The sequence below is a fragment of the Crocuta crocuta genome, unplaced genomic scaffold, assembly GCF_008692635.1.
Source record: "Crocuta crocuta isolate KB4526 unplaced genomic scaffold, BGI_CrCroc_1.0 scaffold193, whole genome shotgun sequence".
Taxonomy (NCBI): Eukaryota; Metazoa; Chordata; class Mammalia; order Carnivora; family Hyaenidae; genus Crocuta; species Crocuta crocuta.
The window spans coordinates 4,948,046-5,007,596 of record NW_027529624.1 but is presented as its reverse complement, the minus strand read 5'-3'; the positions used below and the strand labels follow the sequence as shown (position 1 = coordinate 5,007,596).

General features: G+C 50.8%; 1 protein-coding gene across 1 annotated transcript; it reads right to left on the bottom strand.

The window, feature by feature from the left end:
* Positions 1-15,576: 15,576 nt before the first annotated feature.
* Positions 15,577-33,623, bottom strand: ISX (intestine specific homeobox). The gene is made up of 5 exons (XM_077761967.1): positions 33,595-33,623; positions 33,139-33,365; positions 18,703-18,854; positions 16,799-16,900; positions 15,577-15,816 (listed from the first exon to the last, which is right to left on the bottom strand). Exons 1-5 carry the CDS (start codon positions 33,621-33,623, stop codon positions 15,577-15,579), a joined length of 750 nt encoding a protein of 249 aa, XP_077618093.1.
* Positions 33,624-59,551: the final 25,928 nt, after the last annotated feature.

The following is a 59,551-nucleotide window of genomic DNA, read 5'->3' as shown; positions in this document are numbered from 1 at the left end:
CTGTAAATCCTCTTCTCTTTTCTGTAAATCTCCCAGAATCTTTTTTTTTTTTTTTTAATTTTTAACGTACTTTCATTTATTATTGAGAGACAGAGAGAGACAGAGCATGAACATGGGAAGGGCAGAGAGAGAGGGAGACACAGAATCTGAAGGAGGCTCCAGGTCTTGAGCTGTCAACACAGAGCCTGATGGGGGGGCTGAAACTTACAAACCACAGGATCATGACCTGAGCCAAAGTCAGATGCTTAACCGACTGAGCCACCCAGGTACCCCGTCTTCCAGAATCTTTGAGATGTAATGGGCTCTCTGATTTTCTTGAGGGACCCAGGTTACAGATTTCCCAGACGGGTTCACCCTCGGATTGCTCTTCACCCCACATCTACAAGCATCTAATGAACCACAGATATATAGGGTTTCTAATTTTGGAGATACTTTACTAGATGTTTCTTTAGCCTTTCTGGCTCTGAGATTTCACGATTCTGGAGAGGAAGCTTCTAGGGCTAGAAAGTTTTTCTCGGACTAAATCCACGAGGAGAGGCTGCTTTGCCCCAGCTGATGACAGGGAGCAGGGACTCCGATGGGGCATTGACATTTTTCTCCTTTCCCATCACCAAGGGAGGCCATTTCCTCATCTTCTCTTGTCTCCTCCCATCCCCCAACCAGGTTCTCCGTTTATGACCCCCTTCCAGTAACCTCTCAGGATTCTTGGAGAGATAAGAATCACCAGGTAATTGTTTGGGAGCTATAAAATGACTTAAATTGGTTAGGATTCCAATTAACACAAAATGACTTTATTGCCTCCTGGCGATAAGAGGCCTGTAACCTTCCTTTCTGGGGAGTACAGGTCCCCACCCGCAGGGTCACACAGCGGTCAGGGCCCTGGCAGCTGGGGAAGAAGACAGAGGCCTTCTTTTCCCAAACCCCCCACACTCCCGACAGCGCCAGGGGGCGGCCCCGGTGGGTGGAGGTGGCCCCGTTGGGACCTCATTGGCCCCTCCTCTCCCTTGGTCACTCTCTTGACTTCCTGGGGACCATGGCACGTGGCCAATGGCAGGAGCCACTCTCTGAGTCTTGACACTTTAAGGACTGCCTGTGTCCATACGGAGTCCTGGAGGCCAGTCCTGATTTATGCGAGCTCTCCGGAAGTCCACCATGGTGGGGGGAAGGGTGGGGAGGAAAGCACGTACGAAAGTAGTCGTAACGCAGGATTTATTCACTCATCTATCCATCTTTTCTCAAGTATCCAGTGAGCCTTTACCATACGCCGACAGCATCTGTGTCTCTGTACACACACACTCACACACACAAGCACGTGCACACGCCGTTGATCCACTCCTGTTGTGACTCCTAGGGTGCACACGTACAGTGGTTCAAAGGCAGATCTGAGTTTCAGTGAACCTCTGCTACATGACGTAGAGTAAGCTGCACCCCCCTCTGACCCTTATGAAGCCCGAGTCATGAGAATGGCTGAGAAGTCAAACATCTGGCACACAGTAGGCCCTCAAATACCCGGGAGCCACTGTTATCATAATAAAGGACAGGGCGCCCGGGTGGCTCTGTCAGTTAAGCAGTCAGCCTCTTGGTTTTGGCTCAGGTCTTGTTCTCGAGGTTCGTGAGTTCGAGCCCCTCGTGGGGCACTGTGTTGCCAGGGCAGAGTCTGCTTGGGGTTCTCTCTCTCTCTTTCTGCCCCTCCCCTGCTTGTGTTCTTTCTCTCTCTCAAAATAAATAAACTTAAAAAATATAAAGGTACACATGTTGTGGCAGTAAAAAGGAAGATCCATTATAAAAGACAATTTATCTTTGTTATCTGTCTATAAAGATAACATAAGCCCTTCCTAAACTTCCAAGTCACATGCCTGTAACAGGCACCAGCAGGCTCCAAGTACTTGTAGGATTTTATGATTTCCTTTTAAACATTTTTTAAATGTTTTTTTAAAATTTGCTTTATTTATTTATTTATTTATTATAGTTTATTNCAGCACAGAGCCCGACACAGGGCGCGAACCCACGAACCGTGAGATCATGACCCAAGCCGATATCAGATGCTTAACTGACTGAGCTACCCGAACGTCCCAGGATTTTATTATTTCGAAGGGGAGATGGAGAGCAGTGGGGGCGGGGGGAGGCAGCGTTGAGTGGGGCCCTGAAGCTTGAGCAGAGTTCTAACAGCTCGGTTGAGGGGAGTAATTCCCGGCCAAGGAATTCTCGGGGCAAAGGGCGTGAGATAGGAATGTACCTGGCGCCTTCGGGGAGCCTCACGTGATTTAGCGTGGCGCCCCGCAGGGCTCATGAAGGGCTGTGCATGAAGACGAGGTGGAGGTGGGGGAGAGAAGGGACCTGTGCAAAACCTTGCCTGTTCTTTGCATTGACCTTAAACTTCTCTTCCTGTGATTTCCGCACAGGTCCCACTGTACACGGAGCAAGCCTTGCTTCTCAGTCCAGACAAGCTCTTCAAACACTTGAGCGCAGGCTTAGATCGCCCCCCGGAACCCCTCATCTTCCCCCCCAGGCTTCCCTGGCTCTTTCACACCATTCTTGGGAGACCCGGTTTTGAGATCCTGTGCCTTCCAGATCTTTTTCTTTTTTTCTTCTCTGTTCTGTTTTCCCTTTTATTTCTTAATAAATGAATGGCTCCTGGATTAAAATATTTTTATTATGGAAATCTTCTAGGGTATACTGAAGTAGAGACGATAGCGTAGGAATCCCCACATGGCTATCAACAAGCCTCAGCAACTATTGACATTTCTCCAGCCACATTTTCTCCATTCCCTCCTCCCCTCTTTCTCTGCGTGTTTGTTTGCTGGAGTATTTTCAAGAAAATCCCAAACATCGTCAAGCAAATCCTGAGATTTTAGCCTACATCTCTAACACAAAGGGATGTTCAGAAAGTGGACCACATGGTTTTGACAATTTACACCATTAGCAGAAAGTTTCAGTATCTTCTGTTACTCAGTCCATATTCAGAGCTCTTGATGGTATCTAAGGTTTTTGTTTTGTTTTGTTTTTACGGTTGCTTGTTTTTAAAAAACCGGGATGAAGAGAAGACTCCTGTATTGCGTCTCCGAGCGTCTTTTTTTCTGTAATAGTTCTGCCCCCGTTTTTTCCTATGTCACGGATTTGTTGGAGAAATAGAATCCCTTGTCGTCTAGCCCATTTTCTAAATATGGGTGATTGCTTAGTCGTGGTACTTAATCTGTTCTTCTATCCTCTACACTTCCTGTAAATAGGTAGTTAAATCTGGAGCATGATTGGAGTCAAGTGCAATGTTTGAGGCAAGAACAATTCACAGATGGTGCTGTAGGCGACCCGCTGCTTTACCTGAGGGTTCGCACAATGGCAGGGTGATGCACTGTCAGGGAGACCAAGGCTGATGGGGGTTCAGATGGTGTCCGCCTCCCCTCTCCGCAGGCCATCTCTCCTGAACAGAGTCCAGTTGGTCAACATTTCTCTCTCTCTCTCTTTTTGTAAATGTTTATATATTTTTGAAAGCGAAAGAGATACAGCATGAGCAGGCAAGGAGCAGAGAGAGAGAGAGAGAGAGAGAATCCAAAGCAGCTCCAGGCCCTGAGCTGTCAGCACAGAGCCCAACACGGGGCTCCAACCCACGAACTGTGAGACCATGACCTGAGCTGAAGTTGGACGCTTAACGGACTGAACCACCCAGGTGCCCTTACTCTTCAGAAGAAGCACCAGGAAGGGAATGCATCACCACACTTGGGATTGGATTATAGAGAAGAGCATCACCTCCTTCAGTCTGCATTTAATGCTTCTACTCATGCAGCCATAGGTTCCATCTAGGGGGCTGCAGCACATCTGCTAACTTCCACTGAAGTGAATAAATCACCTACACCTTTGAATAAATCACCTACACCTTTTTCTCATGGACCACTGTTAAGCCGCCTCTCTTTGTGTTGGTTTTCTGGTCCCTAGAGAACTTTACAATTATTTTAATTTTTTAAATGTTTATTTTTGAGAGAGAGAGAGAGAGACAGAGCATGAATGGGGGAGGGGCAGAGAGAGAAGGAGACACAGAATCTGAAGCTCCAGGCTCTGAGCTGTCAGCACAGAGCCCGACATGCGGCTCTAACCCACAGACTGTGACATCATGACCTGAGCTGAAGTTGGATGCTTAACCGACTGAGGCACCCAGGCACCCCAGGAACCTTCTATTTATCATCTATCTATCTATCTATCTATCATCTATCAACTTGATATCTATATTATATATATGATATTTACATATATTGTATTACTTGAAGTGCAGTTTTGTCTTATTTCAGCCAATCTTCAAGTTCATTTCCTTTGTGATTTTGTCCTTCTAGGAAGGCTGATAGGAGGAGGGACTGCCCAGAGCACTGATTTCCTCCACGTCAGAGCTGGGGAAAGTGAAGCGCAGAGCAGTTATTTCCCAATTTGAATTAAGTCGCTCAGGATCACGTGAGTGGGCCTGATGATTACTTGGGCGACTGCCTGAACTGTACTTCTGGATCTTCATTCAATTGTGTGGTCCTCTCCCACGTGGCTGCTGGGTGTGACTTCCCCGGCCAATGAGACATTAGCAAGCGATGGCTGCACGGGCTCGGTGAGCACTTAGTCTTCCCGGAGCGCTGGCTTTGGGAAGGCTGATGGGAAGGACCTCGTGTGGCTGAGAGCACAGATGTGGGCACAGAGCACTGCCCGGGTAGCTGAGATTCTTAGGTAAGTGTCCACATCCATCAACAAGGACAGCAGAGGGCTGAATCTTGAAGCATCTCCAAGCAGAGCCTTCTGTTGAAATCCTTCCCTGTAGACGTAGGGCTGCAAACTTGACTCCAAACAAATGAGCCGACAAAGACCAAGACGTGTCCTTGGGGGGCTGGAAGTAAGGAATGGTGACCCCATGTGCAATAGCATGGTTTGAACTTGGCATGGGACATGCAGTGTACTTGAGACCAGACTATATGGGTCCCTTGGTCACACTGTTTTGAGGATCCTCACCGGGGTTTAGTCCCAATAGCCTGGCATTACTATCAGGAGCTGCAGGCTGACCTTCACAGTTTGCTGCGTCGAAGTCTGCAGAGAAAGCTCCACTGAGTTCTCTTTCCAGGCTGCGTGTAGTTTTTGCCATTGGCAGCCAGTCCTTTTGGTGTCTGGGATTACTGAACCCACTCAGATATTGTCTAAATAGGTGCCTGGGTTGGCTAGGTGGCCCCCACGTGATTACCCCAAGGGACATATTGAGATAGAAGAAAAACTCANCTTGAAGCATCTCCAAGCAGAGCCTTCTGTTGAAATCCTTCCCTATAGACGTAGGGCTGCAAACTTGACTCCAAACAAATGAGCCGACAAAGACCAAGACGTGTCCTTGGGGGGCTGGAAGTAAGGAATGGTGACCCCATGTGCAATAGCATGGTTTGAACGTGGCATGGGACACGCAGTGTACTTGAGACCAGACTATATGCGTCCCTTGGTCACACTGTTTTGAGGATCCTCACCGGGGTTTAGTCCCAATAGCCTGGCATTACTATCAGGAGCTGCAGGCTGACCTACACAGTTTGCTGCGTCGAAGTCTGCAGAGAAATCTTCACTGAGTTCTTTTTCCAGGCTGCGTGTAGTTTTTGCCATTGGCAGCCAGTCCTTTTGGTGTCTGGGATTACTGAACCCACTCAGATATTGTCTAAATAGGTGCCTGGGTTGGCTAGGTGGCCCCCACGTGATTACCCCAAGGGACATATTGAGATAGAAGAAAAACTCAGCCCCACACATCCTTATTCTTGTGTTCATGTGCCGTACTTTAGATTCTGTGGCAGACACAGCTTTTGTGGGAGCCTGAAATTTAAGCAATTTCGGAGTCCTTTTAAAAGGAAGAAAATGCAAAAATTGGTCTTGGAAAGGGCCCATGCAAGTAAGAGCCCTGAAGCTTAAGATTCATAGCTTTTCAATCCATCTCTTTCCATTTATATAATCATTCCTTCAGCCAGAGTGCTCTTACTCCTTTTTTTTTTTTTTTACCTCTCAAACTCGTACTCATCCTTCAAGGCCCAAGCCAAGTGCCCCCTCCTCTGGGAAATCTTCTCTGGCTTACCTAGGCAGATCGAATCAGCTCAGGGCAGTGCTCCCACGGGGTTGCATTACCACTCCTATTCCCCCAGGCCCTAATGTTCTGCTGAAGTGTCTGACCCTTCCTGCTAGACTGACCTCTCCTGTGGCCAGCAACTATGTCTTATTGTCTCTGTTTCTCTGGGACTCAGAAGACGGGAGAGGGCTCCGTAAGTGTTTCTGGGCTGCATGAGTACTCGTTCGATTCTGGGGATTACCCACTCCTCTGTCAGACTCAAGGTCAGCTAGTGACTTCTTAAAAGCTGGACTGTGGAGGAGAAACAGTAAAGATAAATGGTGGTCACACACACACGCACACACACCATGGCACACACACATGCACACCTGCAGATTCCCAGCTTCACAAGATGATACCAACGGGCAGGACTCTGTTGTAGGGAGTGGAAAAGCCCTATTGTGTGATGGTATGAGGTCCTTCTGTTCTTCTTCAGAAGCATGTCACCTCAGATCGGGGAACCAAACAATTGGCTGGAAGGGGTCATTTTGTTAGCAGTGACCCCAGAGAAACATTAGAAGTAGCCAAAATTTGGAACCTTTCTTGGCCAGAGCCTGAGGCTCATGGCAAACCACAGTTATTAATCTTGACCTCTGCCTTCCCGGAGAGACAGGGTCAGTGCTTATTTGAGCCAATTTCTGGCCAGGACCCTGAGGACCATAAAGGAAGTCAGTCAATGTCTCCTGAGAATGCAGGCAACAGGTCTGGGCTCAGACCCTGGCTTCCCGAGGAACAGAGGCTATCAGAACTGGAAGAGACCTCAGGCACCATCTTGACCAGTGTTATTTTACAGATGTGGACACCGAGTTGGAGAAAGAGGAAGAAAACTGACCCACAGACACATGCAATAGGGATGGGACCCAATGCAGGCTTCCTGAATTCCCAGGCAGAAGTTTAGTTTATACCAGGAAAGTCTGAATAAAGAGCATCTACGGACTTATTGTGGGAAAGGTTAAGTCCTAACAGGTCCCCGGAAGGGCAGAAGGAGGGAGAAGCAGGCGACTCCCACTCATCCTCTCCATCTTCTTGGGGCTTTTTTATCTTCTAATGAAGTGATTCTCCTCTTTCGTGTAAAAGAAAAACAATTTGTTTATTTGGTTGCTCTTGGCTCCCAGCCTGGGTTTCAGAGAAATCACGACAAAGGAGAGAGAGAGCTGTGGTTCTGGATTCAAAAGGCTTAAGACCTAGCTCTGTGCTTTCCTGCCTTGTCATCCTTGCGAGCCCTAACCACAATGCCTGTGTGTCAGATAGAGTCATTGTTGATGGTACCCTTTCCCAGCCTCCTCCCCCACGGCCAGCCTCCACCACAGATGCTTGGAAAGCCGACATACTTGCTTTTGCAGCTTCTCTTACGTCTTCGTGTGGCTTTGTGACAAAGTCTTGAATAAAGAGTCTTTTTTTTTGAGAGAGGAGAGGGCACGCATGGGTGGGGGAAGGGCAGAGGGAGAGAGAAAAATCTCAAGCAGGCTCCATACCCACCTCGAAGCCTAACACGGGGCTTCATCTCATGACTGTGAGATCGTAACCTGAGCCAAAATCAAGAGTCAGACGCTTAACCTACTGAGGCACCCCAATCGGATAAAGACTCTTCAAGAGTAGAAGTCTGCTGGGGGATTTGTGGGAGAGCTTTGTTTTTCCTAACAGAAGGGTCAGGTGCCACTGCCACTTCTTTGTTTGCTTCTTCCTGACTGGAATGCACATGTGATGGCTGGAGCTAAGGTAGCCACTACGTGGCCATGAGAGAAAGGTCAAGAGAATTATAGACATGCTGGTTCTACCTCGAGGTTTCTTATGTGAAAAATTTAAGTTCATGATTTTGTAAGCCACTGTTAGTTTGGGTTTCTACTTTTAGCAGCTGAAAGCATTCCTATGTGGTATAAATAGGTATCATTTTGGGTTTATGGTAAATACCTTTCGTTTGTGAACCCAGAATCCATTTCCCTTTCGTCTGATACCAGCATCCCAATTTCTCCTGGGGGATCCCCTGTTTGTCCACTCTCAATCTATGTAGTTTTGGTGGAACGGACTTTTCTCCTGTCTGCGCCCTAGGGTCAGTCAGAACATTGTGCCCCTGCCTCAGCCTTACAGATAAATAGATCGAGGGATGGTCCGTGCCTCAGACATGTCCTGTGGCGCTCAATCCCAAGACCTTTGTGATGACCCCTGGAAAGAAAATCTCTCCTGGCATGACTTCGGGAAGGTGTGAGCTTGAGAGTCTGACGGATGCAGAGGGAAGCAGGGTGGAAAGATGGGATCGCCACTGGCNTGCCCCTGCCTCAGCCTTACAGATAAATAGATCGAGGGATGGTCCGTGCCTCAGACATGTCCTGTGGCGCTCAATCCCAAGACCTTTGTGATGACCCCTGGAAAGAAAATCTCTCCTGGCATGACTTCAGGAAGGTGTGAACTTGAGAGTTGGCGGATGCAGAGGGAAGTGGGGGGGAAAGATGGGATCGCCACTGGTTTTTAGATCCAACCCCACGTGGACTTTTCAGTTGCTTCAGCTGACTCACGTTCATTGCAGGAGTCCAGACTCGCTGGTTGGGTGGGACCAGACAGCCCTAAATAAAAGTTCCCAGCATAGGGCAGGGGCTCAGAATCTTGTCAAAGGTGAATCCCGTGTTTGGCCGAATCCTACAGGTGCTTCGTTTATGGAGGGACACCAGAAGCCAGTCCTTGGGCACCTCATCTGTGTATCTCTGGTAACGTTCCGACCTTTATTAGAGGATCTAGTTCAAGGTGTTGGCTCTGTTCCGCATGGATCTGCCCTTTTGCTAGATTGGGAGGCAGCGAACGAGCTTCTTCACCTGACTGCCATAGGCATGTTTCCCACCTGACTGCCTTCTGTACTTATCTCCCTGAGATTACTCTAAAATCCATCCTACATCTAAGGGTCTTGGCCAGGTACCTTCTCTTCCCAGATTCTGGGGCTGCCTGCTGTGTGCTGTTTTTCTGTGAAGGGGCTTGATGTCCCAGATCCCTCCGTCCACTTCTCGTCATCCCACATCTGCCCTCCCTGCACCGGAGAAGGCGTTCCAGCCCTCTGTTCTCTCTCCTGCAGTCTTCATCAGCGGCTCATTGAGTGATGCCCCATCCCCATAGGGGACCCCTCCGGCACCAAAAGAGGCAGAAAAACAGAGTGGGAATCATAAAGCACAGGAAAAGTAGGAAAAAGCCTTTATTCTGTTTTTTTGAAATTAGTATTTTGATTTATAAAATTCTATGCTCATGACAAACAGTTCCAACAGTCAAACGCTGCAGGGCAGTGGGGAAAGCAAACGTTTCCCTTGCCATCACGTGATACCACCGGCCAACTTTCTGGAAGTATTGCTATCACATTTTCTGTGTATCTGTCCAGGAACTTTCTAGGCAAATACACGTGTGTGCGTGTGTGTGTGTGTGTATGTGTGTATACGCACGCATATTCATACATGTGTAACAAATACTGAGTGCCTATGGTGTGCCAAGCCTTGTTTTGATTACCGGGAATATGGCAATGTACAAATAAGTGAAGATCCCTGACCCTTTGGGGCTTTCACTCTAGTGTCAGGAGATAGACAATAAAGAAATGAATGTATAATATTTCAGGTGTTGATAAGCGCTATAAAACTAATAAAATGGGGCAAGGGGCCACACAGTGACAAGATGTGTATGCTATTGTAGGATGGTCAGGTGGGGGTGGACCTGTGGGTGCTTTGTCAGGGGAGACTGGGCGGCAAATAGCTGGAGAAGGATGGTTCAGGCAGAGTGACAGTAAGTGCAAAAGCCCTGGGGCAGGCTGTACTTGGTTCCTTGGAGCAGCAGCTGGTGGGTGGCTAGAACAGAGAGCACTGGGAAAAGAGGCAGGAGACAGGACCTTTCATATTGGCCACAGGAAGGACTTTGCCTTTTTTCCAACTGGGACAGAAAAGACTTGGAGGGTGTTGAGAGTTGTGAACTGACTCAGGTTCTCCCAGAATCACTGAGTGCCGACTGAGTGAGGAATGGAGCCCAGGTGTGGGTCAGTGATCACGGGGGGAGGGGGGCATGCCTGTGGCTGGCATCAAGGAGGGGGAGCCAAACACTGGATTTGCTGCTCCATTAGAAAAGATAGTCGTTGAGAGCGCTCCCAGCACCCCAGCCTGAGTGACCAGTGGGGAGCTGGCACCATTGCTGAGAGAAGGAGGGCTAAGAAAAAAGCAGGTTTGGTGTGCGTAGAAATAAAGTTTGGTTTTATTTTTTATTTATTTATTAATTCTTTTAATGTTTACTTATTTTTGAGAGAGACAGAGCATGAGTGGGGGAGGGGCAGAGAGAGAGAGAGGGAGGGCAGAGAGAGGGAGAACAGAATCCAAAGCAGGCTCCAGGCTCTGAGCTGTCAGCACAGAGCCCGACATCGGTCTCGATCTCACAAACCATGAGATCGCAACCTGAGCCGAAGTCAGAAGTTTAACTGACTGAACCACCCAGGCGTCCCTAGAGTTTAGTTTTAGACAAGTTAGGGTCAAGATCTCTATTACATGTTCGGGTGGAGGGGCCCAGAGAATTCAGGACAGAAGTCTGATGAGCTCTCCATCAGAGGGTTATGGGAGAGTGTAGACATGGTAGAGTGTAGACACACTTTGCAGCTCTTCCCTGACAAGAGGAGTCTGCTTTCCACCCCCGAATCTGGGCTGGTCTTGTGATCAGCTCTGACCGTTAGAATGCAGCAGAAGTGACCTGTGCATCCTGAGCCCAAACCTCAAGAGCCCTTGGACCCTGTGACTGCCCTACGCGGTAGCCCAGTGAGGGACACGTGGCCCGGTCACCCAGCTGACAGCCTGTCAGACCCAGACCTGTCTGCGAGTAAGGCCGTCCCACCGGCCAGCTGACCCCAGGCACGCATGCAAGCCCGGCTGAGATGGCCTGGTCAGCCTAGACCAGATGACGAACCTGGCTGAGCCAGAGTCAGGAGCCAAAGAAGTGATTGTTTCAAGCAACCAACTTTTGGAGTGATTCGTTATGGAGCGAAAGCTAACATGTGCAGAAAGATCAGCATCTCAGTGATGTTTTTATATATAAGGCCATCGTTATCCTTTTCTTAATCAAAGGGATCATGACTTCCTTCAGCAGCCTGCCTTTTCTACTTAATGATGTGACTAATGGCAATTTCCTTTGAGGTGCATTTCAATCTCTCTCATTTTTTTAATAGCTAGATGAATACACTGTAATCAGCTCAGCCAGTATCCTATGTAGGTGGCTTCTGTTTTTTGCGGTCTCAAAGCCCTGGCGAACATGCCTATAGACGGTATTTATACACATGTGTATTTATCAGATAAGTTCTTGCAAATACAATTATGGGTCCAAGCGCTTTGCATTTAGAATATTAATATTTGTCAAGCTATCTTCCCAAATGAGTTACTAATTCGTACTTCCTTATGTGTGGGAGCGAGTATACATATCAGCCCCTTACCAACACTAAATGTTTGCCAATCTGAAAGGAAAAGAAAATGTATTTCATTACTGTTTTATTTGCATTTTAAATTATGGATGAGGCTGAGCATATTCTTATATGTTTAGTATCCATTTGTATGTTTTTTTTATGAATCTCTTATTTCTGCCCTTTGCTCATTTTCCACGGCTTGTTTAACCTTCTTAAAAACTGAACTATAAAAGGTCAATGGATATTAAAGAAATGTTACCGTATTTCTAAACAGTTCTAGATATAGACTTTTAAACTTGAATTCCAGATGAGTTTGCAAAGCAATGAAAAATAATTTCCTACATTCATAAAGTGTTTGACGATTACAAAACACTTCACAAACACCCTCTAACATAACCCCTCTGCTATCTTCTGAGGCGGGTCTTATCCCATTGATTTAATGGATGAGGAAGGTGAGATTCAGAGATTCAGTACCGTTAGGTGGGGGGAAAATCTCACAATACTTTGAAACAGTCATGAAAAGATTACGAGGTCTTCTGTCCAGCACATTCACCAGGGGATCTGCAGCTTCCCTTGTGTTTGAGTTCCTTTTCAACTCTTTAAACTGTAGAAATCTGATAATAACGCAAATGCTCCTTGTCCATAGAAAGGCATATGAATTGTGTCTGGCGGAGATGCAATTGATTATGTCCTGATGGCGATGGACGCTTTCTGTCTTGATTTGTCATTCATTTCAGCCTTCCTAATCATCTCTGTAATTTGTCTGTTCTTTTAGTTTTCCCTGGAGATGCTATGGCGTCTTGCTGGCTCCCTCATCAGTGAATTAAATAAACTTTGACCGTTGTTCATTTTATTTTACTTTAATTTTTATTTTTTGGCACTTGTCCATTTTCTATTTGCATGATTTGACCTTAAAAAAGTTATTGTCCCCAGGGTGCCTGGGTGGCTCAGTTGGTTAAGTGGCCGACTTTAGCTCAGGTCATGATCTCACAGTTAGGGGATTCAAACCCCACATCTGTCTCTGTGGGGAGCCTGGAGCCTGTTTAAGATTCTGGGTCTCCCTCTCTCTCTGTCCTTCCCTCCCTCACGCTCAGTCTCTGTCTCCCAAAAATGAATAAACATTAGAGGGAAAAAAAAGTTCTCGTCCAACTTTTCTCAAGTTTCTAGTCCACACAGCTTGACTAGGAGCCTATTGGAGTCTGACTCAAGGATGTTTGACAGGGGGGTTCTTTACTATTACTATTATTGTTTTTAGCTGCAGAGCGCTCTTTGAAAGCTGATGAAAGCAATGGATCCTCTGCCTGGGAAAAATAAACACACAGGCAGACACACACAATTTCACATGCTCTTTTGAGAGCTCCTTGGCCTCTGGGACCCTGGTTTAAGAACTCCTAAGACAGAGTCTGGGGTCAGAATAGCCGCTCCAGATCACAAGTAGAAAGAGGTAGAAGAAGAGTTGGGAAAAAGGCTTTTTTCTCGACCCTTGCTGAGTGCTTGCCGTGTGTCAAACTGTACTAACTCATTTAATTGTCACAGAAACTCCAAGAGTCCAGAAACTGTTGCTATGAAGGGGACATGTTACTTGCCCAGGGACACACAGCTGGTAGGGTTCTAAAATGATTCCTTTGCACCGCAGATATAAGGGAAGGAAATAAAATAGTTCTTGGGGGGAAAACATAAATCCCTAGGAGAAAAAGTCTCACACACACCCCCCTTTAACTTTAAATCAGTGCTGACCTGAGACATTCTGGTAGCTTGAGGCTCTTATGGTTGACCTTCTAGAAGCTTCTGGGGGAAGGAGGTTATGTGATGGGAAAGGGGATGGAGATTGTGGTGGTTAAGTTTATGTTAACTTAACTGGGGCCCCGGGATGGCCAGGTATTTGGCTGAGCCTTATTATGGATGCTTCTGAGAGGTGATTCTGGTTAACATCTGAACGGTAGACTGAGAAAAGCCATTGCTCTACCCAGTGTGGGTGAATGTGAGGCCTGCATGGAACAGAAAGGTGGAGGAACAGAGAACTGGTTCTCTGTCTGGCTCTGAGATGGGACTTTGGTCTCCTCTTGTCTTCGGACTCAGATCGGAGCCCATGCTGTCTGGCTGTCTGTTCTCCTGGGTCTCTGGCTTGCTCCTTGCAGGTCACGGGGCTTCTCAACCTCCCTAATTGTGAGGGCCAATTCCTTACAATAAGGGAAAAAAGTACACAGTTTTGTTTCTTTGGGGAACCCAAGCTTACATGAGGAGCCCAGAGCAGGGTGGACCTGTGCCTTCTCCATTCCACCTGGAAGCTGGGCATCTGCCATCGGGTCTGTGACCCTCATGTTGCCAGGCTGTGAGAAATGGCTGCAAAAGGTCTAGAAGGAGAGCCCCCTGCCTAGCCAAGGCTTCCAGGACCTTGGAGGGGTGGAGGAGAGGAGCAGTCAGCTTTTAGCTCCGGCTCATGAGGAGTGGCTTGCAGGCTAGAGAGAGACAGAGGGGGCATTCGCAACTTGAGGGGGTCTGCAACAGAGGATGTAGAGTGACCCCCAGGAGGATATGGAATAAGGTGGTACCTGGCCAGGGAGGGGAGGGCACCCCTGAGGCTAGGCGAGTGGAGACTGTATCCAGTGGAAGCTGGTGTTTGTATGAACTTGTGCCCAGCCCCGCCCTCTGCTAATGATTCTTTTGCTCCCTCCCCCTTAGCCTTCTCCTTTCATCTAGAGCTTGCTGGAGGCTAGGTGTCAGTGATGACATTCATGGGCTCCAGCCACGTGTAAGTTTACAAAGCGTGCTCACTTTTCGGTGGGCCGTGGTCTGATTCTAGAGTGTTGTATGCCTGCGGGCTGAGCTAGGTCTCTGCCCCCAATTTACAGGTGAGAAAGCTGAGGCCCAGAGGGACTGGATGATGCAAGGTTCTGCAGCAAATCAGAGGCAATGCAGGACTAAGCCCCAGGCCTCCCTGAGAGTCAGAGTGGCGTATTCCAGGTCTGAGACCCAAGCAGCCCTTTTCCTGGTGGGGTCAGGGAGCAGCACCGTCATCCGCAGGGGGCCCAGCCCTCACACTTGGAAAGGCACTTGCTTTATTTCAGAGCCTCCTGATTGCTCTTCGAGGCAGGCCAGGTGGGGCTCACTGTCTCCATTTTAGAGATGTGAAAACTGAGGCTCCGAAGGGCGCGTGATTTGCCCAAGGTCTCCCTGCGGGGAGATAGCAGGGTCCTCAGTCTCGTCACCATGGAGCGAGGCTGGCCTTCCAGCTGGGCCCCTTATGCTGGTTCTGGGACGTACACTCTGCAAGGCGCTTACTGCTGTACTCTTTATTCAGACCGGAAATACAACATCCCTCCTCAGTCCAGCAGAATAAGCAAAGACACTCCATTCTGTTTTAAATTAAAAAACAAAACAAAACAAAACAAAACCCTTTCCCCGTATTTCTTTCCCACTTTGTACATTCACATCAAAGCCGCACAGAATTTGCCGGGCCTGGGCCAACTGCAAGGTCACAGAGCACATATCCTGCTTGCTGGGGGGAAGCCCACTGAGCACAGTCTCTTTGGCCAACCTGGACTGAGCTCCCTGAGGGCGGAGCCTCAGTTGTTCGGGTCTAGATAGATCCAGTTCCATTTGTGGAGAACTCAGTAGGTGCTCAATAAATGTGTCATGAATGAATGAATAAACGCCTCCCCCTTGGCCTCCTGTATGCCTCTGTTCTCACGACGGTTCACCTCACCAGAAGAAGAGCCAGAAGGGCCCTCGAAAGTCATCTTGTCCAACTGCCTCGTGTTATAGGTGAGGTCCAGAGAGGGTGAGTAACCAACTGGAAGTCACACAGTGAGTTAGAGGAAACACAAGCATAAGCAGACACCCTCTTTGGTCCAGAGCTCATCTTGGGGTGTCCCACAGCCCCCGTCTTCTGAGCCAGGAGGGCAACCTTGGAAGCCGAGGCAAGGGCTCCTATACTGCTCACCTCGTCGCTGAGTCTGATGCAGCCTCTCACGGAGCGTGCTCAGGGAGGCTTCCCCCAGAGGCCTGGGCGCCCTCCTGCCAGGGAGACGTCCTCCCCTGGAGAGGAAAGCGGCGCCACTGGCGAGAGGTTCCTCGGTCCCTATGTCAAGGTAGCACAGAGGCTGCCCCATTTGGGGTTCGCAGGCGGGAGGAAGCACAGTGCAGGGAGGCAGGTGTGCTGGATGACAGGGCCCGGGAGAGGCTGTGTCTCCCACAGGTGGCACGGAAGGAGGGCGATCTGGCCAGGGAGCCACGCAGAGGCCGGCTGACCTTGAGCTGGTGGATAACCTCTCACGGGAGGAGCCAGCCCGGGCAGAGCAGAGGGCAACCGCACGGGGCCCTGTCGGAAAGGGGAAGGTCAGGAGAGACAAGTGAGTCCTAAGTTTCACCCAGGGCTTCACCCTCCACTTCCCGACCTTTCCCCCAGGACTTGGGGCGCTCAGGGCGGGTAGGGGACCATCTTGAGGAGAAATGTGCGGAGGAATCACTTGATGTGGAAAAGTCACTTTGCTTCTCAGTGCCCGGTTTCCGCACTAGCAAAAAATGGGTAAATAAAGAAATCCTACCTCGCAGTGACACGGGCACGCACAGACCTCTGACCACAGGACCGTCTACTTCGTGTCCTGCTTGTGCCCTGCTGTCCGGCGTCTGGTACCCACGGATCCCATGGACAGCTCATACTCAGGGCCCACGGCCTAGTGCCAAGCCTCTTCACGGCCCAGTAATTTCACCTCCATTGAACTACTACTTTCTCTGAGGGGCGAAGTGACTCTTCCAGGCCACATTGCTTGCTAGGTGCGGAGGCGGAGATTCGAACCCCGGGCAGTCTGACTCCAGAGCCTACCTGCTCCATCTCGGTGCACCGCCCCCTTACTCCCTGCCTGTTCCTTGAGCCCTGGAGTTCTGCACAACAATACAAGCCAGTCCCCGGAGGAGGAGAGGCACGGGATTGTCACTCCCTGGATGAGGACATGGGGACAGAGGGGGCAGTGACTTGTCCCAGGTCACATAGATATCTGGAGCATTCTTGGCCATGCTGTCTCTGGACGAGTTCCCTTTGCACTCTTTAAAAATTTTTTTAAAAAATATTTATTTTTGAGAGACAGAGCATGAGCGGGGGAAGGGCAGAGAGAGAGGGAGAATCTGAAGGAGGCTCCAGGTTCTGAGCTGTCAGCACAGAGCCCGACGCGGGTCTCGAATTCACCGACTGCGAGATCATGGCCTGAGCCGAAGTCAGATGCTTAACGAATGAGCCACCCAGGCGCCACTCCCGCTTTGCCCTCTATACTGTAGACCCCTCCCCCACCCTCGGGGTTCCTCACTTCTGGGTCTGGGTGGGGTGTTTNCTCACTCGGCTGCTGCCGGGCCCCAGGGCTGCCCGTCTTCTGCTTCCGCCACTTAGCGCGCTGGTTCTGGAACCAGATCTGGGATAGGAGAGGGGGGACGGAGATAAGCAACAAGCTCCTTCCCTAAAAACCGTAACTGGCACCTCACAGTCTAGAAAGCTCCGTGGCATCAGGATTTCCTTGGCTCTGGGGGTCTGCCCTCTGGAGCCGGGGAGCAGCCGGATGCCGGGTGACTGGGAGCGGTGGGGTCTGTGGTGAGCGTTCCGCTTCAGCCAATGGTCACCAGGTAGACGTGCGAGGCTGGCAGTGCAGGCCCAGCCAATATTTAAGGCGGAAATCTCGATTTTTAGGTGAAAGCGCTGAGACGTAAAACACGATGCAGATCAAATAAAACTCATCTGTGGGCTCCTTCCTGCTCGCCGACCATCAGCTTGCAGCCCCCGTGGGCCCCTCGGTGTCAGTAGATGGACTGTTGTCTGCTCTCCATATTCACGAGGACACTGACTGTCCCGGACACCCCGGCATTTGCACTTGGCCCTTCTGCCGAGGCAGCCCCTGAATTCCGGGCTTTAGGGCAGATGCGGGGGTGGGGGGCGCTCTATATCCACTTAGCTGATGACTAATTCTAAATGGGAAGAAAAAGGGAGAAGTCTAAAACGGGGGTGGTCCCTAGCCAGGAGATAAGTAGGCTGGGATAAAATTGAGAGAAAAATGTTGACCGGGGCCCTGACTCAGATTTTGAATTTGGAACAAATCCATTAAAAAAAAAAAAGTGACACAGCGTAGAGCAAGCCTGCAGTGCAACAATTGGATTTGGATTCGCTAGAGTGACACTTGCAAAATTGGGGGTGTCAAAGAGGGGAGACACAGCCCTGGTGAGTGGCAAGGGGCTACTATGCCTCTAACCGCAGAAGAAGCCACAGATACTCCAAGGTGAGCAAAGGACAGATTCTAGATTAGGCAGTTGGAATTTATTTAAAAAATTTTTTTTATAAGTGTATTTGTTTATTTTGAGAGAGAGAAAGTACAAGCAGGGGAGGGCCAGAGAAAGGGAGAGAGAGAGAGAGAGAGAGAGGGAATCCCAAGCAGGATTCGAGGCAGGGCTCGAACTCACAAACCATGAAATCATGAGCTGAGCTGAGACCAATAGCCGGGACACTTAACTTACTGAGCCGCCCGGCTGCCCCTAGGCAGTTCGTACTTAAACCAGGTCTTGGGCCACTTCTCTGTGCTGCCTTCAACGTGATACCCAATTGGTCTAGTCAAGGGTTGACAAACTAAGGCCTGAAGGATCAGTCTGGCCTTCCTACCTGTTTTTGCATGCCTGTGAGCTAAGAATGGCTTTCACGTTCTTAAGTTGTTGGGAAAAAAGATAAAAAGAAGAATCGTGTTTGTGACACCATGCGGATTATACAAAATTCAGATTGTGGCGTTCATCAACGAAGTTTTAGACAGTGACTCTATGGCCCCATGGAGCCCAACATAGTCACCATGTGGCCTTCTGCGGAAAAAGTTTGACGACCACAGGTCTGGATTGCCAAGACCTATTTTGGGAATGTGGCCGCATGGTGAGTGATGTTCTGGAACTACAGCCACGTGGAGAGAGGGAAGGTGCGGAAGCAGATACCAGTGGCCATCGCTGATGCCACCTCGCTCCATTTCCACCCCCTCCCCCCCTCCCCCCCAGAGAGAGAGACCATCTTGTAACTGTGGTGACCTCATTTCCTGGAAATAATATTTGGCAAATGTGACCGTATTCAAGGGATAAGGGCAATGGAGAATTTCAGATGGGCCAGCCCTGGAGGGTCCATGATACATGGGGTCTCACCCATGGCCCCAAAGGCATTGAGGTTGGGGGCTGAGGATGGGGACGACTGTACCTGCACCCGAGCTTCTGGGAGGTTGATCCTGGCTGCCAGCTGGTTGCGGATGTGGACGTCTGGGTAGTGGGTGAAGTGAAAGATCTTCTCCAGCTCATGCAGCTGCTCGGTGGTGAAGGTGGTTCGGACCCTCCGCTTGCTCTTTCTCTCCTCTGGACAGAAAGAAAGTTCAAGTTGGGTTAGTGATCTTATGATTAGCACCCTTCTGATGCTTTTGTGCTACCTGGTTTCACTCTTTCAGCCCCTGCTGTCCACTGCAGAGCCTTGGCCACTGGCCCCTCTGCTTGGAGGTTTACAGTAGTCTCTTTCCTGGAGATCCTGTCCGTGGGCTGACCCCTCCAAATCCATCCTGAACAGTGAGGTCAAGATAACTTTCTAGAAGCTCCTCTGATTGCCCCTTTTGTTGCTCAGATACCTTCAATGGCGTGTCCTTGTCTACAACAGGGAAGGGCGAACTACAGCCTGAGTGTCAAATCTGGCCCACTGTTTGTTTTTGTAAATAAAGTTTTATTGGAACACAGACCTCCCGTTGATTTATGTATTGTCTATGGCTGCTTTTGCCAGCAGCTTTGAGTAGTTGCAACAGAGACCATATGGTCTACAAAGCCTAAAATAGTTACCATCTGGCCCTTTACAGGAAAATCTTGCCAGCCTTGCTCTAGAAAGTAAAGACTGAACTCCACAGCAGTTCGTCCCTTACAGCCTGTTTCCAATCCAATTGTCCAAACGGTCCAGCCTCAGGTCCACTCAGGGCTGGCTGCCTCATTTGTGGGGCCTAATGAAAAATGAAAATGTGGATTCTCTTGTTCAAAGAGCAGGAAAAACGCTATTGCCTTTCTTCTGCAATCTCTCTCTTGACCGGTCATGTGGTTATTGTTGTGGTTGTGGTTTGGTTGTTTTGATTTTTAAAATTTGCTGTTTAAGGCCATTCTCCCTTGGACACAAGGATACTAATAGGGTGGGTGTGGATCCTCATAGGGACCCACGGCCTACCCTTTGACTTGGCACCCAGGTGCATGTACCTGACCTTGACCCTTCTGTCATCCAGACCCTGACAGCCCTCCCATCCCCAGAACCACATTGGATGGAGGAGGCAGCAGTCCCTGGCTTGGGATGGGGGAGCAAGTGGCCTAGAGAAGTGGCCCAGGGAAGCAGGGAGGTGGTAAGAAAGGCATTGAGGGTTGAGTCAAAACTCCAAGGCCCTGGGGCATGCTTCGTGATCCCACTGAACTTCACTCACAAAACACAGATTCACACATAAAATTATTACGAATTTCAAGATGACCATTAGCATTAGGTCCCGTGTGCCAGGCCTCTGTCTGTGTGCAGTAACCTGGGCAGCGACACTGGTCACAGACCTGAGCATGTGTGTGTACGATGGGGAATCAGGCTACTGAGTCTACTGGGACCTGTTACGTTTGAGATGCCTATTGGCTATTTAAAAGATCTCTCCAGGGGTGCCTGGGTGGCTCAGTCGGTTAAGCGTCCAACTTCGGCTCAGGTTCTTGAGTTCGAGCCCCATATCGGGCTCTGTGCTGACAGCTCAGAGCCTGCAGCCTGCTTTGGATTCTGTGTCTCCCTCACTTTCCACCCCTCCCCTGCTCTCTCTCTCTCTCTCTCTCTCAAACATAAATAAATATTAGAAAACAATTTTTAAAAACTGTCAAATAGGTGGATGAATGTATGTTTGGAGCTCACGGTGGGTCTCAGGACTGTGGTTCAAATTTGGGAAGGGTCAGCATATATGTGGCTTTTGCAGTTGTGGTAATGGCTGTTATCACTCAGGCAGGAAGTGCATGTGGAGATGAATGGGGCTCTGGGAGTAAGCTGGGTCCCTCCGCTGTGGAGAGGGGCTCAGCAGCTCATGAGGGACCAGAGAGAAAGCAGCGAGGGAGGCTGTGATGGACAGGTCCCCAAGGTAGAAGGAAAAGAAGGAAAACAGACTGGATGCCCAATGAAGAAATCATCTCAAGAAAGAGGCTCAGCAGGGCACCTGGGTGGCTCTGTCGGTTAAGCGTCTGACTTTGGCTCAGATCATGATCTCATGGTTTGTGAGTCTGAGCCCCACATCAGGCTCTGTGCTGATGGCTCAGAGCCTGGAGCCTGCTTTGGATTCTGTGTCTCCTTGTCTCTCTGCCCCTCCCCTGCTTGTGCTTTGTCTCTCTCTCTCTCAAAAGTAAATAAAGATTTAAAAAATTAAAAACAAAACCAAACAAAACAGCCCCCACCCAAATAAGAACATGATAGCATCACGAAAAGCCCCCAGTATACATTCTCCAGCAAATCTCTATGTCAGCCTGTTTTGGGGGGCACCTGACCTGAGCCAGAGGAAGCTCAGACACAAGCAGTGCCCAAGAAAACTTGGTGGAAGAGAGGTTTGGAAAGAAAGTTGTGGTCATAAAATACAAAAAATAAATAAATAAATAAAAACAAGAGAGAATGAAAAGGAGGGAAAGCCAGAAAAATATCAGGGTGTTTATTGAACACCTATTATGTGCCAGGTGTGGTGCTGGACCCTGACCTTGGCTTGCATGCATGCGTGTATCTTAGCCTGCCTTGTTCCAAGATGGGTTTGTGGCATGTGGTTGAATCTGGTGTTTGGGAAGATGTGGAGGACCACAGGAAGACCACCTGGGTAGAATTACTATGGCAGAAGCCAAGGAAGGAAGAGCCAACACACACCCAGTGTGGTGTCTGATGCTCATTAGAAACTCTGACAATTATATGTTGAATTAAAGTAGGTGGAGGTGTGAGTGGTTGGGAGGAAGCAGAGGCAGTGAGTGGAAGAATTTATGGCTCGAGAAGGTTCTAGAGGGGGAGAGGGAGGCTGGGGAGAAGTTTCAGAGAGCAGCCTGGGTCATGTCTGAAGTCTGAGAAGGAGACATTGAGGCGGAGCGAGAGAGGGCTCTGGAGGGGTGCCGGAAGTGGCACATGCGGAACAGACTGGTCGAGACGCTCACTGCACAGGCGAGGGCGATCGGGGGCTGGAGTGAGTGGTCCCAGGGCTGGATGGCGGGAAGTCAGGTCGCCAGCAGAGAACGAGGGAGGTGAAGGCTTAGGGCTGGAGGGATGACAAAGGGCTTTGGGACAGCTGTTCTGGGGAAGGGCCAGGGCAGCGAGAAGAGTAAGGAAGGTCGCCCACTTGAAGCCTTCCCTGGACCACCGGACCGGGGCAAGGGTCACAGACGGTGGCGGAAGGGCCGAACCAGGTGGTGGGGGGTTTGTTTTCCTGACCACGTACTTCCGAGGAAGGGGCTGCGATTCTGGTTCTGCTTGGGACAAAGCCCACGTGATATAATGTTAGGAATTGTAGGAAAGGTACAAATCGCCTCTCTAAATCCCCTCCACTTTTGGGGACTGAGGGAAAAGTCACAGGTCAGATGGGATGATAAAAAAGGAGAGGGGAGGGCTGCAGAGGTCTCCTTTCCCCCACTCAGCTCGCTGTCTTTTCCCCCCACATAAGAGGTAAAACTGCCGCAGGCTAGGAATTGGGAGTAGAGGGGTGCTCAGATCACTCCCGGTGAGTGGGGCTCCCAGACATCTGTCTCATGAGACCCGACCAGAAGAGCAGGTTGGGGAGAGAAAGACAAACTTGGACCTGGCATCTGGGAAACCAGATTTGGATCAGAGGCGACACTTTGTTAGAAGTTTAGCTCCTTAGATGTGCCCTGTTCAATATGGTGGCTACTATCACCATGTGGCTATTTTAATAAAATAAAATAAAATAAAAAGTCAGTTCCTTATTCATACTAGCCATAGCACAACACCCCCATGTGGCTACGCGGCTACCATATCGGCCAGCATAGATGTAGAACATTCCCCTCCCCAGGGAAAGTTCTATTGGATAGTGCTACTCTAGAGATTTTCCCACTGGATTCGTGAGGAAGTCATACTCTGGGTCTAACTTTAAGTTTCCCCCTGTGTTGCAGGTTCCTGTAGTTTCCGCATATCTCTGGGAAAGAGAGGACCCATCAGCTATAGAGCTGACATTGAAGGTGTTGGGGAAATGGGAAACTTAGGAAATAAGAAAAAAGGTGGATTGGCCCACGTCCACCTCTCTGTTGGTGGCTGGGGAAGAGACGTATGTCCAGAGGAGGGCATGTGTCCAGGAGCTCTGGGTGAAGACTCGCTCCGCCTCAATGTCTCCTTCTCAGACTTCAGACATGACCCAGGCTGCTCTCTGAAACTTCTCCCCAGCCTCCCTCTCCCCTTCTAGAACCTTCTCTAGCCTATGGTAGATGGGGCAGGGTGGGGTAGGAAAAGAAGTGTCTGAGAGTCGGCTAAGGAATGATGAAGGCCCATGCTTCAGTTTTCCCACCATATGGAGGAGGGGGCTGCTCCAGGAAAGGAGTGCGAGGGCCCAGCAAGGCAGGTACAGGTTATAGACCACAGTGGGTGACAAGGGAGACGAAGCAGGTGAGAGAAGCCAGAAATGTGGATGGGGAGCAGAGGAAAAGATGGAACACAGGGCTTGGCCTGTGGAATTATGGAATCAGAAGGAGCTTCATTAGGGGCGCCTGGATGGCTTAGTCGGTTAAGCATCTGACTCTTGGTTTGGTTTTGACTTAGGTCATGATCTCATGGTTTATGAGTTCGATCCCCACATCTGGCTCAGCACTGACAGTGCAGAGCCTGTTTGGGATTCTCTGCCTCCCTCTCTCACTGTCCCTACCCCACTTGTGGCGCCTCTGTCTCTCTCAAAATAAATAAATAAACTTAAAAAAAAAAAAAGAGGAACTTCATTAAACAGGAAGCTGGAAATAGGAGCTCCCCGTGGATGCAGCCTATGTACTGGATAAGCTTCTTGATCACCAGGAAGGGCTGGGATGTCCTGAGCACCCCTCAGCGAGGATGATGGGGACGCGGGGTCCTTTTCCCAGGAGCACCGGATTGGGAGTGAGAAAATCACTGGGCTCAGCATCTTGGCAAAGAAGCCTCGGAGTCTGGTGCTCCCGTGTGGCCCACCCACTGCGGCTGGCCGGCGGCGGGGAAGGGCAGGGGGTGGCTGGGGAGAGGGTGGAAGAAGGTGGACGGGACTGCCTCCTCCTTTTAAGTTGCTCCTCTCCCTGTTATTAATTGTGTGAGCCGTGAATCACACTTCAGTGGGTCTTCAAAGAGAACGAGTCAGCAGAACTTAATTAAACCTGAGCCGTTTAGCACATCGATCATAAGAAATACACAATTTACACAGGTGATTAGGCCACCTAATTATAAACCGATGTTTCTCTGCGCTCGGCTCCCTCCCCTGATTGCTCCTTCTCTGCGGTCTGCTAATTGGCCCTGGCTGCTCAGCTAAAGGCCCTGGGGGGTTTGCCACTGCCAAGTCTCTGGAAATGCGCCTAGTCCTTGTCTTCCCAAGGCAGTGGATGCAGCATAGAGGGGACCCAGGGCAAGAGCCCTCTTGCAGACTGGAGACACGTCCTGGATGTGACAGGTGGGGCGCAGGGCAGACCTGGGCTGGTCTTCTCTCTAGTCTGGTCATGGACTTCCTACAATTCCCTTGTGCCCGTAGCATATAAGGCAAACTCCTTGGTATGGCATTCAAGGCTCTTCACGTTCTCCCTTTCAGAATAATCTGCTTTCTCCTCAATCCCTATTTCCATGATATGAGTCCCACCTGATCGTTTCTAGATTCCACACATTGGCCATGTCCTTTTATTCTCCAGGTGCTCGGTCTCACTGCTCCCTCTGCCTGGAATGCCCGTCTTCTTTTTTTGCCTAGTGAACTCCTACTCATCCGTCAAAGCTCAAATCAATCAAATTGATTTGATTTCTCCAAGGTCTGTTGTGAATCTCTGTAGAAACACAACAGCTCTTTTTCAAAGATAAAATTTAAGAGCACTTTTGGCTTGCACCATCAACCTGTTTGTAAGAACAAAAATCTCTGTTACTTTTTCTTTTTGTCATTACATATCAAAACGTTAATGGCGGTTAATACTAGATGGTGAGAGAGTTATAGTTACATTTTTAAAAATTTTTTTTATGTTTTTTTATTTATTTCTGAGAGAGAGAGAGAGAGAGAGAGAGAGAGAGACAGCATAAACAGAGGAGGATCAGAGACACAGAATCCGAAGCAGGCTCCAGGCTCTGAGCTGGCTGTCAGCACAGAGCCCGACGCGGGGCTCGAACCCAAGAACTGCGAGATCACGACCTGAGCCGAAGTCGGACGCTTAACTGACTGAGCCACCCAGGCGCCCCTATAGTTACATTTTTTAACCTTCTTTTTTTCTATAATATACATGGATTATTTGTATAAATAAACAACGGCAAAGAGAATAAAGCCAGGGTGGGAAGAGATGAGAATAAAAACCTGCTTCAGTCTGTGACTCCCTCTCTCTCTGACCCTCCCCTGCTCACGCTGTCTCTCCCTCCCTCTCCTAGAAATAAATAAAACATTAAAAAAAAATTAAAAAAAAAAAAACCACTAAGGGAAACAATTTCGAGAAGACCGCTGAAAAGTCCCCTGCCAGAGGGTTTGCCAGCCTCTCCGCAGGGATGACAGGGTTCATCCTCTCTCTCAGCAGAGTGAGGATTGTTATTTTCCATGCACATGGCCTCACTTTCATAATGTAATTTATGTACACACACACACACACACACACACACACTCACACTGTCCACACTTTTCATTTGTATATCTTTTTTCTGTTCTTAATAGCAGGTGGACCCTTTGTTTAAAGGGAATTGTACAGGGAGCCCCAGAAAACAAATGATGGTGGAGCTCTCTCATCGATGCGCAGGTGGCCCTGGAGTGAAGCTCAGTCTCCCCTTCGTCCCCGGTATCTCTGGCCGGGCATGTCTGTGGAAGCCCGCAATTACCCCAAACATAGGTTTTAAAAATGCTGATGTGCATAAATAAAGGCCAAAGTTCTTGGCTTAGCACACTTGACCTTCAGTCTCCTCATTTCTCTCATCCTTGCCGTTGCCCCGGGATGTTTAGATGCCAGCCACCTGGATTTGTTCGTGGCTCGAAAGGAATATGCCTTCCTATCCTTCGGGGCTCCTGCATATGCTTCCATCTGCCTGGTGTGGCCTCTCCCTTTCTCTGCCTGGCTCCGTCTCAGAAGACACCTCTTCCCTGAAGCCTTCCTGGAGGGTCTCAAATACAGTTCATTACTCCCTCCTCCATGTTCTTGGAACACTTCATCAGGTTCCTGTGCTCGATCTATGTTGTGACAGTGTGACTCTCCTGACTACGTGTGTTGGTCTGGTGAGACCAAATGTGGGGAGGGGGCTGGGGTGGGCACAGAGAACTGGGACAGGGTGCCGAGGGGCCCGTTTCACTTATTTATTTTTGAGGTTTATTTATTTGTTTTGAGAGAGAGAGAGAGGGTGAATGGGAGAGGGGCAGAGAGAGAGGGAGAGAGAGAATCCCAGGCAGGCTCTGTACTGACGTGGGGCTCGATCTTACTGACTGTGAGATTACAACCTGAGTTGAGACCAAGAGTCAGATGCTCAATCCACTGAACCACCCAGGCACCCCCGATTTCACGGGCTTTTAGAGTGCATGTGTGTGTGTTCTCCCTTCCTGCCCCCATTCCTCTCCAATCTATACTTGTGGGAACTGTCAGGCAGCACAGGCTATGAATCTGGAGGATGTTTCATGGTGTGACACAGGAAGTATGTTCCCAGGCAATGGGGGAATCCTTATTTAGTTACCTTCCTGCCACGAATTGAGGAGGAAGTTACCTGTTCTCTCTGTGACCAACCCAAGGGCAGGCAGGCAGAGTGCTCAGATTAGAGGTATCCAGAGCCCTATAAACAGGGGGAAGAGCCGTTTATGACCAAAAATGGGTTTAACAACTGCCAGGTAAACAGCTGCCACTTTACGCAGAACATCTGGCAACGTGGAGCCTCATTAGGGACACACCATTGAGTAAACAACAAAAACCAAACAAACCGAACACTTTGACAGTTCCATAGCTGGAGACTGAAGGTGGCCCAAGAAGACTTACAAGGGCCCTGAAATAAGTGGCCATCACCCCAGCAGGGAACAGTGTGAGAGAAGAAGAGGATCAGCAAGAAGGAGACTCCTGATGGGGCCCCACCTCACCCCCTTCTCTCAGCCACTCCCTCCGGCCGTCGTTGACTGGTCTGGGGGTGGGCATCTCACTCAGGCTTGGCCAATGGGTCCCTCCTCTGGGGCTTCTGGACTTGGGACGTTAGAGAGCTTGAGAGAAGTTCCTGGAGAGTGATGGAGCCCTTGGTGTGACTGGGAGGCATGAGCCGCGTGCAGACAGAAGCAGCTGGAGAGAACTGATGGGGTCGAGTCTGGCTGATGCCTGTTTACGGTCCTGCCCTTCCCGTGGCTCAGTTTGAGAAACTACTTCTTAATGTTCTCCAAGGCAATGCCTTTCCTTTTCTGTTTCCGCTAAACTGAGATGGTTTTTGTCCATTGGAACCCAACAGTTCTCATTAATATTGATCATTGCACCCTTTCCTGACTAAAACCCGAGAATGCCTCTTCACTCTTTTTGGGATTCAAAGCAAAAATAAGAACCCCCACCATGCCCGGTATGGCCCGGCGTGGCTTGGCTCCTTTCTGGCTCTCAGATCTCATCTTGCCTCCGTTGAACAAGTCCTTGTCTTTGGGGTTCCCTCTGCATGGAATGGGGAGGGATCCACATTTCCCCCCATTCAGCCTTCAGATTGTAGTCAACCATGACATCCTCTGGAAGCCTTCGCTGGCAGACCAAACCTCCCCTTGCATAGACCCTCTACGTTGTCACCTTCTCCCCAGCACTTGACCACAACTGTCATTGCGCTTTCACTTGTGATTATCGGCTGGCTGTTTGTCGCCCCTGAAACATTAGAGGCTACATGACGGCAGAGGCCGAGCTTACGTTTTGTTTCCAACATCGTCCCCACTCCCAGCTAAGGTAGGTTTGCAAATTCTTGGCTGCCTCTCCCTTAGAATTCTTTTCTCTGTGAATGTGGCCCAACTCAGTGACTCACAGGGCAAATGGAATGCCGTGGAAACGTGGCTAGGAAGTTTCTCAGGCTGGGTCATCAAAGGATGCAGCATCTACTTGGCTCTCTCCCTCTTGGACTGCTCGCTCTGAGAGAAGCCGCCGCCATCTTGTGAGGACACTTTAGTGGCACGTGGAGAGCCCTGTGTGGGGAGAAACCGAGCCTCCTCCTCAGCCAGCTGAACCGCCACCAACTCACCAGCCACGGAGGCACCACCTTGGAAGCCAATCTTTTATTCTGATCCAGCCCTCAGGTCACTGCACCCCACACAACATCTTTACACAATCCCATGAAGGACCCTGAGCCAGAGCTACTCAGGTAAGTCACTCCCGAATTCCTGATCCGCAGAATCTGAGTGAGATAATTCACATTTACTGTTATTTGGAGCCACTGAGTTTTGGGACAATTCGTTACGCAGCCATAGATACGCCTGCCACTCGGTAGATTCCGGTGGCTCTTTGTTGCATGTCTGGATGAGGGATACAATGGATAAATCAAATTTAAATGACAACCAATGCTTTCTGTGTCCTCTGTCTGCTCTGATTTCTCCTGGCTCTTATATTCCAGGCCCCTAGTATTATAGTAACGTTGGCAATGCCCTGCTAACATCCCTCAGAACTTTCTGTGCTCCAGATCAACGTCCCACTGCCAGGATATGTATTTCTGAGCCGAGAAGCCCAGATAATTCTGAGGAGTATAGTTGCTCCATTTCCCAAAGGACTTAAGCTTCAGTTTCCCACAGTGGTCACTGGCTTAATCACACACGCTTGGTTCACTGCTCACCCTTCTCTGTGTTTTTCTCGCTGTCCATGCTGGCATCTTTGCACGTCCCAAATAAACCACATGTGCTCAAACCCTTTCCCTCTGGTCTGCTTTTTTTTTGGGGGGGGGAGGGGGGTGCTCCACAGAGACAATGCTTTTCTGTGAGCTGTGACCAAGCCCTTGTTCTTCCTTGTAATCCCACAGGGCTTAAGATTCAGCCCGGCTCTCGGTTCTAGAATCAGCCTCCAGGTGCCCTGTGGGAAAGTCTCCAGGTCTCGTTAGGCTGTGGCTCTGGGGGTGGGGACTGAGAGAGGGGTTCCAGCAGAGGGAGACCGAAACCACACTTATCCTGGGGACATCGGGCCTTTAGCTCTCGGGCTTCTGCCCCGCTGCTGTCTGCTCTGACGGGAGCCCCTGGGTCTGCCGGTCTGAGGGCCACTCCTCACAAGGCGGAGAGACCCCCACGGGTCTGAGCACAGCCCCAGCCAGGATTCCTAATTCCCAGGACCAGGAGCAGAGCACTGACAGTTGCCATGGGTTCCAGACACTGGTGGGGGACGTGCAGGGTGGCGGGGAGGTGGGGAGGAGGGGGCAGGGAAGAGAGAAGAGAAAGAGGAAAACCAGGCGCTCCTTAGACCTTTGACCTCCAGAACTGTAAGAATCAATTCCTGTTGTTTTAAGCCACTCGTGTTCTGGTAAAGCGTGACAACAGGACCGGGCGAGGAAGCAGGGAGGGACGGGCACAGAAAGAAGAAGAAACAGAGGTAGAAGAAGCGGAGGAGGAGCAGCGGCTTCTAAAGGCCAAAGGTTTGGAGACATTTATGGGGCGCCTGGGTGGCTTAGTCGGTTNCTACAGCGGATCTGGCCCTCCGCCTGGCTTTATAAATAAAGTTATATTGGAACACAAAGACACCCACTCATTCACACACTGCCAACTGTTGATCTGTGAAGGCCAAGTCCAAATGGCCCTTTGCTGACCACTGCTATAGGGTCCCTTCACACCCCAAGAACTCCACCCTGCCCCCGGGCCAGCTCCACCACAGAAGCGCTGCCCCAAGCGGGTGTCGCCAGGACTCTCCAGCTGCGGACCCCACCCCCGCTCCAGGGGCATGGCCACCAGCACTGGCCTTGTTCACGCCCCAGTCCCCAGCCTGGCCCAGAGTGAGCACTCAGCAGTCGGCCTCTGAGTGACTGCATGGGAGCAGAGCTAAGACCCCGGCCACCCTGCCCCAGGCCAGAAGCCCTGCACTGGTTACCCACTGGGGTGGCCTCTCCCCTACCTTCCTTTTCCCTTTGCCCCGGGGCATCACAATTTCCCTGCAAAGGGTCCTCCGTGGCACAGATGACCTCTGTGTTCCCTGAGTCTGAGCTTCTAGTACAAAGGGGTTTCCTTTGACTGGGCCTCCCTTGACTTTGGAGGGTCCTGGGCTTCCGGGGGGCCTGACTCTCTCAGGAGTGAGCGGGCAGCTGGGTTCAGCATTCTTTCAAGTAGGGAGACCCTCTGGGATTTTTCTACTGGCTTGAGACCTGGGAGGGTCCGAGCCCGAGTTTATGAGGGTCGCCGCCATGAGAGGCGAGGGAGGCAGAGCGCTGGCCCCGGCCTGGATGCCTGAGCCGGCCCCGCGCCTGTGCATACTGGCTTTGTAGCTTGGAATAAGCCATTTTGCCTCCCTGGGCCTCAGCCTCCTTCAAGAGTGGTCCTTGGACCACCTACATCAGAGTCATTTGGGAGAGCTTGCTAGAATGTGGATTCCCGGGGCGCCTGGGGGGCTCAGTCAGTTGAATGTCCTACTCTTGACTTCAGCTCAGGTCATGATCTCACAGTTTGTGTGGTTGAGCCCCGCGTTGGACTCCCAGCACAGAGCCTGCTTGGGATTCTCTCCCTCCTTTTCTCTCTGCCCCTCCCCCACTGGCATGTTTGCAGTGTCTCTCAAAAATACAAATCAACTTTAGAATGCTGGTTCCTCCTCTGCCCCTCTCCCCCAGCTCGCTCTCAGAAATAAACATTAAAAAATGCAGATTCCTGGGCACCACCGTAGACCCAGAGGCAGAGTCTGGGGTGCTGGGCCTGAAGTGCCACATGTTTCCAAGCTGTCTGGGCATTTGGGACAGAGAGGTCATGCTTGACAGTCCCCGCCTGCGTGTCACTCTGTGGACCCCTTTAGGTGTGCAGCTTATTTCTGTGTTTTTATTATTGGGGTAGGGGGCCGTGGATGCACCACCTCTGCTGCCGTGGACTTCCATTCTCTGAGGGCTTCTGCGTGAGAGGCATGAGCAGCAGTAACAAGCACCAGGCAGGGACGGGGCTCTGTGAAGGCCGGGAGAGGTGGAGGCCGCTGAGGCCATTTGCTCTCTTGCTCTCCCACCTGGCATGGACACCCCTCCCCGCCCCCCCAACTCCCCTCTGCAGGGAGGAAGCTTCTGCCACAGAAAATGACCACAAGTGACACCACCACTAAGCAACCAGTTTGTTGAAGAATGGGTCATTGCGCACGTTGGAGCTGGGAGGGATCCTAAGAATATTCTAGTCCTGTCTTTCACGTTGCAGATGGGGAAGTGGAGGCTCAGGAAGAGGAGCAGCTCGCCTGAGGTCCTCCTGTGAATCAGCCCCAGAAGGGGGTCGGAGGCCGGACTCCTGGAGTCCCGGCTCCCCATCCTCCCGGCCTAACCTCTCACAGACGCCAGCTCGTTTGCAATTTCTGCAAATTACTTTTGTGGTTCCTGACATGTTGGCATCCCATCTGTATTATTATTCGCTTAGCATTTTCCCAAATAACCTTTTTGTTTTACCTACGTAAGTAAATCCGTTTTAACAGGCAATCTCATGGCATGTCCATAAATGGATGACTGGCATCCTGTGTTGTAAGTAGAAGGTTAGCGTCGGAATCGCTACAGAGCTCGACATAGACAGCCTCTGTCTGTGTCGTCCTCAGACTCATTTCAGAAGCCTAGACCTTCTCTAGTCTTTTGGAAATGCTCCGTGCCAGCGTAGTGGGAGATGTATAGATTTAAGCCACGTTCAGGAATGATCTAGTCTCAGGCCACCAGGGTTCAATTGTGCTGCTAACTACTCAGGTCGCTGGTGCAGGTGACTTCTCTTCTGAGTTCTATCATCTGCAAGGTGGGGCTCACAGCTGTGGCAAGTCCATGGGAAACAGCCAGGGGAGTGCCGGGGAGGGGGGCATAGGGCACTACCCTGTAGACGATTGCTATTTCCGCAAACCCTTCCTAGAGGGTCTGCTAACAAGGCAACGGACATACAACATAGCAGCATCTTCCAGGGGAGGTTTAGAATGAGTGGCTCCCTTTTTGCCACCAGCTGTTATCAGGCTAGGGGGAGGGAAGTTGCTCCGGGAGGGGGATTTGGCTTCTCTTCCCTCGCTGCTCCTTTCTCTTCTCCCCCTCTCTCCCCTCCCCATCTCTCTTTCCCTCTCATTAAGACAGAGAGGGTTGTCATGGATTTTACGTAGCTGCAGCTAGCCAGACTCAGGTTAGACCCAAAGAACTGTTTCTTAGGCTCATTCAGTTCACTGGAAGATCTTAGTGAGCTTCCGGAAATGAAGCTGGGGACTCTCTCCTACTGATTGACTCAGCTCCAGGGATACCCGTCAGCTTCCCCCGGGGGGTGGGTGGCCCATCCAGGGTCTTCCCCTTGCCTGTGGTTGAGCACAAGCCCCTTTTGGGATGCTGAACTTGGGTGAGACTGAGTGGGACTCGGTGATGGTAGGAAACGACATCGTGGGCTCCTCTGAGCTGCCCTTTTGGCCTTTCCCTGGATTACAAGGGTAGAAAGGGGAAGGAACTGGGAAACTCATGAGTGAGATACTCCAGTGTTGCCCACTACCAGGCTCCAGCAGACTCTTGTTGACACCCCTCTCTCATCCCTCACTCAGCCGGTTCCCTGAGGGTAAGGCTGAGGCCAGAGTGAAAGGGACTTCCCTGAGGTCACGAAGCAGGCCAGGGCAGGCTGGAGAATGACCCAGAGGGGTCCTGACCTGCCAGCAGGTGCGTGTGTCTGCCTCAATGCCCTTCCTCAAACTGGCTCTCAGGAAGAGCTCTGAGAGCTTCCCCGTCATTGTGGTTTGGGGGACATGTCCTGGGGTGGGCCGTTGGCCTGGGGGGGTTGGTGATCAGGAGGGGCAGATCCCAGGGTAAGCTTCAGCCACGGAAAGCCACGTTGGCTGAATTCAGCTTACGAAGAACAATGTGTCGGACCGAGCGGGTGTCTGGGGACAGCCGACCCCTTCTTGCTCTCAGGTCCTCTGCCCCCTGGCTGCACAGCTTGGGGACACCATCCACCTCTTCCCTTTCACAGGCGAGTTTCCTCATCTGTCAAGTCATGATAATCGTGCCCTTTCTACCGAAACGAAAGAGGAAACTCTAGGGCAATGCCCGCGGCAGCGGAAATGCTGTGTAAACACATGGGACCCGGCATTCTCAGCGGTGGCCTGCTTGCAGGAACACATCCCGCATTCCGCATCCCTGTATCCTGCAACGGATGGAGCCTTCCTTGGCATCTGCATCTGGAAAACCTCAGTCCCGGCTGGACAGAAGGGTATTTAAGGCGACTGGCCCAACACCTGACCTCTCTTTGAATTTTGGGGTCCTCTCTTCTATGGATACAGAGCAGCTTTCTCTCTGCCTGAGCCCAGCCGGCTCCTGGGGACCTGGGAGTGGAAAAAAAAATGACCGGAAGACACTTACCCTGGGGCTTGGCCTGCGGGGGCCCTTCCGGCCCAGAGCTTACAGCTGCTGCTTGCCTGGTGCCTTGTCCACCCGCCCCTTCCGGCCTGACCACATGGCTCTTTTCAGTGGGTCTCTTTAAGATCTCCTCGATGGAGAAGGACAGCCCCAGCTTCTCTGGGGCCCCGCAGCGCCCTGAGTTCTTCCTCTCCATACCCCGCAGAGGACAGGGCTTGCGTTGGCACTCTCTGTGGGTGGCCGTGAGGAGGGACAGAAGGGGACCTTGCGTGCACCCAGGGCTACGACGGTGGGGGGTGGCGGACTTCCTCCCCTAAAAAATCCTGTAATAATCAAAAGGACAAGCAGAGGTGGAGAACGGGGAGCCTCATGTCAGATTATCCAAGCACGATTCTGTCTCCATGGGGACTTCCGCGGGCTCCTTTCAAACACTGCTGGGCTCGAGGAGGCAGGTCACACCGGGAGAGCTGGAACGGGCTGTACCCCATGCCCGTGGGCTCAGAGCTCCCGCAGGCTTGATGTCAAGGGAGTCACCATTGCCAGGCTGGGTTCAGTTGCACTGCAGAAGGTCTTCTCTGGGGTGATCGTTTTCAAAATCTCCAGGCTAGGTCGGGGTCCCCGCGGTCACTGTCGGGGGAGGGGGGCAAGGTACAGAGCTAGAAGGAAGGTGGAGCCTGTTCCCAGAGATCTGGGGGCAACACGCCCACCTTCGCCTTTTCTCTGGCTTGCAGCCCTTTCCTGCCGGCTCTGGCCAGCCCCTGGAAGGCTGGCGTGCCACCGCTGTGGCCCAGGTGGCCAACTCAGAACCAGGCCACGCGACAGCTTGAGCGGTATGACTTCTAGTTCCGCTGCTTCTGGACTCCAGAACTGGCTTTCTGGAGCACCTGTGCTTCTGTCTGGCAGTTGGAGGCTCAGAACGGGGATGTCTGGACCATTGCAGGCTGGCTCTCAGTCATGCGGCGGGACTGGGTGCAGGGTATCCGGACTTCCTTCCAATCCCTCCCCGGCCTCCCTTTGCAAGCCTCCTCAGAGGCTCCTGGCCCAGGGTGCCTCTCCCTTTCTATGTCCTTTCTGCTTCTTCCTGGCTTGGATGCCCCTTCCCTGTCTCCCGAGACAGCACGAAGGGAACGCTTGCAGTCTGTCCCGTAAACTGTAGGCTGGGAGCTGCCGAGGCACCCACCTGTCCTTCCTGGGAATTCCACTCCCAGTTACTGTGTAACCAGGGAGGAGGGGCAGTAAAACAGCTGATAAGGGAAGAAAGCCTCCACCTTCCTTAAGGCTGGCGATGCAGGTGTTGGGGGGAGGAGGCAGCACGTCGCTGAAGGATGGGGAGCAGAGCCCGGGGGGGGGGTGCCATGCTGGGGAGCAGGACAAGGGAGGATGGGAATGGGCCGGCCAGGAAGTGTCCCCGGGCCCAATAAAATGTGTTTGCTTAGTCAGGAGAGTTTATGGGTCACGTGGAGGCGGGAGGCTGGGCCAGGTGTTGTCTGTTGGGTGTTAGTCGTGGGCCAGTCCCTGTCAGAAGCACTTCCCTGGGCTTGCAAATATCAGAGCAGGAGGGGCTTCCGAGTTCTTACGGTGTATGTGGGAGACTGAGTCCCAGACCAAGGAGGTGTGGTGGGTATCCGGGCACAGTCTGATCTAAGTACCCCACTGGGGAGCCCCAGGATGCCATGCTAGGTGCAAGGAGCCAGTGTGCTCAAGGGTGACAGATAACCCCAGGAACGATGGTGAATGTGCCCGGAGACAGTAGAAGTCAACATTTCTTGCAGAGGGTGGGGGAGGCAGGAAAGACTGACCCCCACTGTCTACAGAGAAGGAGTCTGGAGAGTGAGGGACTCGCTCTGAATTGGGGACGGGGCAAAGATCACGCATCCTGGTTTAGAAATGGTGCCCCTTGTGAGGGTCAGGCTATCCGATGGAGTAGGGGGGTCTGGGCTCCCATGCAGGAATGAGCAAACCCTAAAATCTTGGGAGCGTCACTGCTCAGCCATACCAAAGCCTAACTAGTTGGTCATTCTGGGCTCCTTCCTGACGGCGATGCGACCACCCTCCAAGGTTGCCCCGGAAGAGGAGGAAGTTTTAGTGAGCCAGAGTTTGCTGCCAGAGTGAGTCACATGACCCTGCCTAGATGCAAGAGGGGCAGGGAAATGGATTTCTCCCTGTGCCAGGAGGAAGATGAACGAGGCTGGTGAGTGCACGGTAAAATGCCTGCTGACTACTGTGACAGTCAGAAGGCCAGGGCCCCTGGGGATCAGGCCAGCATTGGTGGACTGAAGGAGTCGTCGATTGGGATGGCATGCGTCCCTCCACTTGGGGCAGAGAAAGGTGTGGGGGTGCTTGTGGTAACTGGTCAAGGGTGAGGACAGGGACATCGGGGACTGAAGCAGCAGAGGCGGCAAGGAGAGGAGGGGAGGCCAGGAGCTAGGAGCTGTGCACTCAGTGCCTCGTTTAATCCACCGACAGCCCCATCAAGTGGGTGTCCTTCACGCCGTTTTGGAGCTGAGGAGATGCCTCCAGAGAGATGGGGCGGTGGCTATTAGGCTGCACTGCAAAGCGGTAGAAGAAGCAATGTTGAAACCCAGGTGGGTCCTGCTCTAAAACCTGCCTGTCATTGTATTGATGAGCCGAGTCCCAGGGAGAGAAGTTGCCAGACTTACACCTGTCATTTGTAGCACCCTGTTTGATTCCCTTATATTTTGCCTCTCTCTGGGGTGAGCCTCACTCCCCAGCAGGTTAAGGGAGCACCCTTGTGGTCTCCTTGCAACCCACTGCCCCCATGGCTAGCTGCAGCGCTGGCATTCATGCTATGTTCATCCCTCAAACCGTGTGCCACCCACAAGGTCCATGTAGATGCCCGAGACCAAGACTCTGCCCCAAGGGACTCACACTTGGGGATGGGGGAGGGGAGCACTTGGCGGCACATGCGTCAGTGAGACAAAGTGGAAAGTAGTGGGGGGTCTGGGGTTGGGGGATCTAGTGGGACTTCAGAGGAGTCAGAGATCGGGTGGCTGTTTGGATCAAAGGATGCTTTAACGTGGAGGAAGGAAGGAGACAGGCAGAGGAGTCATTGCACATGCTCTGGAGCCATCTGTTCATCTGTGCAGCCATCAGATACTTTTTAGGCACCCGCTCTGACGTGCCAGAATATGACCACAGTGCCGGAACGAGAGTTGTGATCCAAACCAACAGGCTCCCTCTTCTCCCGGAACTCACCTTGAGAACAGAGACGATAACTAAGTGCCCCACGTAATTTCCATTCGTGCTCATGTTATAAATAAAACAGAACAGCATGGTGAGCTAGCCAGTGGCCAGGTGAGGGAAGGTACTTTAGTCTCTCCGGATTTGAATTTCAGTGTCCTACTCCCTACCCAGGCAATAGGGAGGCATAGGTGTGTTCCTGAGAAATGGTTCAGGAACTGGAGCTGGTTAAGGCAAACATCAGGGATAAAGTGGAGGTGCCATTATAGGGTGAGGATGTCGCTGTCTGGGAAGGAGTGTGTATCAGGATGAATTCAGCTGCAAGTAACCAAATTCCTAACGCGAGACGCTTGAACAATAGGGTGTTTGTTACTTGGCTTGGTGGTGTGTGCATGTTGGAGGACTGATCCAGGACAGGTTAATTCAGGTATGATAACAAGGTCAAGGGCCAGGCATCCACCAGCTCTCTCCTCTGCCTTACCCAATGAGCTGGGTTTTGTCTCTGTGCTTGTCCCCACATGGCTGGTAGATGGTTCCAGAAGCTCCGGGCTTGTGGCCTCACACACACACACACACACACACACACACAAACACAAGCGGGCTTGACTTCCCCCACTCCTTTTATCATGGAGGAGAACCTTTCCCAGAAGTCTCCGAGGAGAAGATTCCCCTTATTCCCCCTTGGCCGGGACTGTGTCACATGCCCACACTTAAAGCAATCCCTGCCAGAAAGAATGAAATGACCACAACAGATTAAATCATTCGGGGCTCCTTTCCCGGGGCTGTGCGAGGACCATCTTTCCTGGTCATTCAGAAAACAGCTCAGTTCCTGCACAGAACTGTGGTCTGAGAGTCAGGAGGAAGCTAAGTGACTGCTACTGGGAAGAGACCAGCCATGTCTGCTTCGGGGAGTGGGGGGGAGGGGTGGGTCAAACGGGAGGTTGTGCAAGGAGGGGTGTGCAACTGACAAGGCCCCTGCTGTGATATAGGAAAGGAGGAAGAGAGGAGGGAGGGAAGGAAGGAAGCACCGTCTCCGAGTGTCCCCCATCTTAGGACAGCTCTGACATGTCTCACAGCAAAGTCACCACCGCATTACCACCTCTGCTGCTCACAGCCTCTGTGGGGAGGAGAGTCATGATTTCTCCTGCACATTTGAAGGGATTAAGGCCCGAAGAGGGAAGTGGCTCACTCAAGGTCTCTCTGTGAGTTGCTAGCAAGAGGCAGACTCAAGGCTTGGACCTAACCTTCCTGTCACCCAAACCCAACCTCTTTCTGCCACTCCACACCACCTCCTGGGGTTACTTTAAAATTCTGAGTTTTTATTATTTTGTTTTATTATTAGCTTCTTCAAAGTTTATTTATTTTGAGAGCAGAGGGCGGAGCCAAGAGCGGGAGACAGGGAATCCCAAGCAGGCTCCGCACAGTCAGCCTAGAGCCCGACGCGGGGCTTGATACCACAAACTGCGAGATCGTGACATGAGCTGAGATCAGGAGCTGGAGGCTTAACCTACTGAGCCACCGAGATGCCCCTAAAATTCTTAGATTTAGAAGAAACCCCGAAAGAAGAATATCTATGGAGACCTCAGTGGATTGGCAGTTGAGGGATTTGAGGTCCTAAGGGCTTCCACTCTTACTTCCCTCCAGAGCAATTTTTCTGGGTCTAGCCTTCTGTGTATTTGGGATTCTGCGGTGCTAGCTTCCTGAGCAGAAGAGGGCCCTGGTTCTGTGGGCTGGGTTTATATGGGATGAGTGATCGGGGACAATGCAGGATGGGGGTGATCTGCCATGGGGATGGTCTGGTGAGAGGATCAGGAGTTCTCAGTGGACCCCCCACCTCACCCCTATCTTTGCACTACTTTCCTTTGAAACCTGCTTTTGCCATGGCCTTCTGGGAGGATTGAGATGCCTCCATCTGCCATTCTGAGCTCACGTTTGCTTCTTCTTCACCCTGGATTCTGTTGAGGGCACCCAAAACCCACCCATGATATACTTAAGCCCGCTTGCTTGGGAATGAAAACTTGTCCTTCAGGCAGCCTGGGCAGATCCTAGAGGCACCTACAATTGGGAAGGCAATGCCTATCACTCAGGACAAACCACAGAACCCTTTCCCTTGAAGATTTGGTAACCAGTGAGGCTGGACCTGTCTTAAAGTCAAGTCACCTGTCTGCTGTCAGGTACATGCAGTCTGCTTGCACCTTGGGTTGAGTGTGATGATTAAAACCCTTCACTTACATCGCATATTTAAAGCCAGTCATCATACCCTCTGAAAGCCAGAATAGCCAGGGTCGTCATAGGGCTTCAAGGTCCTGCTTGAAATGCTCTAGAGCCGAAGAATGGTTTCATATATACGTGACTGCTTCCTATATTTAGAGCATATCTCCTGATGGACAGCTGTATCAGCGAGAGGGCAATCCACCAAGGATTTAGAGTCTAGTATTTCTGGGTGTCAGTGCACGGCATGGATCCGGGGAAATTTTCCATTCAATCCTTCATTCAGCAAACATTCATTTGGTGCCTACTGTGCGTCAGCTACGAGGTTAAGTAGGAGAAATATATTTAAGACCAACTCCTGCTTGATAGGGTTATAGATCAGAGAGGAGACACCATTAGCAAGCAGACAAGTAGATAAAATAATTACTGTAAATTGTATTATATACAGTTAGCCTGTCTTGTTTATTACTACGTTTAGGAAGGTGATTTTCAGGCAGGGACAAAGTGATAATATTCCTCCCACCTTAATCGTGGGCATTGCTGTGCCCAAGGCTATTAGAGCTCAAAGAATGAGGGTATTGACCAGAGCAGAGTGAGACTTTCTCGTTGGTGGAAATTGCTTTTGTGAGAATCTCTTGAAACACCAAGAGATGCCTTGGGTGTACCTTCTCATCCATTGTCAATGGGTTATTGGCAAATTAAAATCGGCTTCGTTGGCTCACTTCGGCTTGGGTAAATATGGATGTTGTTGTTGCGGTTGTTGGTTGGATCAAGACTATCAGTAAGCAACAAGAAAGCAAATGGGCTAAGAAATAATTTAATTCTTAAACTGTGGCCAGGGGAGTGAGCTGATGTGTGAAGAGGGGCTTTGGCGACACTCACAGCTGCTATTATAAAGTTTGAATTTTGCTGTACAGCGGTGAGGCATCACGTAGGGTGGATAGTTCTCAAGGATGTGATACAGGTGAGCACAGCTGATCTGCAGCACTCTTGAAACTCCCTTCCCTGGGAAAGCACAGTGCTGAGATGTACGCATCGGCTCCAGGTAAGACCCTCACGGCAAGTCTTCTCTCAAAGGTTGGAAGAAATTGCGGGGTCTGCAGGTAAGTGCTAGACTGGGCAGCTGGCTTGCATATGCCTCGTGTTGAGTGGAAACAATACATTGAAACTCCTCACTCCCATTGGCATGGTGCCAGTAGAGAGGATGGGAAGAGCCCGGGAAAGACTGATCGAGAAGGGGCTAAGGGCACCTCCCATGTCACCACCCTCAGGCAGTGCCTCTCAACCTCGGCTACAGCTTAGGATTCTGTGGGGAGGACCTTTCACAAAACTCTTTCGGGATGTGGCCTGCCCACACCAATTATGTCTGAATCCCTCAGCAAGGGAGCGCAGGTACAACTTTATGCCTAGTAAAAGCTTACGGGAGGTCAGGTTCACATTCCTGACTCCTGTGAGGTTTCTGAGCACCAGTTCTGAACTGATGCCCTAAATCAGAGCTTCTCAAGCCTCAGTGTGTATCCAGTTCCCTGGGGGGCTTATTGGAATGCAGACTCGGATTCAGTACACCTGGGTTGGGGCCCGGGACTTGGCATTCCTAATGGCTTTCAGGGACTCTGATGGGAGTGGCCAAGGCCTGGGTGATATTCAGAATTAAGCACCATGACATTGGAGAAGCATTTCCTGAGAGTTGTGGTCTCAACACTAGCCATATTTTAACATCTGGGCAACTTTGAGGAAATACCAATGCCTGAGTTCTAACCCTAGAGGCTCTGATTCAGTTGTTTTGGGGTGAAACTGGGGCTTCAGGAATGCTAACAAGTTTTCCAGGTGATCCCAACGTGGAGCCAGGGCTAGGCACCTCTGCTCTACAGGCTTATGGGTTATTTTTTGGTGGTGGTGGTTGTTTTATTTGTGCTCAGTGCTGTGCCACAGAAATATAATGCATGTGTTAGTTATCGATTGCTGTGTAACAAATTATATGAGACTTAATATTGATTATGGCTACAGTTTCTGATAATCAGGAGCCCAGGGGTGGCTTAGCTGGGTGATTCTGGCTCAGGGTCTGTCATGAGGCTGTAGTCAAGGTGTGGGTTGGGCTGCAGTTCATCTGAAGGTTGGACTATGGTAGGAAGACCTGCTTCCAAGGTGGTTCCCCTCCATGGATGTTGGCTGCAGGTCTTAATTCCTCACTAGGTAGGCCTCTCTATGAGGCTGCTCATGACATAGATGGTAAATTCTGGAATTAGTGGAGAGAGAGAGAGAGAGAGAGATTGGTATCAAGGAAGAGACCAAAGCAGAAATTACAGGGTCTTTTGTAACCTAACTGGAGTGACATGCCATTACTCCTGACCTATTCTGCTGGCCACACAGATCAACCCTCATACAATTTTGGGAGGGGACCTTGAACATCAGGGGGAAGAGCATATGGGGGGCCATCCTGGAGATGTCTACCACAGTGTGCGTGCAAGTGATTTAAAATTCTCTAGTGTCACCTTTAATGACATTGATTTTCATAACACATTTTACTCAGCCAACATTTCCACATATTATTTCAACATGTAATCATATAAAATTATTTCTGAGATATTTTACATTCTTTTTTATTTTATTTATTTATTTATTTATTTTTGGTGCTAAGTTTGTATACTTTATACTTATGGCTCATCTCAGATTGAGACTCACCACATTTCAAGTATTCAATAGCCAGACTGCTGCTCTCCTTAATTCTACGCATGTGGCTTGTCTAGATGGATCCAAAGGGTAGATTATTCTACTTTGTAAAGGCCCATCCTGTGTTTCCCCTCAAATGATTGACTGATTGGTTACTTGATATTCCAACTGAACTATCTGTCGTTTCTTCTTTTATAAGTTGCAAGTCTGGGTTTCTTGGGCTGATATTTCGTAGGAGGAAGCCCTTGGGTTTTCAGCACATTTATTCCACACTCTTGACCTTTTTATGCTACTTGTGCAAAAATTTGTCAGAAACAATATAAAAATTCCAACAGCAATGACTGATTTTGGCCTTTGACTCAGTGGAGGGAAACTAATTATGTGGAGAGAAACCAATTATGGGCAAGACTCCAGGCACTCAATATTAATCCCCATCCTGCCATGGGCACTTCTACAGAACCTGCACCTTAGAGCAGGGTGAGGGCTGGCCTAGGCAGAAACTGTGTCCCCACGAACCAGACCACAATTTCCAGAACAGCATGAGAGTCACACACTCTGACCCCTTGCCTTTAGGGGGGGATAGGTTACATCCTTACCTTTTAACCGGTAGTTTATGGCTTGAAAGAATTTTTGGATGAGCTGAATGAATTGCCCTTTGCTATGAGGAACAGAAAGTGAAAAGTCTTTTCTATGCAGATGACATGGTTTTATTGTCACGAATCAGGAATGGCCTCATTACTGTCAGGAAAAAATGGCTCAGAATGAACTGCTCCAACCCTCAATTGTCATTTTTGGCAGATGTCCTCCAACATTGAGTTGGCTTTTATTCAACAACCTGTGAATTGCATTTACTCATTCAGTCACTGAGGGCTACATTTTCCTACTGAGCCATTTGGGGGACTCACCAGGAGGTGATATTTGCTTAACATTAGGTGTCTGGGGTGCAGAATTGGGGTTTTTCTAGGGGCTTCCTGGGAGATTTGTAAAATGTACTTTGAATAACCTTTTAAACTAAAGTAATTACGGCTTAGCTTGATGGACTAGGACATTATTGGCACCGGCATTCCCTCAGCTGTTCCCACAGGTTTTCTCACAGGTGTTCCCACAGGTGTTCCCAAAGATGTTCCCATAGGTATCCTCATAGGGATCCTCACAGGTATTCCCACAGGTATTCCCTCAGGTATCCTTACAGATATTCTCACAGGTGTTCCCACAGGTATTCTCTCAGGTATCCTCACAGGTGTTCCCACAGGTATTCCCTCAGGTATCCTTACAGATATTCTCACAGTTATTCTCACAGGTGTTTCCACAGGTATTCCCTCAGCTGTTCCCACAGGTTTTCTCACAGGTATTCCCTCAGATGTTCCCACAGATGTTCCCACAGGTATTCTCACAGGTATCCTCACAGGTATTCCCACAGGTATTCCCTCAGGTATCCTTAGTTATTCTCACAGATGTTCCCACAGGTATTCCCTCAGGTATTCCTACAGGTATCCTCAACAGGTATTCCCACAGGTATTGCCACAAGTATTCCCAGAGGTATTCCCTCAGGTATTCCCACAGATATTCCCTCAAGTATTCTCACAGGTATTTGCACAGACATTCCCACTGGTGATCCCATAGGTATTCTCACAGATATTCTTACAGGTATTCCCATAGATGTTCCCATAGGTACTCCCTCAGATATTCCCACGGGTGTTTCCACAAGTATTCCCACAGATATTCTCTCAGGTATTCCTTTAGCTTCTCTTCATGAAGTGGTTGGTTCACTTGATTATTAATGCACATGGGTCTTGCTTCAGCAGGTAGCAAATGTCGACGCCACAGATTGGCTCTTATACAGTCTGTGACTCCAAACTGTCTGCTGTCCACGTCACACACCTAAACAGATGGAGAGAGAGGTTTTCCCCAGAACTCCCCTGAGGAACTAGCTTTTGCTGAGGCTCACATGACGTTTCCTTATGAGAGCCCACAGTGAAATTCTTCTCAGACCGCCAAGCCCGAACAGCTTCTCCAGAAGAAACTGGGTAGTTTTCTTTCCTTTTTCTTTTTAACGTTTGTTTTTGAGAGATGGAAAGAGACAGAGTGTGAGCAGGGGAGGGGCATAGAGACAGGGAGACATAGAATCTGATGCGGACTCCCTGCTCCGGGCTGTCAGCACAGAGCCAGACATGGGGCTCGAATCCACCAACCGTGAGATCATGACCTGAGCCGAAGTCAGATGCTTAATCAACTGAGCCACCCAAGTGCCCCCCAACTGGGTAGTTTTCTACCCAGTTTCTACTCAGTGTCGGCCTGACCACGTGCAGATGGTTGTATTTCTGATTTCTCTGTGGCTCCTGGGAAGGAGTTTAGAAAACTCGTTTGGCGTCTTGGATGTTAGAGTGTGCTGGGCTTCCTCTCCTCTGCCCTGGCTTCTCCATCCATTCCCACCTTTGAAGTACCTGCCGGGTTGTCTCTTCAAGCCTTTTCCAGGATGGGGCCGGGATGCAAATAGACACAGGAGTGAGACAACCTGTCTGTCCTCCTCAAACAACTAATAAGTGTTGTGAAGGATCCGCCCGGGTCTCCTGACGGCCTCCCTGGTGTTTTCCAGGCCGACCATGAACGAGGCCCTTGAACTGACCGAAGAGGTCACCTGTTGTGGAGACAACGCATTCCTGCTCCACAGGTACAAATCCTGGATAAACTGTAACCATGGGTGTTTTGCTACGTTGGTAAACTGCAAACCCAAGGTGTTGAAGCCTGCGGGACCTCAGCAGAGGCAAAGGAAAAGTTGCCTGTGGCGGCGGCACCGAAGCCAGCTGAAGGCGTGACGTCGTAGCGAAAACCGTGAGGAAACGTGTTGTGAGAGACGGTGGCAGCCCTGCCCAGAGAGGATGGGGCACCTCCAGTCACGCTCGCCCCGGGAGAGGTAGGGGGAGGCTCTCAAAAGGAGGGGCTGGAGGATGTTACAGCAGAGAGGACGCCAGAGCAAAGGCCGGGGGGCAGGAGGGAGCCTGGGGGGCAGGCAGAAGCGCCAGAGGTTCCGGACGGCGGCAGTCTGTGTGCGCATGTGCGTGCCTGCGTACGTGCACGTGCGTGCCTGCGCATGCGTGTGTGTGCATATGCGCGCGTTCATGTGTGTGCCTGCGTGCCTGCATGTATGTGCTATGCACGCATGCGTGTTCCTGTGTGCATGTGTGTGCGTACGCGCACATTTGTGCGCGCGTCAGTGTGTGCATGTGCGTGTGCATGCGTGCATCTGCGTGCATGCGTGCGTGTATGCCATGCATGTGCAAGTGTATACCTGGGTGTGGGTGGAGGAGAGTTCAAACCTTTCAGCCTGGCCAACACACTCTCCATTGTCTGTCTCAAAACTCCCCAAGCGACTCCTTGTTCTTGGGCGTGCAGCACGCTATTTGGGCGCCTTTCTCTGCCCTCCTGGGCAAGGTTGTGTCCCGTCCTTTGTACACTGTGCCCCTCAGCCCTCCCAGCTTCCCGCTGTTAGGCTAAAATGGAAACCAGGCTTAAAAACCCCTCAAACAGCCCAAACCGTTTATGCCACGTTAGCCAACCAGAATCTAGCTTATTTCATGAACGCGAGCAAAAATTAACTTAGGTTGTTTCTTCTAAATGCCTCTGATAGTCATAAAAGAAATAGAAGTTATTTTCCTAAAATGGTGTAAGATCATTTTAAACACACCCCTGCCTTCCGGAAACCCCATTGTCACAACCCATTGCTGTAAAGGTTGAACGACTTCCTCACTCCTGCTTTGGAAGCCATCCTGTGACTTCATGCTTTTGAGCTTCATGTCAGTTTTGGGTTTGAAGTATCCCTGCTAAGTCTGTTTCTTGCTCAGTCAAATAAAGCCCTCTCCGTTTTTCTTTTGACACTGCTCTCATATCATGGTTTGCTCTGGAAGCCCTTGCACTGAGTGGCCCTCGAAGGCAGGTGCTGTGGCTTACTCTTTTTTATACTGTACACCAAATGCAGTGTGCACACAGCAGGTACCCAGTGAATGCAAATGTGTGTGTTAGCACTTTAGTTAGCATCATGTTTGGCTCTATATCACAGAATACAGAAACATGTCTTTTAAAAAGTATTTATTTATTTAGCTCGAGTATGAGGGGAGGGGCAGAGGGAGAGAGGATCTTAAGCAAGCTCTATGCTCAGTGTGGAGCCTGACTGGGGGGTGGGGGGCTTGATCCCAGGACTCTGGGATCATGTTCTGAGCCAAAATCAAAAGTCAGACGCTTGGCCGACTGAGTCACCCAGATGTCCCAGAAATACATGTCTTTTAAAAACATTTTTAAACATTTATTTATTTTTGAGAGACAGAGCATGAGTGAAGGAGGAGCAGAGAAGGAGGGAGATACAGAATCGGAAGCAGGCGTCAACACAGAGCCCAACTTAGAGCTCGAACTCATGAACCCTGAGATCATGACCTGAGCTGAAGTCAGATGCTTAACTGACTGAGCCACCCAGGTGCTCCCCAGAAATACGTGTCTTAAGAAATACAAATATCTTTCTCTGGCATGTTAATGGAGCTCCAGGGTTGTCAGGCCAGCCCTCACTGTCATCAGGTCTACTACCTTAGTATGGTCTTCCATTGCCAAGGTTGCCTCACAGTCCAAGCTGGCTGCTGGGGCTCCAGACATCAGGTTCTAATTCCAAGCAGAAGGGAAAAAGGACCAGTCTTTAAGCTGGGTCAGCCCCCGTCAGGAGCTTTTCTGGAGGGAACCTCATACAATGACTTTTTTCTCTTTCATCTCATTAACCAACCCCTTCTCCCCAACCTTAGCTACAAGTAGGACTAGGAAATGCAGTCTTTTTTTTTTTTTTAATTTTTAATGTTTTATTTATTTCTAGGAGAGAGAGAGAGAGACAGCGTGAGCAGGGGAGGGTCAGAGAGAGAGAGGGAGATACAGACTCTGAAATAGGCTCCAGGCTCTGAGCTGGCAGTCAGCACAGAGCCCGACGCGGGGCTCAAACCCACGAACCGCGAGATCATGACCTAAGCGAAAGTCGGACGCTTAACCGACTAAGCCATCCAGGCGCCCCAACAGGAAATGCAGTATTTAAAGACCTGGGAGCATTCCCACCATGAGTAAAACCAGGATTCTATTGGTAAGAAGAGGGGAAGCATGAATATGGGGTACACGACCAGAAGCCTGCACTACAGCTCATAGTTGGGAGTTACAGGCAGAAAGTCCCCTAAAACCCCAGAGAAAGGAAGCGAGATGGACTGCTTGGTGACAAACTTAATTATGAAACACACAATATGCTGAGAAGAGATGCGCAAAGGCAAGGCAAGGCCTAAAGCCGGTAACCCATCAGGAATATACCCGCACGAAAGCGGCTGGTCAGCTCCCGGGGCAGAGAAAGGCTGTGCAGGTGCAAATGTATGTGATGCCCCCTCCTCCTTACCTCTGCGATCAGGGAGTGTGGCCGGGGGGAGAACTTTAGTAAGTGGACTTCTGTTATTTTGGTACCACTGGGAAGACCATGCCGTTAAGGGATGGGTAGAAAGAGTGGCCTACAAATCCAAGTTCATATCTTCATCTTGGGGTACAGGTTGCTATCAAATTGAACAGCTCAAACTCTCAGCTCATGAATGTGAGCGTGCTGGGATTCAGACAAATAACTCAGCACGGCAGGCGATAAATGCATTAAAGGGGACAGAAATAGCAGACATCAGAACGGAAGGAGGGCACCTGGGTGGCTCAGTGCTTTAAGCGTCCAACTTCGGCTCAGGCCACGATCTCACGGTTCGTGAGTTCGAGCCCCGCATCGGTCCCTTGTGCCGGCAGCTCANCAGAGCGGGGAGGGAGGGAGAGCTGCAGAGTCAGGGAAATGTTTCACCAAGAGCGAGAGAAACTCCAGAGTCTTTCTTCATCCCAGCTCTGGGATGTGTTTCTGTTCCTGGGGCTCAGTCTCCTCCTCTGTGGAATGGGGCCACTGGACCTGCTGGCCACAGGAGTGCAACGATTAAGAGCAAGACGGTTAAGATTAAGGTGGTTGAGGGGCGCCGGGGTGGCTTAGTCGGTTAAGTGTCCGACTTTCGCTCAGGTCATGATCTCGCGATTCGTGGGTTCGAGCCCCGCGTCGGGCTCTGTGCTGACTGCCAGCTCAGAGCCTGGAGCCTGTTTCAGAGTCTGTGACTCCCTCTCTCTCTGACCCTCCCCTGCTCACGCTGTCTCTCTCTCTCTCTCTCCTAGAAATAAATAAAACATTAAAAAAAAAAAAAAGATTAAGGTGGTTGATTGGGTACCGCCTGCCTCTGAATCCCAACTTAACTGTTAACTGAGCGAGCGACTTCTTCCGAGCTGTGCCTGCCTTGTTTGGGAGATAAGATAAGGGCAGCGGTTACATATGCGTGTTTTGGGACGGCTCAGTGAGGCCGTGCAGATACAGTGCCTGCGCACAGTAGGTGCACAGTTGCTAGCAATTCCTTCCCCCGCCCACCCTGGCTGGGCTAGGAAATGCTGTCCTTTCTTGATAATCTGCTTCCAGCTGTCACTGCCGCCAACTCCAGACTCCCTTTGGCAGCCAGTCTCCCTGGTGACAGTTGCTATGATTGTCTCAAAAGTTGAGCGGCTACCACCCATTGTGCGGCAGGCCCCATGCGCTGCTGTCTGGAGTCCTTTTAACCCACGATTTATTAGGTTTGTCATCCCTGATGACTCCTCCAATGAGCCCATAAATTAGAAATATTAATAACACGTCCCTGGGGTCTGAAAGCGATAGCTTGTGTTATGGGGTCCATTTATGGGCCAATTATGATCAATTGACATTTCCATCTGCATCACCATCCATCAGGGCACAAATGGTTCTAAAACTCGTGCTCTGGGGGTTGAAGGGAGACATCAGCTGAGGGGTGGAGGGTTATGTGACCACGGTGATGCCAGTCTTTTGTTTCTTCTGTGCCCACAGGCTCCATCTATTCTCAGGTGGATCATTTAAATCCACTTCACACCCTCTTGCCGCTCTTCTGCATTCCAGNATCAATTGACATTTCCATCTGCATCACCATCCATCAGGGCACAAATGGTTCTAAAACTCGTGCTCTGGGGGTTGAAGGGAGACATCAGCTGAGGGGTGGAGGGTTATGTGACCACGGTGATGCCAGTCTTTTGTTTCTTCTGTGCCCACAGGCTCCATCTATTCTCAGGTGGATCATTTAAATCCACTTCACCACTCTTGCCGCTCTTCTGCATTCCAAAGCTTTCTCTGGGTGGGTGATACTGATTCATTCATTCATTCATTCATTCATTCATTCATTCATTCGTACTCTTTCCTTCTTGCCCACCTTCCCTCCCTCCTTTGTTGAATGTTGACTGAGTACCTCTTATCTCTTTGGGCAAGTCTGTAATTGTAATGAGTAGTGATGAGGAAGGTGACAATGAATTAAAAACTCCCCTATCTGGTTTCGAGTAGTAATACACACCAGACTTTCCAGAAGGAAACCAAGGCACACAAGCAGTCACATGACTTGTCCAAGATCAGAGTGGTTCAGTGACTTGCCCAGAGCCACCCAGCAAAGGAGAGGAGGCAGGAAGCTTTGGGCATGTTGCTCCAACACTGTGTTCCAGTCTCTTCTGTGAAATGGGTTTCCTGGTAGGACTCAGGCCACGGGGCTGCCACCAGGACGGAACATGTGGGGCAGTGCCCAACAGGCAGGAAGTGTTCCGGTCTCAGTGGCTGCTGCAACCCGCACCACACTTACAACTGATCAGTTACTTGAAGTCCCCCGGAAGCCTCAAGAAGAAAAGGAAACCCAGACAGTGTCTGGACCCGGCTGCCAGCAAAGGGATGGCAGAGGGGGGAAGTGAACTCAGGCCCATGTTGTTACAGAACACACTTTGCCTCCAGCTCGCATCCTAAAAACCAGAGCTGAAAGTGTCTATCAGCAGACACAGAAGGAAGATGCTCGCATGTGGGATCCAAAGACACAGAAGCAGAGGGCGGGACGGTGGTCACCGGGGCTGGGAGATGCGGCCAGGGGGCCGTTGGTCAAGGGGTAGTGGGTAGGTATGGAGTGTTTTCTGTGTGGAGGGTAGTGTGACCCATTACTCAGTCTGAAAGGGTCCATGGTGCACCCCCCCCCCCGGAACTTTCTGGAAATGGTGGTAGATGAGTCTAGAGGTCTGTATGATGATTATAGTTAGTAACACCATCACACATCCCAGAAATATGCTAGCAGAATAAATGTCAGGTGCTCTCAACACACACACACACACACACACATACACACACACACACACAGAGTGTGAGGAGACACGTGCATTCACTTCACTGCAGTGATCATTTCACTGTGCATACATATGTCACATCATTATGCTGTACACCTTAAATATATACAATTTGTATTTTTAAAAAAGGTGAAACTGTTTCTGTGGCTTCAAGTGGAAAGTTTGATTCTCCCCCACCGTGGGGAAATCAGGGAGGACTTTCTGGAAGAGGTGGCACTTGAGCAGTGTCTGAGGGGGTGGGGAGAAGGAGGTGTGGTGGAGACAAGGAAGGTAATCCAGAGGATGGGGTGTGGCTGAAGAGAAGATTCTGGGAAATTTTGTCTATTTGTTCATGACTGTATCCTGAGCATCGAAACCAGCACCCGTACAATATTTATTGATCGAAAGAAAGAAGGCAGGTGTCTTGCTTCCAGTGTTCTCCTGGCCTGGACCCCTCCCTCCGGCCACACAGGTATTCGTATCACACAGGTTTTCAGCCACCCATTGGGACCTGTGCTCCATTTCTGCTCGATGTCAGCCCCGTGCGTCGACCAACCTGTCACGGAAAACAGGAAGCCAAATGTAATGAAAGCAAGTAAATTGTATCTTATGTTTCGCACTATTTTATTATAATTAAAATAGCACACTAATTTTTCGAACGAACAAAGAGTGCACCCCATTTCCTCTTTGTGGCGGAATTTTTCTGACAAGATGATATAATGGTCCGTGAGGACAACCTTCGCTTCTTATTAGATTTCGATGGCAAAGCTATAAAGAGGGTCATTTTTGCCAAAATGCTTGAGGGCTTCGTAAGCTCTCCTAAGGGCCTCTCTCTGTGCTTTGATATTTAAATTATTCTCTTTTGAGGTACTTATTCATTATCCCCATTGATTTCCTCTTTGTTAATTATTAACAGGGCAAACCTTCCGCACAGTACTAATAACTAGCATTTTTCGAGCGCTTACCACATGCCAGGCTCTTCGTTTGTATTAATGGATTTATTTTTGCCGCAACTCTGTGTGGTCGGACACATGATTACATGTGTGTCACGAGGAAACTGAGGCACGGAGAAGTAAAGTAACTGCTCAAGCCCCGTGCGACTAGGCAACAGAGCAGTGGGGGACTGCGCGTTTGTCAAAGGCCTTGTGGGTGACCTGAGCCACGCTCTAATGTCTCATGACGGCCTCATGAAATCCTGCCTCGTTTCTGAGATTTGCATTTTCACCTGAAATTAACCCACACGTCGTGTGCACAGCATGAGAGGAGGCCGAGTGCTCCACAGTCTGTGAGATCGACCGCTGGCCGGCCCAGCGGTGCTGTGGGCCATGAAGGACACTGGTGTGGAAGGGGATGGGACATTCGAGCCAGGATGTCTTTGTAAGTGGCCAGTTCATGGGCGCCTGGGTGGCTCAGTTGGTTGAGCGTCCGACTTGGGCTCAGGTCATGATCCTTTGGTTTGTGAGTTACAGTCTCATGTCGGGCTCTGTGCTGACAGCTCAGAGCCTGGAGCCTGCTTTGGATTCTATGTCTCTCTCTCTCTCTGATCCTCTCCATCTCATGCTCTCTCTCTGTCTCTCAAAAATAAATAAATGTTAACAAATATAAGTGGCCAGTTCACTGATGATTTTTGCATTTAGCCATGGAAGGAGCCGCCTTTGGAACTGCTCTAGGGATAACTGAATTCACTGCTGTATATGTAACAGTGAGGAGCCCAGGTCTTCCCCAGGCCATTTCCTGGATTCATTCTTTAACTTAATGAAAAGCCAGTAGTGACCGTTTGAGGGGGTGGGGCCAGGGCCAGGGCTGGGGGCAGGGGAGACATTGCCCTGGTGGGTCATCAATCTGACATTTGTCAGACACCAACTCTATGCCAGACCACTTGGGAGATTTCATTAGTCTTTTCTACTTTTTTAAATGTTTATTTATTTATTTATTTTTAGCGTTTATTTATTTTGGAGAGACAGAGAGTGAGCAGGGAGGAGTAGACAGAGAAGGAGACACAGAATCCAAAACAGGCTCCAGGCTCCGAGCTGTCAGCATAGAGCTTGACGAGGGGCTCGAACTTACGAACCGCGAGATCATGACCTGAGCCGAAGTCGGCCGCTTAACCGACTGAGCCACCCAGGTGCCCCTAACGTTTGTTTATTTTTGAGAGACACAGAGAGACAGAGCATGAGGGGGGGAGGAGCAGAGAGAGAGGGAGTCTCAGAATCTGAAGCAAGTTCCGGGCTCTGGGCTGTCAGCACAGAACCCACAAACCTCAAGATCATGACCTGAGCCAAAGTCAGATGCTTAACTGACTGAACCACCCAGGCGCCCCAAGATTTCACTAGTCTTGACCACAAGCTAGAGAGATTCTACAGAGGAAGAAAGTGAGGTATGGAGAGGTGAAGTCACCTGGCTTAGGTAGTCAGAACTAGATTTAAATTTGGGGGTTTGTGAGTCTCCCAAACCGAGACTTTTCCCATTGCACTGCCTCCTTCCTAGATCAGAAGCCTTAGCTGAGGGAGACCTTGGGGACCCCTGGCCGAACAGGGCTGGGAGACGACCAGGGTGGTGGTGCATGTAGCAGTCAGTGAAACAGCCCCGCATAAACACAGTGGGGCCAGCTTTCCAGCATCTGCTCCCACTGGCTGCCGCCTGGCCTCTCCCATTTGTTGTATTTGGAAACAGACTTACTTTCTAGAAACGAAAAGGGCAGCTGGCCTCTCCAATGATCTGCTGCCTCCAATGATCTGCTGATGATCTGACTGCTGCCACTTACAGAAGCCTGAGAATATGTCACTCCCCAATTTAGGGGCTGCAACAAAGTGTCTCCTCTGCCAACCCCAGAAATGTCAGGCTGTCCAGCTGGGGAAGTGCCAGGGAGAGGCCAGGGGACACAGGGAGGTTTCCACAGAGCCCCGCGGAGCAGAAAGGGAGTGTGTCTCTTGATTCATGTACCAATTACACACAGTGTATTACATTACGGAGCTAATGGGAAATAAACCCAGAGAGGCATCTGTCCGTGCCCAAGCCCACGCGGGCCTCTGGATTGCTCAGCCCTGGCCGGCCACCTCCTGGCCTGGCCCCTGGAGGCTGATGAAGTGGATGATAATTTTGGCACATCCACGAATCACTGGAGATGGGGCCACACACATATCATAGTCACTCTGCATAGGCTGGGAGGCCTTCTTCTCGTCCCTTAGTTTCTCTAGATGGTTGCAGAGGTCAGTGGCATCCCCGGGTCCTCTGAGTAGGGCCTCCGGCTAAAGAAGTGAAAGATGGGTCTCCTGCCCCTCTCTCCTCCCTGGCCAGAGCTGCTCTCACCCAGGCAGGGTCTGTGGCTGGTCAAGAAGAGGTGCTCCTCGGGGCAGATGCAGGAGGGTGCAGAGCCTGTAAAGCTGGTACCCAGCCCTCTCGGCTGAGCACTGCCTGCCCAATCACAGGACATCGCGGGGCCTGGCAGAGGGAATATGCCCTTCAGGACGGCAAGTGGCTGGGCTTTAGAGGCTGGCATTGGATTTGAGACTTCTGTCTTCCTCCCCCTTCCTCCTGGTTCCTTCTGATCTCCTCTCTGGCCACGCTATCCTGAGATGACCCCACTGGGATTTTGGGACTGATTCCGACAGACTCTGGGGGGGGAGATGGGAGTGATTACTGACCTCAGGGAAAAGCGCTCCATCTCATCAGGAACCCAGGAAGTGGGAATTTTTAAGGGCAACAGGATCCCTGGAAATTGCTTTATACAAGGGAGGGATGTGGTCAGAATGCTTGGTCAGAACAAGCTCCCTTGTTTTGTCTGGGATTTCTTATTCAGCATAGAATTCTCGGGGTATGTCTCAAACTGTAAATGACTCAAATTTCGTGTTTTTCAGAATTCTGGAATGCTGTCACACTGACAATGAGCCTTTCAGGCCCCCGCGGGGTGCTGGGCTGCTCTGGAGCTAGAAGCATCAGAAACATCCTTTCACACAGTCTGGAGTCCCGGGGGCCACGCAATGCACTTCACCTCTCCTGGACTCAGTTTTAGCATCTGTGAAATGGGGGTCTTCATAGACCACGGGAGCGCTGAGCCCAGAAGAGAGTCGAAGACTCTTTAAAATGTGTGATCGCTGGGGCGCCTGGGTGGCTTAGTCGGTTAAGCGTCCGACTTTCGCTTAGGTCATGATCTCGCGGTTCGTGGGTTCGAGCCCCGCGTCGGGCCCTGTGCTGACTGCCAGCTCAGAGCCTGGAGCCTATTTCAGTCTGTGACTCCCTCTCTCTCTGACCCTCCCCTGCTCACGCTGTCTCGCTCTCTCCTAAAAATAAATTAAAAAAAACATTTAAAAAAAAAAGTGTGATCGCTGCTCAAAAGTGAGGCATTTGTCTCAAAACATGTGAAAAAGGTGAGTTTTTATAGCTGAGGGACTTAGGAATCCAAAGTGCATGGGGGGGCGAGCGGAGGGTCCCATCCCTGGCTCTGCCTTCGGGTGGCTGTATGACCTTGCTTCCAAGGCATTTAACATCTTGGCGTTCCTTGACCTGAAGACACAGCACTCTAATCTCTGCCTCCGTTGGCATATGGCTCTTTCCTCTCCTCGTCTGTCTCTGTCTCTTCTCTCAGAAGGTCACCAGTCAAACTGGATTAGGACCTGCCTTAATGACCTCATCTAGACAACATCTTCAAAGACTCCATTTCCAAATAAGGCCGGAGTCACCGGTCCTAGGGGGTTAGGACTTCAACATCTTTTTTGAAGAGGACACAGTTCAAACCATACCAGTAAGCGAAACCTTTAGCTTGGGGCTGGTGTCTTGTGAGTATTCAATACGTATCAGTCATTATCGTGGCTTCTGAGACTCCAAGACACAAAGCGCCTAAAGTCCCTTTACAAACAGCCGAACCCCAGGCAGAGCTATGGTTGTCTATTGGTATTTTATTTCTTGATATTAATGGGAAGTGCCTTCAGACAGAGGCAGAAGCCGTGGGAATGCTCAGGGAAGAGGAGAATAGGACTCAGGAATCGCCCTGTGTGCGGGTGTTTGCCGCGGGAGGTGGGGTGGGGAGGAAAACCCTAGCAGGGTGGCTGGCACCCATCCACCGTGGCTGGTTGGCTGCGGAATGGACGGCAGACACCCTGGAGCGGGGCTCAGCTCAGGCCGAATCAATAGAGGGCAAGAGCGGAAGGAAATGGCCACCTCTCGGACTGGAGTCCTCACAGCAGGGAACTCCTGATTACCTCGGACACTCACAGAGTCCTGTCGTCTCCACTGCCAAAATCCATTCCAAGCCATGCTCCCTCCACCTCCACACTCTGTTCCAGACACTATTGCTTCTCACCTGGACACCCAAGCCTCCCTGCTTCTCCCTTTGCCCCGCCCACCACACCCCCACACCCCCCCATAGTCATTTGTTAAACTCAGCGGCCAGAATGCTCCTTTCAAAAACAAAAGTCAGGGGCGCCTGGGTGGCTCAGTCGGTGAAGCGTCCAACTTTCGCTTAGGTCATGATCTTGCAGTTTGTGAGTTCGAGCCCCACATCGGGCTCTGTGCTGACTGCCAGCTCGGAGCCTGGAGTCTGCTTCAGTTTCTGTCTGTCTCTCTCTCTCTGCCCTTCTCCTGCTTGCTCATGCTCTCTCTCTCTCTCTCAAAAATAAATAAACATTAAAAAATTAAAAAACAAAAGTCAGATCATGCCTAAAACCTGCCCATAACCTCTAAAGCCTTCTCACTGCACTTGGATCACCTTCACTAATGCATTCCTTCTCGACTGGCTTCCCCACCATCCTGTCCCTTTGCTCCCCGAGCACACCTTCCTGTTTCTCCAACATGCCGACACAACCCTGGCCCTGCCCCAGGACCCTTGCACTTGCCGCCTGTTCTCTCTGCGTGGAAAGTCTTGGTCTGGCTTCCTCCTTCTCATCACCCATTCCTGTCTCTGCCTGAATGTGTCTCCTGGACACCCCATTTATTTATTTATTTATTAAAAATTTTTTTTAATGTTTTATTTATTTCTAGGAGAGAGAGAGAGACAGCGTGAGCAGGGGAGGGTCAGAGAGAGAGGGAGTCACAGACTGAAACAGGCTGCAGGCTCTGAGCTGGCAGTCAGCACAGAGCCCGACGCGGGGCTCGAACCCACGAACCGCGAGATCATGACCCAAGCGAAAGTCGGACTCTTAACCGAGTAAGCCACCCAGGTGCCCCCTGGACACCCCCATTTAAAGGAACTCCCTGCCCCAGACCCTCTCTGCATGCTTTCGTTTTCTTCTGAATACTTACCTTGATCTGAATTATCTTGTATTTTATGTATTTCCTTGTGTGTTTATGCTACCAGAACGTACCAGGCACAAAGACATCAGGAATTATGACTACCCTGTTTACTTCTGTACCTTTAGTGTCAAGAACAGGATATGGGATATGATAGGAGGTCAGTCAAATTTGTGCATGAATGAGGGGGCGCCTGAGTGGCTCAGTTGGTTAAGTGGTCGACTCTTGATTTCGGCTCAGGTCATGGTCTCGCGGTTTGTGAGATCGAGCCCAGTGTCGGGCTCTGAGCCGACACGGTGGGGCCTGCTTGGGATTCTCTCTCTCTGCCCCTCCCCCCTCACTTGTGCTCTTTTTCTCAAATTGATAAATAAACTTAAAAAAATGGAAAACAATCTGCTGCACGAATGTAAAAGGGGTCTGGGACTGGTGGGACCTGACTGTGAGTGGGAGAAGGCGCCAGAGCATTCCGCAGAAGCCCTTGTCCCCCCCTCTTGGTCTCTGGTTTTGATAAATATATCTCCGCCGTGTTTCTGAAACCCAGTCCCTAGTTCCTCAGCTTGTTTGCTCCCTCCCCTCATTCTTTCAACAATTATGGAGCACCCGATGTGTCCCGTGCTATCATAGGTGCCAAAGAGGCAGATTACAAAAGCTTCACAGGGAGAAGCCTAGGGAAGCCAGGTGTAGAGAACTGGAGTGGAGTGCAGAGAACTTGGGGGGCAAGCAGGGAGGGCTTCCTGGAGGAGGTGACGCCTTAGCTCGCAACTTCAAGGATGAGCACAAGTGGGACAGGCAGGAAAGGAGGGGAATGGAGTGTGAGAGAGTGCGGCCTCCAGGCCAAGCCCAGGGGAGCAGAGGAGCCTGGAAAATACTCACAGTCGCCAGTTATTCAACATCAGGCGTGCTAAGCACCTGGCAAGAATGATCTCACGTGTGTGTGTGGGGGGGGGGCAACCCTCGAGGCAGGTGCTTTGCCATCCCCCTGAGGCAGAGAAGGGAACGGGCACAGAGAGAGGTCACCACTAGTATGGGGTGATCAGGTTCCAGTGTGGGCGGTGTGGCTCTCCAGTGGGCCCGGAAGGAAATGGCCTCATGGTACATCTCAAGTCCTGGCTCTACATTCTCTTCTCCCCTATGAGGCCCTGCCCTACTTTCTGAGGCCCCCCCTCCACTTCAGGGATCATGACAGTCTTCCTCGGGGGTTACAGCCTGGCTGCCAGACATCTGTGATACTTGGCCCTCTAAGTCTTGCCTTTCCCCACATTCCGGGTTGTTCTGCCCCGGACCCTGTGCTCAGCAGATCCTCCTTGAAATTCAACTGGGACACTTTTGGATGCAAGTGATGATCCCCCAACTGGCTCTCTGCTTAAGGACGTAGCCACTGGAGTGATTAAGGAGGGGGCGAGGGCCCCATGTACGGCAGCCCCACAAGAAGCCAGACCCCCGATTCTGTGCAGAGCCCAGTGGGAGGCAGGGCTGCACAGGAGCCTCTCCCGCTTGGAAGCCGTGGACGCTCAGGCATGTGGCTTACTCTGTGCCTCAGTTTCCTCTTGTTCAATATGGAGCTAATTACGCAGCTCAGCTCGAAGGGTGGTTGTGAGGTTCAGGGAGCCTGGTGTGTGTAAGCCTAAGGGCAGAGGCTGCTTCGCAGGGGGGCTAGCCACTCCACCACCCACCCCTGCACAGTCTCATCCCTACTGCTCTCCGAGTCCCTGATCTGTCCCTGATCTGCCTCATGTCCGAACTGCCCAAACCAGGGGCACAGCCAAGGGAGTCGGAGACAGATGTTGGCCTGGTTCAGGCAAGAAAGACTTGATAGGGAGAAGCCTAGGGAAGCCAGGTACAGAGACCTGGAGTAGGGGGGAAAGCAGGGAGGGCTTCCTGGAGGAGATGACGCCTTAGCTCCTTCAGATGGTGCCTTAGCGCCTTCAGCTCTCTTCGCTGAAGAGAATTTAAAAATAAGAAGAAAAAACCCCCAATAAAAGTCATCCTGCTTCTTACTATCACCACGCACCTACAAAGACTAAGCTATGTCAGTGACATAGCTTCCTCCCTTCCAGGGCAGTCTTACCTCCCATGCCCCGAGACCCCACTGCCCAGACTCCCCCACCGCGGCTGTGCCCACTAGGACTCAGCACTGCTGTCAGCCTGATTCCCGGGGAACACAGTCTCCCTCCTGTGCATTCCCAGCACCCCCCACCCCTGCTCTGCAGGACACCTGGATCTCCCCTGAGTGTCCAGGGTCCCTGGCAGCTTTTCAAGTAGGCTTTTCCCCTGCCCACACTCTGTGCACCTCGGGGACTCGGTGCCCATACTTCTTGTCCAGGGTAAGTCACTGATTATGAATTTAAAGCCTCCTGCTTCTTCCTCGCAGCCATGCTTAGCCCCTGAGTTTGTGTCTCAGGGAATAAAGCTTTTATTTTAGCCCCTGGCCACCTGCTATGTCTCCAACATGGACTTCCGGGGGCCTAATGTGGGGGGACTTAGTCTGCAGAGAGGATCCCCTCCAATCACCCAGCCCCTTGGTTCCTTAGACTTCTCTCTTCAGTGAACTTAGCCAGTCACCCCGATAGTAACACCCAGACCCTGTTTTCACCAGTACCTGGCAACCTGCCCCTCCCCCAATTCCATGCTTTAACCAACACCTCCTGTTTTCCCCCGTCACACCCTGTGGTTCCCTGTCTCCATGATTCTTTTTTTTTTTTTTTAAATATTTTTATTTATTTCTAGGAGAGAGAGAGACAGCGTGAGCAGGGGAGGGTCAGAGAGAGAGGGAGTCACAGACTCTGAAACAGGCTCCAGGCTCTGAGCTGGCTGTCAGCACAGAGCCCGACGCGGGGCTCGAACCCACGAACCGCGAGATCATGACCCGAGCGAAAGTCGGACGCTTAACCGACTAAGCCACCCAGGCGTCCCTCTGTCTCCATGATTCTTAACCTCACCCCGACCTCCATTCTGCCCTCACTGCCATCCTTTGACTGCCTCTCGCCCCTTGTCCCTAATTCCCTCCTTAGATCCCGTGACCCAAAGTAAGATCTCCCTCCAGCGTCCACCCCATTCTGCTTGCCCTCCTGTCGCTGAGTGGTAGCTTCTCGAGAAACCCCTGGCGTTGATGAAATCCAGCTTTCTCTCTACTCCACAGCAGTACCAATTCCTTGCTGGCAGTGGCCACCAGCTCAAGCAAGCCCCCCAAGGTGCATCCAAATCAACTGTGCTTCCCCAGCCAGTGTTTTCTATCCTACAGGTCACGATTCATTTGTGGGTCAGGAAACCAACTTAGTGGATCCACCCAGCATGAAGGAAAGGGGGTAGAATAGAATAGAAGCGGCCCGTGCCCACTGAACGGAACACGGTTAAATGGCGTCTTGTGGAATGTATATACTCTGGGTCTTGATTCAAAACATTTTTTTTTTTACAGCAGAGAGGGGCTCAAAGAAGTTTGTAGTACAGAACGGGGCTCCTTCCCGCACCTTCTCTGGGTCGGCAGTTTCATACCATTTGCCCCCACCTCAGGGGCGCCCTCGCTTCCCATTTCACCAGGACAGTGGTTGTGATAAGTTTCTACACGGCCCCGCCCACTCACTGGCCGGCCTCCCACCCGCTGGCTGCTCAAGGGCACACAGCCGGCACCCTCCCCCTTCTTCTCCGGCCTCCTTAACTTCACCTTCTCTACAGAGTCATTCCGTCAGCCTACAAGCAGATGCCAGTCATAATAAAAGCATACCTGCCTTCATTCCACGGCAGCTCCCGGAGAGGGCTCCACGTTTCTGCTCGTCTTCATAGCAAAGCTCCACCAAAGTTGTCTCTACTCGCCGACCCCGATTCCTCTGTCTCTCCCTCTGCTTGCACCCACCCAGTCAGGCTTTTGTCCTCACTCCACTCCCGAAGCTGCTCTTTT